General features: G+C 32.4%; 1 protein-coding gene and 1 long non-coding RNA gene across 2 annotated transcripts; one reads left to right on the top strand and one right to left on the bottom strand.

The window, feature by feature from the left end:
• Positions 1-18,233: 18,233 nt before the first annotated feature.
• LOC143046605 (uncharacterized) lies at positions 18,234-26,963 on the bottom strand. Its single transcript, XR_012969179.1, has 3 exons — positions 26,628-26,963; positions 24,933-25,010; positions 18,234-18,723 (listed from the first exon to the last, which is right to left on the bottom strand). It is a non-coding gene; the product is annotated as an uncharacterized LOC143046605 (long non-coding RNA).
• A 29,432-nt stretch (positions 26,964-56,395) lies between these two features.
• Positions 56,396-67,714, top strand: LOC143044320 (neuronal acetylcholine receptor subunit beta-3-like). Its single transcript, XM_076216268.1, has 2 exons — positions 56,396-56,815; positions 66,799-67,714. The coding sequence occupies exons 1-2, from the start codon at positions 56,501-56,503 to the stop codon at positions 67,690-67,692; spliced, it is 1,209 nt and encodes a 402-aa protein (XP_076072383.1). The 5' UTR covers positions 56,396-56,500; the 3' UTR covers positions 67,693-67,714.
• The last annotated feature ends 4,375 nt before the right edge of the window (positions 67,715-72,089 follow it).

The following is a 72,089-nucleotide window of genomic DNA, read 5'->3' as shown; positions in this document are numbered from 1 at the left end:
ATACATAACATAATATTTAATTTGCATGTTCAGATTAAAATAAGTATTGTTTACTGGCTTCACGATTCTATTTTCCTTTTCGCCTTGTAAAAGTAGTTGAACTGTTTTTTATACGCCTGTCAAATTTTTGACGGGACCTATTATGGTATACAATTGTCGTCTGTCCGTCAGTTTTGTTCAGTGGTTTAGGTTGATCTTGCAGTTGCGAATAAGAAATGAGTACCCTTTGAAAAGGGATGGCAAAGTCCATGTTTTGCTATGGCAAACCCAAAAAATATAAATTTCAATCAATATCTGAAATAAGAGGTGCATATAGAGGCATTATATTATAAAGAATTTGTGAAAGTTTTATTAAGTTTTGTTCAATGGACAAGGATGATCTCGGAGTTGCAGATAAAAGATTGATACATCCTGCATGGCTACAATAACGGACGGAAAGACGGACGGGGCAACGATTACTATATACCCCCCACGTTTCAAGTGGGTGGTATAAAAAGAACAAACAGTAGCTATATTATGTTGATACCATGAAATATTTACTTACCAAAAGCATTGTTTAGAATGAGGGATAGCTTCCTTTGTATGTAGGTCCACTTAGTCTTCTCTAGTCAATTGAAGAAATTATTAAACAAATGATTCATACGGGAGAAAATGGTCTGGTTGATCGGGTGTTGATCATAACGAAAATGGCCGTTGAATGGCTGCTCACGCTACATATGTAAATTGAAATATATTATCGCCATAATTATGATGACTTAGCTTTAACTTCCGAAATTTAAAGCGAATAAAAATCGTAAATCGCGTTAATTAAGTGGTACTGTTTTTACACAATAAAATCATCGCAATAACAAAGACGTCTTGTTGTTAGATATAACGAAATATTGCCATAAATAAGGCGACTTGTGGTATATATATAGCAAATATTGCGATAATTAAGTCTTCTTAGTGTTAAATTTAACAAATCATTGTGCTAAATAAAGTGCCTTGGTGTTAGATACAGCAAATTATTGCGATAAATAAGGCGTCATTTTGCAATATACAAAACATTATCGCAATGATTATCAAATATGGTTTAGTTATAAACAATTACACAAGGCAGCTCCAGGCTTCCGTAGATATCTCTATAAGTTAATAAGATATCTCTAAAAGTTTATAAGATATCTCTATTAGTTTATAAGATATCTCTATTATTTAACAAGATATCTTATTAAGTATTAAGATATCTTTATTTTTTATAAGATATCTTATTTAATTTGAAAGTAAATAAGATATCTCTATTAGTTTATAAGATATCTCTATAAGTTAATAAGATATCTCTATTTATTAATAAGATATTTTACAAAGTATATAAGATATCTTACTTCTTTATAAAGATATCTTTTAAATACATACTTTATAAGATATCTTATTAATTAATAGAGATATCTTATAAACTAATAGAGATATCTTATTAACTTATGGAGATATCTTATATATTAAATAAGATATCTTTATAACCAATTAAATAAGATATCTCTATAAGTTAATAAGATATCTCTAAAAGTTTATAAGATATCTCTATTAGTTTATAAGATATCTCTATTAATTAATAAGATATCTTATAAAGTATGTATTTAAAAGATATCTTTATAAAGAAGTAAGATATCTTTTATACTTTATAAGATATCTTATTAATTAATAGAGATATCTTATTAACTTATAGAGATATCTTATAAACTAATAGAGATATCTTATTAACTTATAGAGATATCTTATAATAAACTAATAGAGATATCTTATTTACTTTCAAATTAAATAAGATATCTTATAAAAATTAAAGATATCTTAATACTTAATAAGATATCTTGTTAAATAAATAAGATATCTTCAAATTTGAATAAATATAAAAACGGCGTGCCATAAGAATGTTCGGGGTGATCTACCTTACTCGTCATCGATCTGACTTTCTTTCAGAGAGTTTTTGACGTTTCAAAAACATTCGAGTAAGCATCGAGAAGCCAGTCACTCGAGAAAAGATCGGAGTTTCGCCGAGTAGCGATCGATTTGATCGAAAAAGGATCGTAAGGGGATCGAGTTTGGTCTGAATACAAATATTTGAACAATCAGTACTCGATCATCACGACCTTTGTTCGACTAAAATGCGATCGTTTCTCAACCAACGTCATCGATCACTGCGACTACTATTATTTTTTTTTTTATCCCAGACCAACTCGACCAATACCCAATCTCTATTCGACCAAACGCAACCACTTTTCGATGTGTAGATCTAATCAACTCTCATAACTTTTCCCGCAAGAATATATTGTCCTTGTTATTTTGAAATGTACGAAAATGAAATCCGCAAATATTTCCCCGTGTACCGTACTTAGCTGTTCTTTAACAGAGGCAAATATACCAAACAAACAATCACACCCAGAGGTCAAGAACAAACCGACCCAGCCATGGAAAAAAGCTAAAAACGACGACAAGACAAACAGCAGTCCACAACTCATTATAACTAAAATCTTAGCAACACGAAACCCACCAAATACACATTGCACCTGTCATATTGCATAAGTACCAATCTGGTGACGAGTCTCATTTAGTGGTGCATGTCATTTTCAAGAAAAGAGCAGTAAATCTAATAAATAAGTAAATACAAACGTTTCGAATCATTTTTGAAACGTAAAAAAAGGCAAAACATCTACCAAAGCTTTAATACAGTTTTATACAAAACAAGGCATAATTACCTTTATTTTAAAATCAATCTTGACAATTTTATAACACATGAAAACAAGGTGCCATATTAAAATAACTACATCAGTGGTTTAACGATAAAACTACAAGTAGCTTAATTTACAATAGCACTGATGAACAAAATCATACTCTCTTGCCACTCAACTGAACCTGCTGGCATTTTGAAACAGTGCATAAGATAGTCTCGGTTTTGATATCTCTGGAGTACGGCTTCATCCAGATCTCAATGGTAATGCATCATATTCAATCATGAGGTACCGGTATGAGTGTTCTCCATATCGCCGGGCAGTGGGTGTTTCTAGTTCCTCAATCAAAGTCCTCTATTCAGAATGCTTGAAGAGTCAGACGCACTTCCATCTCTGTACCATATAAACTTGTAATATGCGTCAACGAGGGCTAATAGTGTGACTGAGAATAATCCTTTGTAGTTGCAGTACAGTGTACCAGAGTCCTTGGTGCACTTTATCCGGACGCTTTAGCCCCCGTTCGCATATAACGATATTTAATCTGTGATATTTGATTAGGATACTAGTAATAAGCAGTGTGTATGAGTTTCATAACATTAGGTTAATAGAGGCAAACCAAAGTTAGAGAACGGAAACTAATATGTGGAATGAACAGACGTACGGACGAATGGATTGACAAGTGTAACACTAAATGTCTCATTTGTTTCGGCGGGGCATAAGACAATCCGACTTTTTTCTAATGAAATTGCACTTACTCGACCAATTCCCGGCTATCCCTACGACCCCTTTACGATCAAGTCTATTAATTCTGGTCGAGATCGGGCTGAGTTCGAGCTTTGTTGACTTGTTCTAGCTAGTCGAGTAAAGATCTTGTAGAGATCTTGTAGAGATTGTGAAGTCGTCTTATAGTCGAATGTTTATTCTAGTGGTGGTTGGGTTGGAGTCATGATGTAGTCATTAAGAAGTCGTGAATTGTCGAGTTAAAACCTTGTACAGTAGGATTGCGGTCGGGTAAAAGTCGTAAACAAGCCTGGTCAAGAATGTGGTCCCGCTTGATCGTGGGAATTTGAGCAATCGGGTTCATAGAGTTGATCTAATCGGCTGTGTGAATCTGGCTGATCTTGTGCGGGTAACTAAAGCTAGGTTCACACTACCGATCAGATCAACTCGATCAATCCCGATCATGACAAATTAAATAATCGGGATACTGGTCTGACTCAATCGACAAGAATGCTCCAGGTTGTCTATCTTGGTCGTCATCAATCTGAAATTCTACCCGATAATTTTTGACATGTTAAAAACATTCGAGTAAGGATCGAGAAGCCAGTCACTCATATTTAATGCTTCCTTTCCAAATGTACAATGCAATGTAATGTTATTAAGGTCTTTCCTTTTACAAAAGGGAAAGACCTTACTGTATTTCTTCTGTTTATTATTATTATTATTATTATTCTTTTTCCGCCAAACTTTGACAAATTTAGCCGCGTTAACCGTAAGACGTGTCGCTTTCATATTCACACTTTGTATCGGTGTCATGAATACCTATCCGGAACTCACCCTGTGAGTCGAAATATTTTGTCGGTTCGGAGTAATCCCTCCGAAACCCAAAAACCTTGTTATCGTTCCAACACCGTAACCGTAATAGGTAGAAAAAAAACAAAGGGTGAAATCTGTTAAGGACCAGACCCCGGTTCTTCGTTACATTTGGATCGAAAAGATTCAACGACTCATTGGTAGGGTTATGCCCCTATGAAAATTAACCGATGTCGGTTGGTCACCAAAACTCAGAAACCGTAAGTCGTAGACACCTAGGATCTTCACCAATCATCATCAATTCATGCATCTTTGAAAAATACCTCAAGGTCAAATTTGTATGTTGACCTTGACCTTTGACCTAACACCTTGTTATGGGATAATCTCAGAAACCATTATACTTACAGAAGTTTTAAATAGTGGAAAATGTTTGGGTCATTACGGCGCAACTTTGTTACATTTTGACCGAAGAGATTTGACCTTTCTATAAGGGGCATAACCCCTGTTTTAGGTTTCTGAAAAGACAAAATCAGCTTTTACTATATAACCAAAGGTCCTAGACCCTTGGGGTCTTCTGTAATGGCATTGGGGACTAATGACCTTGACAAAGGTCAAAAAGTCAAAGGTCAAGGTCATGTCCCAGATAGCGAATTTAGTGTTTTTAACCTTATATAAAGGATTTTTAGTGTGTTTTCGAGCGTTTTAAGGTTGACGTTGACCTTTTCAATACATTCTACGTCTGTTGGAACATGTATTTTACATTACAAAAGGAAAGACCTCTCAATTGTTCAAGAACAATTGACAGTTTAATTTAATATGTTTTTCTGTATACCTTTGTTCAACTTAGGTGATACCAGAATAAAATGATAATTATACACAAGAAGAGATCGACTATTCGTCGAGTAACGGTCGAATTGATCGGGAAATGATCGTGTAAAGATCGAGTTTGGGTGGAATACAAATATTTTACCGATCTTTACTCGATCATCTCGACCTTTGCTTGATTAGTATCAGATCATTTCCCGATCAACGCCAACCTGTTTGATCAATGGTCCAGATGAACTCGACCGATGCCCGATCGCTTAGATCACCGCGACCTCTATATTATTTTGACCCCAGACCAAATCGACCAATACCCGATCTCTACGCGACCATATTCGACATCTCTTCGATCTTTACTCGGCCATATACAAGTACACATGATTGCTACACGATTCAGTAAAAATGTTTGCAAATCTGAATAACTGTCATAACTTTGCTTTCGCAAAAGTATATTGTCACTATTTATTTTTAATTGTACCAAAAATCCTCCATGTACAGTACTGGTCTGTACATTTGCAAGGAGGGGTAAAATTTTAACAGAGAGTCAAAAGATACCAAAGGAACAATCAAACTGAAATTTCGAAAATACCTACACAGCCATTAAGAAAAACGAAAAACGACGAGAAGAAAAACATGCAGCAGTCCACATAACACAAAATAGAAAGCTTAAAACTAATTAGCAACACGAAACCTTACAAAACCTGGGACTATCTCGTGCAGGTGTTCCGGAAGGGAAATAGATTCTGCATTTTGGTCCCTTGGGTTTTTTCAGATATGAAAGTAATTGTGCAATAAAAAATCATTATTAGAATGCTAATGACTAATTAATATAGCCTCCAAAGTGGGGTTTATCTGTTTTATGAACTATTTTCTGTTTGACTGTTGTGTAGTATAAAAATAAGATCAGGTATGATTGCCAATGAGGTAACTCTCCACAGGACACCAAATAATACAGAAATGAACAACTATCTGTTACCGTACAAACGAACTTTATGACGCAATTTTACAGAAAATAAGACGAAAGACAACTGATTTTGATTTGATCTCTTGATAGTTATACGTAAACAGTTTCAGAAAAGGTTTCACTCCAGGGGATTACAAGTCTTCTTCTGGTCAATTTTTGGGAAATATATGACAGCTTTACCACCTTTCTACAATAGTTTTTAGCCAATAGGTAATTGCCATGGATACACACATACATGTATGCATATATATATGACACAAACAGCAAGCTTCATTTGTAAAAAAGCAAGGAAAAGGGGATGGTCAAATTTATGTATATTGCTATCTAACATAAGTACTAATCCAGTGACAAATCTCATTTTGTGGTGTCATTTTCAAGAAATTTAAAGACCAGTTAAACTCCCAAAAGATATCAGCTTAGACTCTGAAGAAGTTTTTCAACCATTGGGGTCCTCTTTGTCGAACTCCTGCAAGTCTCTGATGCTACTCACACAGTGGTCGCCGTGTTACACACTGCCTAACCTAGACGTCTCGGCATCCGTTGCTGTCTACGCCTTCTTGTTCGTCTTCTACGTATGTCCTCATAATTAGTTTCCGTTCTCTAATTTTGTTTAGCCTCAATAAAATTTTATGAAACTTACACACAACACTTATTATCATAAAACACAGATCAAGATCGAATTTGGAAGGCGTCACTTTTGTCGTTCTTGGGGAATGAACCTTTATAACGTTATATGCAAGCTGGGGCATTATCTATGTCGCATGGACACATTCTTCGTTTGTTTGGTTAAATTCAGTAGTGCACAGAAGGTCCGAGTAAAACCATTAGAATATCTATATGGAAATAAAGCAGTTGGATTTATAGAGCACAGAGAGACCGGTCTAAGGTTGTGTCGAAGCTTGAAGAGAGCGTACGTACACAATGTACTTACGGACGGACAAAGGCAACACTTATACCCCATTTCTTCACTTTTAGTTGTAGCAAAGCAACCCGAGGTATAAATTTTATAGTGTGAACTCGGTATTAGTCTTAATGACCCCTACACTGCGGCGTCGCATAATAAAATATGATGTTTTTATATAAAAATTGTATATACCCGACTAATTCCCGACTATCTATACGATTCGGTCGATCTGGTTTGGTAGAGATCAGGCTGTGATCGAGTATAATTGATTTGGTCTAACAAGTCGAGTAAAGATCGTGTGGATCGTAAATTGGTCGGAATTATCGAATAATTAATCAATTAGTGGTCGGGTTGGAGTCGTGGATGGTCGAGTTAAGTCGTGTACAGTCTGTCGAATAACATTCGGGTAGAAGTCGTAAACAGGCCCCATCAAGATTTTGGTTTCGCTTGGTGGTGGAATAGGGACAATAGGGATCATCGAATTGATCTGATCGGCAGTGTGAACCTGGCATAAAATTTAAGTTTCCAATGAAAATTACAAAAAAACAAAAATTGTGACCTCCATTTTGTATTTCATATTCCGATTTAATTCGGATTAAAGTTAAAAAGTGAACAAAATATTTAAAAAATCGGGAGATATGCAATTCGGTATCGTGTTACTTGTGCCATTAAATGTTTTGTAAACTCCCATGGCACATTCTACTTTATTGTCATCCAATGTTTTCTTATTTACTTTTTGTTGCTGTGTTACAGTTTTGGTTTTTCGTTTATTATTGTGTACATCAATTAGGGACGACATCAAAAGATCAATGTAAGATAAAAAACTTAATTCAAATAGTTTGGGGGTGGGGGGGTTGAACTGCTGCAAGATTTTGTTATCCGACATTGATTTTTACATATATCCATATGGGTCAATCAATTTTTCCCAAATTAAGTTAATAGGGGGGTAGGGGGGTCAGTGAAAAAACTATTTGAATTAAGTTTTTTATCCTTCATTGAACTTTTGATGTCGTCCCTTAGGTCGTCAGTTTTTTCGTTTGAATTGTTTTACGTTTGTCATTTCGAGGCCTTATATAGTTGACTATGCAGTATGGGTTTTACTCATTGTTGAAGGTGTCCTATAGTTGTTAATTTCTGCGTCTTACGTATCCTTTGGAAGCGTTAAAGATGGTTAAAAAGCCAAAAACAACTAGCGCTTAATATGAATATATATGTTTTCCCATTTTTTTTATAAAGAGAATGAACCAACCAACAATAATTCACAAATCGATCTAGAAATTATGATATTAAGGAATGAAGAGGAGAAATTCTACCACCAGGCAAGCGTCTACCGTGTGGTTATGTCGGCGTAAATATAAAAAGGAGGTAGGGTGGGAGAAGAGGGGAAGCTGATAAGTAAATTAATCCATTTTTTGGTGATTAATTCATGCAAAACAATCCGTTTTGTCATAAATAAAATAAAGATTACTGACGTGCGATATAGTGTTGTGTGCTATAATATTGCCACGTGCTCAACGCTCGGAACATGTGGGCGTTCTTCAAGTAATTTTAATTGACCAAAATGGGAGGAGTAAGCAATTACAATTACTGTGTTAACAGGTTAAGCAATAAACCTCCTCCATCAATCACTTACTTATTTTTAATAATTATTTGTTTTGTGCATAGACGATAAATTAGAAGTTATTAACATTAAGAAATAGCGGTTAACCGATAAAATAGCGGTTAACCGATAAAATTAGCGGTTAACCGACATATAAATAGCGGTTAATCGATAAAAATAGCGATTAACCGATAAAAATAGCGGTTAACCGGTATATAAATAGCGGTTAACCGACAAAAATACCTTTTGAACCAAATGGTACACCATAATTGTCGGTATCACAATATCAGGGGAATCTAATACATGTAAAGCTTCCACTGACAGCTTTCGGATTTAAAATCCAAAAAGTAAAAAAAAAAAACGCATGTTAATTATTTGGGTAAGCCTTTTTGGGAGGAATTTAAAAAAAAATGTTTTTAAATTCCCAACAACGGTAAGTGGCGATTTTAGATTAATATTCGGGGATATAATAGTAAATCATTAGTATAATATTTCCATTTGTACATTGAAATGAATCTAAAATTAATAATAAAAAAACCGCTGTGCATAAAAGTAAAAAGATAAAACATTTTACCTTGAGATAAGTTATCCTTTGTATCCATAAACTTTGTGTGATGTACTTGTTTTCAAAATCTTAAATATCGTTAAACAAACATTGTTTTCTTAATTTGATTTTCATCACCGTCAAGAGAACTGTCAATCTTTGATCATAGGAAATACTGATAAAAATCATCCAATCAAATTTTTCTGAGAGTTATAAATCATTCAACAACCTTAATAAGTAAACACCAATTTACAGTTGCTTTTGGACAAATAACTTACAGTCCTTTAGTTAAGGTCAAGGTCTGTTATCAAGTGTGAGCAATAAGATTAATATTCAGATCTATCTTAGCTCGCGAGTTCGCACATTCATATGGAATCCGAGATCTATATTTTAATTAGATTGCAAGTGTGAGTCATTTTCTATATATGTGATTTTTTTTATCAAACAGTGTTATACTATAAAAGCCCGTTTCTGTTTAAAACTGTCTATCGTTCCTTCGGAGTTCATGTCATTCCCTTAGTTTTTGTTTGTCATTGTAAAAAGTCATCAGGAGACGCATACACTGTAGATATTCCTGGTATCGTTCCTTCGGAGTTCATGTCATTCCCTTAGTTTTTGTTTGTTATTGTAAAAAGTCAGGAGACGCATACACTGTAGATATCCCTGGTATCGTTCCTTCGGAGTTCATGTCGTTCCCTTAGTTTTTGTTTGTCATTGTAAAAAGTCATCAGGAGACGCATACACTGTAGATATCCCTGGTATCGTTCCTTCGGAGTTCATGTCATTCCCTTAGTTTTTGTTTGTTATTGTAAAAAGTCAGGAGACGCATACACTGTAGATATCCCTGGTATCGTTCCTTCGGAGTTCATGTCATTCCCTTAGTTTGTGTTTGTCATTGTAAAAAGTCATCAGGAGACGCATACACTGTAGATATTCCTGGTATCGTTCCTTCGGAGTTCATGTCATTCCCTTAGTTTTTGTTTGTCACTGTAAAAAGTCATCAGGAGACGCATACACTGTAAATATCCCTGGCATCGTTCCTTCGGAGTTCATGTCATTCCCTTAGTTTTTGTTTGCCATTGTAAAAAGTCATCAGGAGACGCATACACTGTAGATATCCCTGGTATCGTTTCTTCGGAGTTCATGTCATTCCCTTAGTTTGTGTTAGTCATTGTAAAAAGTCATCAGGAGACGCATACACTGTAGATATCCCTGGTATCGTTCCTTCGGAGTTCATGTCATTCCCTTAGTTTTTGTTTGTCACTGTAAAAAGTCATCAGGAGACGCATACACTGTAAATATCCCTGGCATCGTTCCTTCGGAGTTCATGTCATTCCCTTAGTTTTTGTTTGCCATTGTAAAAAGTCATCAGGAGACGCATACACTGTAGATATCCCTGGTATCGTTCCTTCGGAGTTCATGTCATTCCCTTAGTTTTTGTTTGTCGTTGTAAAAAGTCATCAGGAGTCATTTTACCGTGCAGCAAGTAGACTAGTCGACATCGTGCTTCATGCCAATCTGGTGAGTCGGGCAATTTCTAACTGATATTTACAGTTCATTATCATATTGTGCAGTGACACCAGTATCCAATGTGAGCGGATGGTTAAGCGCTCACAATATCAAAATAACGAGATTTGTTATGATTGCCAAACAAATCATCATTAAGCCAGAGTTCAAAGGAAGTGGATGTAGGGATTTATAAGCCACCGTACAGCCTTCAATAATAAAAATAACCATGATACCGAAATTTACCAAAAGGAACTTACTTGAAATAAGTCTGTCATTTTAAATGTAAACGGTAATTACTGTCCTTTCCTATATTTAGAAATTTCAGTTTTACACGGGACACTTAAAACTAAAATTTACGACAAAAGGGACGATTTTTTGTTCCCTATTGTTAATTTTCCTTTTTTAGATGGTGATGTTCATTTGATACCATCTTAAAGTGTTTATATATCACAACTCGTTCGCTATGTCCGTGTCTGATGTGATGCTTTAGATTTTATTGAACGTAATATATGTATTACTGCTAAATTATTAAGTCCGGGATTCCGTTGCCACAAATTACTCTAAACCTTTACTATATTCTTCCATAGATATACAGATGTGGTTTTGAAGTTTATATGTACCTGTATGAAACTTATTTCAAACGGGATAGCAAATCCTCATTTTTACGAAGATGTTGTGTACCGTGTCCGGAAATTTAGAAACAATCCTGGTAAACTTATCGATCCTTTAAATAAACTTATTCTAAAAGGTTACCAATTCAACACTGTAATAATATCTTTGAATATTGTTTTTATATGTATTAATATTGATTTTGTCTAACTGTAAATTAAAAGCAAACTAAATATTATTGTTATATACATATATATATGCACATTCATTGATCTACAATCTGTCGATTTCGGTATCTTGGCATTGCACAACTGAGGTCATGTTTTTCTCTGACTGTTTATGACGTCTTTACACTCCATCCATTGGATATTGGATGCGTAATGATTGATAATTTAGTTTTAGATCTATTTTATTGGCTTTGAACTAGCTGTCAGTAACTGCGAGTACTCTCAGATCTGTACTTAGTGTCTTTTTGTTGTTGGGATGTACAAGTATCCGGCCACGTCCACTCTTTTTGTAAGATGTGTTTCTATTTGTATCCATCTGATGGGTTAAGCCTTTTTCAACTGATTTTTATTGTGCGTTCTTATGTTGTACTTTTACACCACTGTCCGAGGTAAGGGAATAGTTGGGTTCCGCTAACCTGTTTAACCCCGCCACATATGTATGCATGTGCCTGTTCCAAGTCAGAAGCCTGTCATTCATTAGTTTTTGTTTGTTACATATTTGTTTTTCGATCATTTTTTTTTTTTTGGTACATAAATTAGGCTGTTAGTTTTCTCGTTTGAATTGTTATACATTTGTCATATCGGGGCCTTTTATAGCTGACTATGCGGTATTGGCTCTGTTCATTGTTGAAGGCCGTACGGTGACCTATAGCTGTTAATTTCTGTATCATTAGGTCTCTTGTGAGAGTTGTCTCATTGGCAATCATACCACATATTCTTTTTTTTTATATGATATCGTATAGTCGATTACAAAAGGCCATGCACACAAATGAAACAGTTCAATTGAGAAAACAAAATTTATTATATTATATAAAAAAAAATGAAAAAAAAACAATTTAGGAAAAACAAATATCGCCTTTGGTTGCTGTCTACTAATTTATGTTTCTTTTATTGTTTTGTCTTAATCGTTTTAATTATGTCAAATTTTGTCATGTCGGGGCTTTTTATACCTGACGTACGGTATTGGGTTAGGTGATCTGTAGCTGTATCATGCTTGGAATCATACCACATCTCCTTAATTTATATTATTCAGAAATAAATGATTTAGAGTTATACGAAAATGAACTGGAAACAAAATAAAACCAAACGTTTAGATCAAGGTCAAATAACGTCCTTCCACAATAGACAGGTGTGTGTATTATGTATACAATGTATGTCAATTTGTTTGTCACCATGGGTCTCAACACGACGTCTAAACAGAGGACTCTGCAGTGATACTTAATCGTCAATGGACAGCAGCGCAATAAAATAAATCAATCAACCCCCAACGAGGTTACTTAAATTTAAGTTTTAAATTAATTTTCTTTTAACCACACAGAATGTTTGCTAACAAATATACAGTGTACATTATGTTGTCTGAAACAGGCCTCTGGTTGTGAAAAGAAAGACAATTCATTATTATCAAAATGAAAGAAAAAAAATCAATTATGACTTTATATAGGAACGGGTGATAATATTGTATGATATCTTATACCTCCTACAGATTCCCGGTGACCCTTGTAAGTTGTTCAGCTGTTTACTTATAAATACATAGACGTCCTTCATTTTTGTTTTTTTAATTTTTAGCTATTTTTTTCGTTTTTCTCTATTCTTTATATTGTGTGTCCATTATTCTCGATACTATTTATGTAAGCACTACAGTATTTTCTATTCTTTATTTTTTTGCCCTATTTTTTCACTTTTCTTTATATTTTTGCCCACAATTTCTCGCACTTATACTGTATGCAGAAGTTCTCAGAAACCGTAAGTAGATAAAAACTTAGAAATACCAGAGACATATAATAAAATTATAAGTCTCTGGAAATACTAACCCAATGTGCCAGGTTGATAATAACGTTAATTTTTGCAGATTTGGATTTTCAAAGGTAATATCTTTTTTAAAGAGTTGCTGATCTAGGATCATAATATGAAAAAAAAAATATTTTCATGTTTAAATGTTTACATCGTGAGAACAATAAATGATAAAAACATTGGGTTTTCAGTAGTGATCACGTGACTATTAAACCCTAGGATTATTATTTTTCAAATTATCCGGAAAATGGTCAACGATACGATAAATTTAATGATTGGAAATGTTCTAATTGATAAGACAAATGAAATGAAATATAGGTCGAGTTCCAATTGAAGACATTTAAGAGGCAATCTCAACCTCCTATCAATTGATGAAATTTAAATATTTGAATTTGGTTGATTACCAAACCCTCAACCATATTTTTTTCCTTACTTGTCGTGTCATGATGAATGGAGAGACATTATATGATGAGAAGGTCTTCTACATTCCAATGCAAGCCTTTAAAAAAAATCAAAATATCTTTAAAATGAATGTGATCCCCACCCATAAACGGAATAGTTTAAAAGTTGTTAAACATGACATATAGGCCCTAGGTGTCACCCCACTTCCAAGTTAAGTATCTCGTGAGATCCCGACCCATAAACGGTATAGTTTCTTGTTTAACGTTATATATAGGTCCCTAGGTGTCATCCCACTTCATAGTTAAGTATCTCGTAAGATCCTGAGCCATAAACGGTATACACATGTAGTTTCTTGTTTAACATTATATATAGGTCCCTAGGTGTCATCCCACTTCATAGTTAACATTCTAATGAGATCCCATCCCATAAACGGTTTAATTTTCTTGTTTAACATGATATATAGGTCCCTAGGTGTCATCCCCTTCCAAGTTAAGTATCTCGTGAGATTCCATCCCATAAACGGTATAGTTTCTTGTTTAACATGATATATAGATCCCCATGTGTCATCCAACTTACAAGTTAAGTATCTCATGAGATCCCATCCAATGAGCAGTATAGTTTCTTGTTTAACATGATATATAGGTCCCTAGGTGTCATCCTACTTCTTAGTTAACAATCTCGTGAGACCCCCAACCATAAACGGTATAGTTTCTTGTTAAACATGATATCTAAGTCCCTATGTGTCATCCCACTTACAAGTTAACAATCTCGTGAGATCCCATCCCATTAACGGTATAGTTTCTTGTTTAACATGTACAATATAGTTGGGCGGATGCTTGGCAACATGTCTGTCCTGTTCCAAAATAAAGTAAAATCACAAAAATACTGAACTAAAAGCAACAATAATATTCCGCTGTTCAGAAGTCATAAATCAATTGAGAGAAAACAAATCCGGGTTACAAACTAAAACCGAGGGAAAACATCAACTATAAGGGGGAAACAACGGAACAACATGAACAACAGAAGCACTGAAGTGCAACAAAAACAAACGCCAACATACATATAAAAGAAATATTTGATAACAGCTGCCATATTCCTGACTTGGTACAGAACATTTTAAGAAAAATGGTGGGTTGAACTTGGTTTTATGGCTAGCCAAACCTTCCGCTTATATGGCAATGTTAACATAGAGTGACGCTTTTTGTCGTCCTGAACATTTTAGAATTTTGTGCCTCTTTAGGTACGTTCAGGACAAGAACGACAATTCTAGATCTAAAAGTTGATGCTGCAAATTGAATGAATAAACAAAAAGAGACAGAAATTTGACCTGATTGGGCGCAGCTGTGTATTTATACATCCGACAAAGCTGAACGTGTAAAAAAACGGAAAAAATATTAACCAAATACTAATTTTAAAGTCTTACTCTGCCACTTAAAGCATGTGACGATTATACAATTACTATAGATACACTTTGAGACATGCTTGTATGTAGAATATTTGGACTTACTGTATGTATCGATATTTATCAAATTGAACCCTGACGTGAAGTATGCTTGCGAACAATGTTGTTTATAGGCATACAAAATGTACATGTATAATTTGAATAATTTATATGTTCTTGTTGTATATATCGATACTTATTTAGTTATATTTCGTGTAGGTTGAGTACTTACAGATAAAATGTTTTCAAAATAGGACTGGTATGTAAATGACGACATTTATCCAGTGAGTATTTCCTGATTATGATTATCTTTGAAGAATAACCTTCTTTGCTTATATAATCACGTTATGTCGGCATCCTGTTTGGAATGATTTGCCATTGGTTAGGAGTCAACCTCCAATCTATCAAACATTTAATTATAGTTATCTATCAAATACGCCCTTCAAACCAAATTCATCTGAGACTGATGTCTGATGCTAACGTGTGGTCGGTGTCTTTGCTAATTAAGTAAGACCCCAATGATATGATCAGTCTAGTCTACTGGTTCATTAAGTAAACTTTATTAAATTTAATAGTTGATACAAGTCATGTATATTTAGTCAGGTTTAGTTTATCAGAATTAATTCCCCTCCGCGCTAAGTGAAGAAACATTTTCATCTTTCCTTAACGTCAGAAATTTCAGTTTAGCTCAATTGCCCCAAATGGCAACGTTGCCTTATGTCACTGTTTGGCGTCCATCGTTTTGTAAACTTTAAAAGAAACTCTTCTCGGACACACAAAACTTAAAGTTTCAGCAGTTGTTTATGGCATGTACTATTGTGTTCAAATCAGATGAACAACATAGCCACTCCTGATTAAATAGAGGAATGGGTTTTAACTATACGATATATATTGTGATTAACTTTGAACGCCATGTGGTGACCAATACTTGTTAATTTATATATCACTTTTCTCTTTGATAGAGAGTTGTCCCATTTGCAATCATACCACATCATTATGAAGTTGTCACCCCTGAAATGTCAATACATAAAGCTATGATGTCATTGTCCTCTCATAACTATCTTCTTTTTAATTTCCCTTAAGTTGATCTGAATCAAAACTTGTTGAAATCGCACTTTATATATTTCATTAATGGAAGAGCAGCTACTGTTGCAAATGATTTAATGTTGCAAAATGTTTACTATGTTAGCGAATCAGTCCAATTCTTTGCCTAAAGTTTGTCCTTAGCTAACCTTTATGAGTGCAATCAAACATTCTTAAATGCGTGAGATTGTTTAGTTTACTGATTACAGATAGATTAATTATTCCAGATCTTTCCTTGAGTAAATAAAGTGTGTTTTCGTGTTTGTGTAAGTTTGATCATAACAATGATGTACAAGGCAAAGATGTTACGAGTTATTTAGAAAAGGTGAACATCTAGGTCCTTGACTTAAAAAAGAAATTGTTTGTATGACAAAAACATTGAAAACAGAACAGGACGATAGCAACAATAACATTGATTGATTATTATTTCCTAAAAGTTTAGTGACACATATAAAATCATATTCAAAATAATTGCAAATAAAGCAAATTAAATAGACGCGTCTGTACGAGAAATATTATATATTCTCCTTACAATGTACATAGACCTCAAAGGAACGCAAGTCTACAAGTTTGTGTTGTGGATCCTCCCTTTTCCGTTGATCTTTCTTTTCTCTTTATTTTTTAGTTAATATTCTGTATTGTTTTAATGTGTTACCAATATTATATAACAATAACAGTTACTGTAGTTTATCAATGCTGTCACTCTAATCTTATGATCCAGAAGCATAAAAAGGGATAACAAAATCTATACCGTACATCAGCTCAGTGTGGTTCAATTAAATCATGCAATTTAGAAATTGGATCATTAAAAAAATTGAACAACAAGAACCAAAAATTCATTTTATTTGTAAACTATGCAAAAGTTTCAAAGATTACATGTATTGACCATTAATAAGCCAGGCGCTTAACAACATCCATGTTAATGAGATATACTTAAGCAAATACAATGGGTTCCCTTACACTAACCTAATCACAAACTTTGCGAGTAAAGCCAAATAGTCTATGACCAGGAGCAGGGCCCAATAATACCAATGGAAACATGATTTGATGATACCTTTTGCACAAATATTAAACACAACATGATTAACTCATCATAGATACCAGGATTGGAATTTTTTTATTAACGCCAGACGCGCGTTTAGTCTACAAAAGACTAATCGGTGACGCTCAAATCAAAACATGTAAAAATAACAAATAAAGTTCGAAGTTGAAAAGCATTGAGGACCAACAAATCCTAACAGTTTTGCCAAATACAGCTGAGGTAATCTGTTATCATTATTGGTTTCCCTTAAACTCGTATTACCGTTATGTGAAATTACTTCCGTGTCTTTCTTCAGAAATGTATAATTGCAAATGTGTGTTAGTTGTTATTCCTAGAGTAATAAGACTTATGCTATCTGGTAAACCTGGTTTCGACGGCAAAATCGTTAATTGATTGCGGAATTACGTATGACGGCTCAATGAATTTCCGTGCAACAACTATCAATTCAGAAGAGGGGCGAAAGATACCAGAAGGACAGTAAAACTAAGAGATCGAAAATAATCTGACAACGCCATGGCTAACAAAGATAAACCCAAACAGACAATACTAGTACACAAGACAAAACATAGAAATTCGTGACGTCTGTCTTTGTTGCTTTCAATTATAAATAAATATATAAATATAACCACCTGTCGTTTAAAAAATATCATTTATCAACACCTTAAGAAGCACAATCACAAGTTCAAATTCAGCCTTTAGAAGAAGTAAATACAAAACAGGGGAATCCAATTAAAAAAATGTACGATCACAAAAAATAATTGAATAAAAATAATTTTAAAAAATACAGACAGTTTGTTCTATGGTCTGAATGATAAATTAATGTCATAGGAATATAGTTATCAAAGTACCGATTCCGTTAACATTTAAGATATAATTTCCAAAACTGTACGTAAATATAGGTCAAATTAACTGTTTGAAAAATACATGATAAAAAAATGAAAAAAGCGTGCTGTAGATGATCAATATTTCACGGAATCATTGAAGAACGAACGAACAAAGGGATGAAGTAGGCAACGTATTTCTCCATATGAGTGAAAGTATAGTATGATAAAAAAAAAAATTGAAAACGCATCTTTATTTAGAACAAACAACGCAATATACGGCAAAGTTGTCATCATACGGAGGACACGGGAGGGATCCACATTTTGTTGCTGTAGCAAACAGTAAGTTTCCGTTTTGGTTTGACTTCCCACCTTGTAGAAATTCTGGTTTATTGTCCACACATATATATGATGATGCCTTGTATCCATAATGGTTAGACGCAAGATATCCATGATATTCCAGTTTCCAACCACTATAACACGACTTTCTACCAGGAATCATTATGGAAGCATATGTGTAATGACTTCTACAAACAGCACATGGTGCATCCTCATCTGCCGCACCTGCTCCAAAAAATGTTTCTTCGTACTCCGTGCCATATATTAAACTTCTACCGACAGTTGTTATATTACTTGTTTCAGGGTTATTTGGTAGGCAAAGTATATTCGAAGGACCACCATAACGAGAGGAAAGTGTTGGACCTTCTTGTAACTGTCCTGCTGTAAACCCTGAAATTTTAGAATGTTCAGTTTTTCATTATAATGTAGATTATGATATAAAAAGTTAGTTATCGATGTGCATTTTGCACCTGAAGTAAATACATATTATTTTGCTATTCAAAATAAACTTTTATTTATTTACGGAGACGGATTATATAAGAGCACTACTCTCGTTCTCTCGTTTCTTGTCCCAATTATTAAATAACTTGTATTTTTCGTATTTATGTCTTTACCCTTGTAGCTATATAATTTTTACATCAGAGGCCCCTGAGGGGCCTCGGGTGTATTGCCATCGCCTACTTTTCAAAGATCTTCAAAGATCAAAGAGATGCGTATATAATTAGTGTTGGGATAATAACCGACATTATGAACCCGCGAACATTATAGTGCAGAATAAAATTCCTTGTCTCTTCTTTTATATTCATGTTTTCAATGGATACTCAGATTTTTTTAAATGCAAATTAATAACATGAAAATGTTTTGTCGTTAGAAATATTCGTATATCAATCAAACGATCTTCAATATCAATGATATACCGAAATATTATTGTCGCGGATGAATACCACCTATGCATATTCATCAAGTGAGCAAGAGCGAGAAGATAAACGAGAGAAAATCAATTCACGCAATTACACACAGAAAGGTAATTATATTTCAATTATTTGATTTAGAGTAACATCTTTAAACCGTTTGTAGCATATTTGTCTATAATATTAACGAAGCAAAATCAGGAATATTTAATCTGACACAATATTAAAATAATTTGTCAGGCCGCGTCCCCCGCAGCCATTTTGAAAATACCAGCAGATTGGGTAGGAGTAACAAGAACCTGCAAGGCCCTTAAAGATAAGGTTACTTTCATTGTATTCTTTAATGGCTGTTGTTTGCTCTATGGTCGGGTGGTTGTCGCTTTGACATATTCACCATTTCCTTTCTCAATTTTATTTAATGGAATCAATTTTTTTTTTTTTAAAGATCTCAACAATTTTTGAAGTTAAATTTCTTTTCTTCGTAAATAACAAGTAGATTGATCACTTGGACACACACGTGCACGTGGAACTATTTTCTGTTTTTTTAATTAAGGTGCTGTTTCGGATTTTCGCTCCTTCTCCGACTTAGTTACTTGCATTAGTATATTTGAATAATTATGTCCCTTGACTAGTAAAAAAGCGGATTTTGTTAATGAATTGTAAGTAATTCTTATATATAATTATTGGTTGAAATAATTGTATTTTATGTAATATTCAGAGAATCTTCGACTTCTTATTCTTCCAATAGAGATGGACTATTTTTGAGTGTCAATTATGACTCTTGCTCATAAAAGCAAGAGTCTTATTTTACACTGAAAGTGAAAGTAAAATGTCAGAATTTACTAGCCACTAGATATATTTGGAGAATCCTTACAGTTTTAGAGGTATATATAAATATAGATTAACTGTTCTGTTTTTTAAGTCTTCCTTGTAGTATTGTATAATTTTGACCATACATGTCACTAGTCCAAATAAACGTCTTTAAAGGCTATTATATTTTTTTCTTTGACGCCTTACTTCGAGTCCAAATAATTATGACGTCTTGAAAGGCTATTATATTTTTTTCTTTTACGCCTTACTTCGACGTTATAATAGCCTTTTAAGACGTCATAATTATTTGGACTAACATGTCACATGTACATGTATTGCCAAAATTATTAAGTTGTGTAACCATATCCATGTAAAATTTTAGGTATTTGAATTAGACATTTGTTCACGCATACATGAGTACTTGAGCAAATACAATCAGTTAAATTTCACTACGAGCACCCATGAGATCTTAAATTGAGCAAATATGATCACTTACATTTATGAGTAAAATTTTAGCTAGATCTACTCAATTGAGTTAGATATATCAATTTTGAGACTAATCTAAATGGTTATTTGAGCACACATGTGGCTATTTATACTAAGAGCGATATTGGGATTCTACATGTCAGTAAACTTAGCAAATCTTTATTGAGTCAAACCTATGAGCCCTATACCCTGCATATGACTGCAAGAGATATTTTAAATGTTTTCCAGAACCCTAGATTAAAAGTTGAACTGCAACATTGCAAAGGGTTAGTGTATTATTTTATTTTATCAAAATGTTAAAATTGAGAATGAAAATGGGGAATGTGTCACAGAGACAACAACCTGACCAAAGAAAAAAAAACAACAGCAGAAGGTCACCAACAGGTCTTCAATGTAGCGAGAAATTCCCGCATCCGGAGGCGTCCTTCAGCTGGCCCCAAACAAATATATACTAGTTCAGTGATAATGAACGCCATACTAATTTTCAAATTGTACACAAGAAACCAAAATTAAAATAATACAAGACTAACAAAGGCCAGAGGCTCCTGACTTGGGACAGGCGCTAAAATGCGGCAGGGTTAAACATGTTTGTGAGATCTCAACCCTCCCCCTATACCTCTAGCCAATGTAGAAAAGTAAACTCATAACAATACGCACATTAAAATTCAGTTCAAGAGAAGTCTGAGTCTGATGTCAGAAGATGTACATGTAACCATAGTCTAGAAAATAAACAAAATGATAATAATACATAAATAACAACAGACTACTAGCAGTTTTACTGACATGCCAGCTCCAGACTTCAATAAAACTGACTGTAAGATTATGATTTCATCATATGAATATCAAGCACAATCCTTCCCATTAGGGGTTTAGTATCATACCATCATAACATATATGAGAAGAACATAACCAGTGTCATGCCAACAACTGTTTTTTAAATGAATGTGTTTAGTTCCGATGCAAAGACCCTATACGTGAATTAATATTAACGCCAAAATATGCAATCTTTAATGACCTGACAACAGTATCGTTACTAAATCCCTCTTAATAAGTCTATTCAAAGGTTTTGTTAGTTTCTGAGGTGAATACTGACACCTTTGTGCTTTATAAAGAATATTTCCATAAAAAATTGGATGTGAAATACCTGAACGTATAAGAAGTCTGCATGTTGAGCTATATTTACGAATAATGTCCTTATACCGCTGATAAGATTTAGTAAATGTTGTGACTAGTTTGTGATATGGAAAACCCTGGTGTAATAATTTTTCAGTAATACATAAATTTCTCTCGTTAAAATCTAAAACATTGTTACATACATGAGAGAATCGTACAAGTTGAGATACAGTGTATATAAACACCGTAAGATGGTGACAAGGGAACGTCACCATCTAAAAATAGATAGTTAACGATAGGAAATGAAAAATCATCTCTTTTATCATAAATTTTAGTATGTTAAATGTTTAAATTGTTTAATGTTTTTGTTTATTTATTATTCTGTGGAAATTTAAATCTCAAGAATCTTTCTGTGAGTTTGCATGAATAATTCCATGTTTTAATTTGTACCAGAAGCCCAAGTCACGCATAAGTTAACATGGATTTAAAATGTCCACGATTAAAACCACATGTACATGTATATTCTAGATTATTCAAACAAAATGTTCAGCAACATTTAAAGGAACCTTTCTATTATTAATTCCCAAACATAATTGTTATTACTTAAACAACTTTGTTTTAAAACAGTTTAGATTTCTATCAAATTGGATGAGAATCCAGGAGTTTTAAAGGGGGAGGGGTCTAGCAAGTCAACATTTTGGGTAAAACTATATAAAAAAAGGACTACGCATTTACCATACATGGAGCTCCTCGAAAAGGGCAAGCCTTCAGTTCTTTCCTCCCCCCAAAAGTCTGCCTTAGCAATTTTAAACACTCTTACGCTGTCTATTCATGTAGCTGTACATTGGAGCCTATGAGACTACAATCTGAGTAAACTGGAGTAGACATCTGAATCACAGAAAATCAACCTATAGATATATTCATGTATAAATTGATAATTAAATTTTAACCAATTTATACATTTTTTATACGACCGCAAAATTTGAAAATTTTTTCGTCGTATATTGTTTAAATTTGTTTTTGACAATTTTTTGTTCATTTAAAAATATAGGGACAACAGAGTTGGTGTATGTGGGTTCGATTCCCACCCTAGGCATTCATTTATATTGGCTGGTGCAAAGCGGGCAGTTTAGCTTAGTGGCCCCACACTGACTCTGTTGTTCATATGTCACTTAAAAAAATCAGGCGGCCTTCTTCCGGTCTTGCCATCTTTATTTTTATATTTGTAAATCATACACAACAAAACTATTGAATAATTGTGAAAATTATACCACAGATAACTATGGTAAAACTTTAATTGTTGTTGGAATAATTAAACTTGGCTGCCATCCAAGATCCAAAAATTTTATATTGATGAATTATATATATCAGATTTGGATTCTTTTGGTCACAAAACATTTTGAATGGTAGGTGGTGGCTAAATCTTAATTCTTAATTGCTTAAAGCTTTCGGGTCTGAAAATTGCCCAAAATCATCATATTTTGACAAAATTTGGAACATAAAATGTACTTTTATGAAAAGAACTGATTTATTGAGCGTTATGACTTTAGAAATATACCCATTTGAGAAACCAAATTGTGAACTTTTTGGAGCTTTATGTTTAACTTTATATTTTAGGCCATTTTGGACAAGAAGTGAAACTTGTCCTTTGAATCAGTGGTTTCACACTAATAACCATACTATATACTAAGTATCTGTTAGAAGATAGCTCTTTCACAGTACATTGTTAAACTTAAAGATAAATTTATACCAACAATGACCAATATTAATGATGGAATGAGATTATACATGTATATATACTGTTTTATATTGTTACATGTACAGTAGTTACTGTACATACATAAATGAAAATTAACACCAAACTGTTGTCATAATTCATAAAAAAAAGAAATGAAAAGGGTGGTATGATTGGTAATCTGGTAATCAGACACCAGCCCTATACAAAATGACAAAAAAGAAATAAAGCTTACCATACAACACTTTTACAATAAAAAAAACTATACATACATCAGTAAGAAATAGCCATGAAATGACAAATGTTAAACAATACATACAAGAAAACTAATGGCCACATCAATGTACAAACGGAAAATCAAGATATACACCAAAAAATTACAAGCCCTGTTTTACATGCTTCTTACTAAGTAAGGACCAACACATTCATATGGTAGTTGTGTTCTATATGTGTGGTGCAAAATTTTCTCATTGCTTAAACCAGTGGTATTCAAAGTATTAAATCCAGAACAAAGTAAAAAAAGACTAACAGTTGAAAAACTATCCAGATGTTGTGAAATTCAATTAACAAAAATACCATCATTAGCGAAAGGCTATCTACATGTACATATCATATATTGTAATATTTACAATGAATCATTTAATAATTAGAAAACAGAACCTACAATGTACATGTATAGCTGCAGATTCTTATTTTTTTTTTATAAATATAATGGATAAATGATTGACTGTGTTGCAATAAAACCAAGATAACTCAGTGAAGCTATTTATGAACATTAAAAAAGTTTTGTTGACTGCAACAAAAATCTAGAATAAGGGATAGTAATATTGCTGTGTTAACATCCATCCCATTAGTGATTGATCCAAAAGCTAAATGTTCCAGAAAGTAGAAGACCTGGCCATGGATACTACATGAACAAACATTGTTAATAAATGTCATTTGTAGAGCAGGATCTGCTTACCCATCCAGAGCACCTGTTGTTTTTAGTGTACTTTTATTTGTCTGCATGTCTTTTTTAGTTTTAGTCATGGAATTGTAAGTTTATTTTCGGTTAATGAGTTTGCTGTTCATCTGGTATCTTTAGCTCCAATATTACAATTTGTCTGTTTTAATATGATTGTCTTGAACCTCCTTAATATCATAGTTCAGTGAGCATTGGTGAGTGACTATATAGCTACTCGAAGAATTGTTTGCTATGTTAATTCTCTATTGTAAGTTATATGCTAACTATTTTTGTATGTGTGCAACTATATGGTCATAATGCAAATCTAACAGTTCTCATTTGACCACATAATCATTGATAATTCACAAAGTTAAGTATCCTAGTTCAAGTCAGTATTTCAGATATAGCATAGCAAATTATATTATTTGTACTATATTGTAAGGTGAACATATCTGTCCGGCAGGTATAATATAAACACATGTCATTTATCAATAATTCAACACAACTTGAGGTCCTCTGATGTTCAGTACTTCAGTACTTTGATTATATATATAACGATCTCTTTAATGAAATATGTGTACACATAAAAAAAGTTTCAAACCTGTATAAATGGTTTCCGTATCCGTTCCAGAACACTGCTTTCTCCCCCAACGCACGTATGTAGAGCCGGAATCTGAAACTGAAATAAAATAAACAGCATAACATGTTTATTTTATCAAATGTTAGAATATGCTAAGTATATCATGCACGGGAAACCTTTGTATGTCTTCCACAGAGCCTACGAAACCACTATGTTAATATATTAAAAAGAAAGGATATATATTAAAGAAGTGAATACTTCTTTTTGTAAATGTTTCGGATGTAAAAGCGTAGACCGAAATACATTTTGTATAAACCTTACAAAATTATTCAACGAAGCATTCAATATACTTATAATGATAATTTTTATTTGCTAGCATCACGAAAGCACGATTTCTACTTTTATTTACCAGACGAGTTTATTTTATTGCGAAAGCTCGTGTCATCATGACTGAGTTACATTTCGTTTTTAGAATAAATGTTAATTTAAGAATGACACAATATTGCTGTTATCCAATCACAAAAACGTATTATAATGAAACATGCATGTAATGTAAATAAGTTTTTATAATTTTTATATGATTTGCATATCTACGAATACTTGGATCAGATTGGTAAAAATGTTTTGTTTTGGCTTACACTTCGATAAACCATATTGCCGACCTTCACTGTAAATTATCCATGCACGATACTCATGTATGTGATCCGGGGTTTCTAGGCAAGTTGAAATTAAAAATTAAATATTATTATTACCTTTCTAACGCATAACATAAAGGAAATTATGTATTAAAGCTTAGAAAATGAATGAAAAAAAGATAAAATAAAACTCCGCGAAATATCATGCAGGAATTATCATGGTATCGTACAAGGGAAAACTCTTTAACTGATGATTATTCCGTTATTACTTGCACGCTTCAAATTCAGATACTATCTCATAGATTCTTAAGGAATAATTTAACCATTGTGGATCATCTATAAGTTGATATGGCAGCTAACTCAATAGTTACGGCATGTTAATTGTGGATTTGATGGTAAATACATGTAATAACCAATAAACAAAACATTGTTCATTAAAAAAATAATTTAAATGTTGCAAATGTTTACTATGTGAGCGATTCAGTTCTAATCTTTACTTAAGTTTGTCCTTAGCTATTAATAACCTTGATGAGTGCAATCAAAACAGCAATTATTTAGTTTACTAATTACCGATAGATTGATTATTCCAGCTCTTTCTTTAAGTAAATTAAGTGTGTGTTCGTGTTTGTTTAAAGTTTGATCATAACAATGATGTACGAGGCAAAGATGCTACGAGTTATTTATAAAAGGTTAAACTCGAGTGCATTGATTTTTATTGACGAAAACATTGAAAACAGAACAGGACAAAATGTCCTGGAAAATTTTGTCAATTTGTGCTCCTTCATAAACGATCAAGCTTAATGATAGCCCAACAATATTAGTTCTGTCAATTTTTATAAAATTATAAAACATAGATTTAAATCAATATGTTATAAAATTATGAGGAAAATTAAGGTGTTGTGATGTAAAAAAAAATGTATTGGCGCTTAATGGGTAAAACCGGAGAATTCCGAATAAAAAAATCAAAACAAAATCAGCGATCATCTTGAGACACAGTAGTACTGCCATTCGGTCTCAACAAGGACAATCGTATGCATAACTCTCAAATTGTAAATACAATAACATTAATAATAAACTATACCCTTCTATAAAGTTCTTTGCAGGTTTTCAGTTTTTGACTTTTCCTCTGACAGGGCCGTGCTCAATGTGGTATTCATGTCTATCATCTCTCTCTTCAACAGTTGGTACATTCTTTCCATTTCAACTAATCATGAATTAATAACATCAGGGTCACTTAACAAAAGGCGCTTCGTATAGTCGTTGTCTGTTCTAGAGTGTTCAGCAAAAATCAAATCCACATCAACAAATAAAATAACCAGTAAAATTTCAAACATATTTGTCATGATCTATGCCTTAACAAGACAGAAAGTAACCCGATTGTTCTTACAAGAGATAACATACGTACAGTAAACCTATCATCATGATCATGTAGATTAGATAATATAGTTGTTGACATATTGCGTCTGTCTTGTAACAATGACAGAAACACTCGTCGTTAAAACGTGCTTCATTTCCGATTAAGGCAGTTTTGATCTATTTGTAGATCTTGTCCTGATAATTTGGCTATCGATCATTTTCTATCTGACTTATTGAATTTCTGCAAATCCAAAAATATTAATTAAAATCCCGATTTAAAGACTATATATAACCCTTATAGAAGTCGATTTCGGTCATCGGACTGGTTTGTAGATATACAATTGAATTCGAAGTTTCTTAATTTGACATTCTAAACTAAAACAAACAAGCCATATGAAATGTTCGTTTTTAGCATTTTACTTTGCAATGAATACAAAGGGGGATACATTTTGATATACATGTATGCAGCCCCTTCCATTTAAATCTGCTACTTCCATTGAATCTTGATTAAGAAATAACAAATGTTTGCGATGTTACATAAATAGTTATCAAAGGTACCAGGCTTAAAATTCGATACGCCAGACGCGCGTTTCGCCTACACTAGACTCATTAGGGACGTCGCTCAGATAAAAAAAAAGTTAGAAGTCAAACAAGTATAAAGTTGAAGAGCATTGAGGACCCAAAACTCGAAAAGTTATGCCAAATATGGTTAAGTAATATATGCCTGGGATAAGAAAATCCTTAGTATTTCGAATAATTTAAACATGTGCAAACAGTAAATTTATAAAAATGACCATATCTTTGATATTCATGTCAACACTGAAGTATTGACTCCTGGGCTGGTGATACCCTCGGGGAAGAAACGTCCACCAGTAGTGGCATCGACCCAGTGGTGTTAATAGTTATCAAATGTAGCTGGCTTATAATTTGATACGCCAGACGCGCGTTCGTCTACGTAAGACTCATTAGTGACGCTCAGATCAAAAAAGTTAGAAAGCCAAACAAGTATAAAGTTGAAGAGCATTGAGGACCAATGTTATAAAGGTAGCTGCATTTTGTATAGTTAAATACTTACCAACTGGCTCTTCGTACAATAGCAAATACAACAATGTAAGATGTTCAAAGAGACACCAACTATTTCTCCACCCATTTGAAAAAATTGTACTGTAAGTTAAAAAAAAATAAAATAATGAAATGTAGCGAATAATCATAGCGATTCGAAGAGTCTCGTAATAAGAATACATTTTTGTAACTCATTCTGGTATCTAATATATGAGTTTTACTATGCGTATTGCCGTGTGTTTCTTTATTCAACATTGGCTAGGTGAGGTAACAGGGAGTTGAGATTTCACAAAAAATGTAAAATCCAGCAGCATTTTTGCGCCTGTTCCAAGGCTTTGTTAGTCATGCATGTTGTTTTTTTAAATTTTAGATCATTTATATGTTTTCGAGTTTTGTATGACGTCTATTTTCAAAGAATTTGTACACAATTTCATTTAGGGGCCTGCCGAGGTGCGGCATTTTCAAGCTTCGTTGAAGATCAATTGGTGGCCTTCAGATGTTATCTGCTTTTTGGTCGGGTTGTTGTCTCTTTGACACATTCCCCATTTCCATTCTCAATTTCATTGTATATCATGTATGTGGATTCCATTTATGAATTTCCAATAATAAATGTACGCAATAAATTCTGAATAAACAGTTTAAATTTCTCTAAAATGGAAGCCAAGGCCTTATCGTACAAGACCCCTCATACAGTTATTCATGTTCGTAAAGTTTTATTGAAATTTAAAATCTATCAAAAACATTTTCTTGAAATAAATGAGTATCATCTAGTAGTTTGAATCGATTACAGATTTTGTTAAAGACATTATACTAAGATTTTCAGACTTCATACAATTAAAGAAAATGTGTCTTTGCTGTCTTTAAAGTCTCACAAATTCCTCTTTATCATTTAGTTATAAAACTTCATTATCAATAGTGTCAATTCATGTCAAATGTGTTTGTATTCTTTTGGGTTTTTTGTTTGCTTTGTTGTTGTTGTTTTTTGTTTTTTTTTTTTTTTTTGGTTGTTTTAATTTGTTTTCTTTAAGTGTATATAATATCGACAATTACCTATCATAATGTATTTCATGTCCAAGATATCGATATCGATCTGTTATAAATTAATGTATTTTTATGACAGATAATTTGATAAACACATTGTTGAACTTTCAATGTTTCAGAAATGGCTTTGTATCGACACCTTTGATTTTTACCACATGCCTTTGAAAATATATCAACGCGTTCTCATTTCCCAAAAAGATGTTAACTTTGAGGTTACGACCATATCATACAAAAACAATCGTTCACATGATAGTTGATTACACTTTTATTGGACAAACAGCATATTTTTTCTCTTGGGATTTTCTTTTTACATTATATTTGTGATTTAGGTTCCAGGATTCCATAATTGCCAGAATGATTTAATCGTGCATTAATATAATCAACACTTCCCGGTAGATATAGTGATGATTTATTAATTTGGATGATCACATTGACCGCTATATGTAGGGTTAAGAACCTTGTGCAACTATTCCATGTTATGAGGGTCTAGATTGAATTTACAGAAAACAGAATAATGGGACAAAAAAAAAGAGAGGCATAAAAAATATAAAGTATAGAGACTAACGGTATGCTGAAATAAACATAAAAGAGAATAGTGACCTAAAAAATAGATTCAAGAGAAACTGGCTAAAAAGATTGAAGAATACATCATTGAGGACAAACCAGACTCCTGTTTCACTCACATATGGCAAAAACAACATACGAAAAATCCAACTTTTTTAAACAAAATGATCAACATGCTTTGTTCTTTTCTGATTTTTCCTCGAGTTCATTATCCGTTTTATTGACAGTATTAAATAAATGTTCATAACCCATGACGTACAATACATTATAAATTGTTAATGTAACACAATTCCATGCGTCTGAGCACTGATCTTTTTTTAAAACTTGACTTTAGTAACATGCCATGCCATATGTGCACATGCAGTATATATGAGTTAAACGTAATCTGTTAACGAAATTGAAAATTGCTAACAATTTTAAATCTTGAGGATAAAAATAACCCATAGGGTGTAATAGAGCAGATTGTTACCCTTAGAAAACATTGTCAACGTAAACGAAGTCAAGGTTGACCAAACGTCTTTTAGAGAGAGTAACAAAGTACTCAGCTGATACATTTTTAAATAACTTAGAAGGTTTGGTTCAAACTCCCTTGGGGAAAGTTGATATTTTCTGATATTGAATATTCGATTTCATGCCCTATTTGGTTAGATCTTTGATTTTTATATTATTGGTTTTAGATTTTTCCAGCCTTAAAATCGGTTCGGTTGTATATAATTTATAAAGCGATTTTTCATTTTAACATTACCTCAGGTTCATAGTATGCAAATCTTTATTTTAATGAATCAATCTTTAATTGCAATGTTAGGTTTATTATGTTGAACTGTAATGCATGCAAAGAAGGGTGTGTTACCACATCTTCTTATTTTATATCGTTCTTCCAAAAACGCAATAAGAACTCGCATTCTGATATCTGATTCATATATCTATATGCTTATTTCGTGAAATTGCAATAATCAATCTCGCATTTTCATTTACTTTTTTATACAATTATAAATGCACACAATAATTTCTAAATAAAAAGTGACATTTTATTTTTGAGTGGATTTAATTGAATTGTATTATGTAGTTACTGTTCCTGTCATGTTGATATGATACCATTACATAGATTGGTTTGGCGCATGCAGGTGATATTAATTGCGACAAACGTCACTAGTCATTCATACAGATTATAACGCTCTGCATGACGAGTAAACAATCACTTGCTCTTTTAAATGATGCTTTGTATACAAATCAAAAACTAGACGCACCTCCTTATAACAAACATGACAATGTTAAAACAATAGAAATGGGTTAACATCAAATGTAAGAATGAATTGTTATTAAGATATCTGTATGCGTCGGAGCATAAAGGCTACATCGCGACTATTCTACATTAAAATTGATTAAAATGAGATACATGAAGAAATCTAAATCAAGTTAAAAGTAAATGCTTCAAGGGTGTTCCTAACACGACTTCCGTTTATTTGTGAGTTGACTTTCACATCTGGACATTCTCATCTTATTAAGAATACTACTATTCATTTTATTGCACACCTTTAAGGATCGAAATTATCATATAGATAATGAGTTTTTTCTTACACTGAGTAATTAGATAAAACTTATTTTACTATTCAAAGTGTTATTAAGGGTGTGTGGCTCCTTTGAGCTTGTTTAAAATTCCCCATTCCACCCCTACACACTTATTTATTGTCTTCATGTGCCTGTACTTCAGTTGTTGTCGTTGATTTGTGTCTGTCAAGTAGGTTTTTCGTAAATTGTTATGAAATAAATAAGGCCGTCATTTTTTTCAATTGAATTGTTTCATATTTTGTATATCGGTACCTTTTTTAGCAACATATATGATATATGGTATATGATTTATGCATTGTTGCCTATAATAATTATTGTTAACATCACCTTCATTAGAACTTTTTAGTATGATATTGATACATGTATAGTAGACCATAGTGTTTTTATTCATTTTTATTCGAAAACAAACACCATTTTCTCTGTGTTGTACCTTTGATAACTGTCGTAGTTCAATTTTTTTATTTCGAATGACAGTTAAAAGACTACAAAAAGTTGTACGTAACTCGAAAGTTTTGATTCATCAAAAATAATTTAAAAATATAAACAAATTTTTACAATATATAAAGATATAAACAAATATTGTTGACTTGCAATTTTAAGATGTGTCTTAAGAATTTTACAAAGTCTCGTAAACGACAATGATTTACTTAGTCTATGTAAAAACTCTTGTTTTCATACTTCAAAAATGATAAATGTCTTCCTTAATCAAACTCTTAAACAGCTGCCCCTAGCAATCTATTTTACGCGATAAGTTGTGAAGATAATTAGCCTGATATATTTTATAATTCATGTGTTTATGTCTTTTTTAACATTTGGTTAACAATACGATTTGTTGATAACCTTCAAAATACACATTCTTTCTCAATAACAAAAACAATTTATTTTAACTTTATTTCAGTAAAGAAATTGTTCTGTCATTACAACAAATGGATATATATGCCCACTTCGGCGTTTTAAATACATTTGTAATAAAATGATATTTCCTGTTACTAAACAATTTGTAAAGTCTTGTATAAATAATTGAATTTAAACAGTCGATTTAGGTCTTAAGCTAAAAACAATGGATCTAAACAATAGCATTCCTTTGCCTTCAAAATTGTGTTTAACTGATCTTTCTACAGATTGTATTCATTTTAGAGATAACCCGAACAGTTTTGCATATCCTTCTTTTAGTAACCGTTCAATTGTCTATTAAATTGCGGTCAACCTACTTGGTTCTTGCCCTAAATATACATGAAATACTTTCCACTGGATATTAAACAAACAAAAAACATCATTCAATTTAACTGATGCCTTAGAATATTTTTTTAACATGATTGCCAAGCCCTCCTTCATTGCAGTATCCATTGCATTGCAAAAAAGCAATTAAGGTTTATGACCCCTTCTGTAGCCATTTTTGTACAAACTTTTCCAAACTTCAATAGTATCAAAACTACAGATATAATGAATAATAGATATAGGCCATTTTGTACATATACCAAGGGGAAACTTGATGCAAAGCATTATTATTTACTGTTTCATTGCATTTAATAGAAATAGAGGACTTTGTGGCAAATAAACCAAGATTTTTATAGAAAATCCACAGCCTTTAATACAGAGATTTTTGTTACAAAATTTGAAACATAGATTACTGACTTGCTTTTCTGTGATGTGCTAGCGTTTATTGTTTACAAAAAGTTCTAAGCAACCTGTAAATCCCAAAACACCTCGTGCTGATTTACTAAAGTCGAGCGCACCCTAAAAGGTGTACTTGATTTGGTCCATATTTATATTTGTTTTAACCAATAACTACATTAATAAACTTGGTTTAAGGAAATCAATGCTAGCACTGCATGTAATAATGCTACATCTATCAGTCACCAAATTGCCAAATATGAGAGTACAAGAATAAAGGGTGTGTATTTTCTATAAAATTTCCATATGTTTAGCATTGAATCAACACAAGGGTACATAATCCTTAAAAGAAAATAGCACTTCTTCAAGATAAACGTTACGGAGATAATAAAGTAGAAAACAAAATCGATAAATCAGGAACAAAAACACAAAAGCGCTTTTCACAAGAAACACGATGATAATCTACAATAAGTAGTCACTGGGAGTTCATCAATTTGAAAAATATAAATATACATATTATAGATTATTTTAAAAGCATCATTTAACCAGAGTGTGTTTTTTCTTTCTTCCACAATTCATTTGACAACTCCTTGTTTGTAGAACTTTTGCATATGAACTATATCTTGATGACCAACTAAATAAAATAGTAAATGAAAGAAAAACTAGGGTCACAAAACGATTTATCAGTACAAATTATAGTTCAAGAAGTTTAATTCACAATAAAAAAAACAATAATGTTGATGTATATATTTCAGTCAAGATCTTTCTTACATATGTAGACTGACATTCAATAAAATGTACAATTGAATGACCATTATCATTGGCAATGTATAATGTATAGTCCTGTTCTGACGTAGGTATAACCTGTTTCAATCGGCTTGTGTGTAAGTTATTTAGTTCGTGATATAAAACTATTAATCAAAGTTGACTTATTGCATTTGAGATGTTTTGTTATTTGCAGTATAACTTTGTTCCTTATTTTATTTCATTTTGATGTTTTGAGTTAACGTTGATCATAACATACTATTTCCAAAATCATGCTATCGCATAAAGATATATCTATGCATATTTGTGTGGTTTCTCATTTAAATATGACAAATGAATCATTTTTCTCGTGATTTTGTTATAAAAACCCAGAGTAAGATTGGAAATATATTTTATTTATTTATTTTAAATTCATCAGTGACGCTAGATTCCAAAAAAGTTAAAAAGACCAAATAAAGTACGAAGTTGATGAGCATTGAGGACCAAAACTCCTACACGTTTTGCCAAATACAGCTAAGATAAACTATTCCTTAGGTAGAAAAGCATTAGTATTTCAAAAATTCAAATGTTTTGTAACCAGAAAATTTATAAATAAGAACATATCAATGATAATTTTGTCATCACAGAAGTGCTGATTTCTGGGCTGGTGATAGTACCCTCATGGAATTCAAATTCCACCAGCAGTAGTATCGACCCAGTGTTTGTAAAAAAACTCATCATAAATACCAGGATTAAATTTTGTATTTACGCCATACGCACGTTTTGTCTACAAAAGACTCACACGTGACGCTCGAATCCAAAAAAGCTAAAATGGCCAAAATAAAGTACGAAGTTGAAGAGCATTGAGGACCAAAATTCCTTACAGTTTGGCCAAATACAGCTGAGGTAATCTATTCCTGAGGTAGAAAAGCTTTAGTATTTCATAAATTCAAAAAATTTGTAAACAGTAAATTATAAATATGAACATATCAATGATAATTCATTTCAGCTCAGAAGTGCTGACTACTGGTCTGGCGATATCCCCGGGTTATTAAAACTTCACCAGCATTGATATCGACCGAGTGGTTGTAGATAAACTCATCATAGATATCAGGATTATATTTTGTATTTACGCCAGACGCGAGTTTCGTCTACAAAAGACTCATCAATGACGCTCGAATCAAAAGAAGTGAATGCATGTTTGGAGATGCTGGTTAAGAGTTCATATGAAACAGATTATGTAGTAAACTGATCTGTTTCTTGGACGTTTGAAATACATTTATAAAAACGATTGACATAAAGACAGGTTATATTGCGACGAACGTCACTAAATTGTTCACACAGATTCCAATGCTCTGAATAACGGACACAAGTACGTGCTCTTTTAAGTTATGCTTTTATTACAAATCCAACACAACATTCGCTCTGCATAACATTGTTACAACATAACCCTAACCATTGGATTTATCATAATAACTCATTATTATAAGCATTAACAAACAAGAGAAAACTATATTTAAATGTTATGCACAAATTGTGAACCATTGATTATTTTCACAAAATGTTTGTTCAAGTTATTACTATTTTGAAAGCCTTTCGCCATCATTGAAGAATAAAAAAAAAACCACACACATGTATTTGAATGTTGATGAAGCTTTTCTCTGTCATAATCACGTCATAAATACCAGGCTTAAAATATGTACATGTCTCATATGGACATGACTACATGTCATGCTAATTTTATTCTGATAATTCATTACGCTGATATAAAAATAATATAATGATGCTATCAGATATTCAATAAACTAAGAAACTAATACAAACGAAAATATTTAAATAGAATCAAACCCAATCTTTTGTCAACCTTTGCAGCTTTGTGCCAAAAAAAGTCAATGCTTAATGTACATGTATGTTATATTTGTATCATTAGGGATAACACATTTATCTGGTTGGTTTATTATCGGATATAAAGTTGTGTCACCTGTGGAAAGAAGGCGAGAGTCAAAATGAAAAAAGTCAGCACACATTAATATTTTAACAAAATGACATCTTGTACACAAATATACGCCACTGTTTGTGGTGTCCTGTGCTGTCGTTAATGGGACATGTCCGTTGTTATTCTGTTGTTGACATGTTGTAATGTACTATTATATAATTTATTTATGTATTTCTCTGTCCTGAGCGTTCTTGCGTTTGTTTGTACTGTATTCCTGTCACGCAGTTTTGTCATTTTTGCGATATTTTTATTGCCATATAAGCGGAAGGTTTGGCTAGCCATCAAACCAGGATTAACCCACCATTTTTTCTTCAATTGTCCTGAACCAAGCCAGGAATATGGCAGTTGTTATCAAACAGTCTGTTTTTATGTATGTTGGCATTTGTTTTTGTTTTGTTCAGTGTTTCTGTTGTTCCGTTGTTTTCCTTTTATAGTTGATGTGTTTCACTCGGTTTTAGTTTGTAACCCGAATTTGTTTCCTCTTAATCTTATACAATAGACCATTTTCATAATATCAACTTTTGACTCCGGAATATATATTTTTTCGACATGTTACCTATTATCTTGTAGGACATCCTGGTACTTGGTCAGGTAAGTCAAATTAAACTTTCAATCGGTACACTTTTGGTGGGAAATTAACTGTTTTATGTTTTCTATACACAACAAAATCATCAGAAAACAGTAATCTTTCCTACCAAATTGCACTGATTGTATATTTGATTTTACTTCTTTTGGTCGCTCTTACTTGACTGAATACCAGGATGTCCAACAGCAGAGTAGGTAACATGTCGAAAATTTATATAATCCGGAGTCAAAAGTCTATTATACCTTACTGCGTTTCATTTTACAGGAGTCCCTGTAGTAGCGAACTTTTTAAAATGAAACATTATTTCTTAGCATTCTATATGGTTTTAAAAATGCGATAGGTGTCAATAAAGTTTTTTCTTAATTGCGCAATAACAATAAATCTAAAAAGTCACATTTAACTTTGAGACTGATTGCAAACGCAGTACTAGTAAATAAATAAACACATGTCAATGTACAAGAAAATACATCGACAGTAGAGAATAAATAACATGGACGATAATATGTATCCATATTTCATATGTATTTTTGTCTAGACGTCATATAATTAACCATCGAGATAACCTTCGAAGACTGCCGACGGTCATATAACCCGATATAGACATAAAAATAAATATGAACAGATAGCGTTCACGTGCAATTGTATTTTTCTAGGTCTGTTTGATTTCATATTGTAGGTTAGAAAGTATGTTCATCATCTTTTTTACCTGTATAAGATTGATATTTTGGTGGCTCGAATCAATCAACCAAATGAATAGAAAGGTCACTATGATTTAAATATTACCCTTTATTTGTACGTCAAAGAGGAACAAATAAATGTTAATTTCGGACGTAGGAAACAAATCATCAACGATACAAGGCTTATCTGGTATGCCAGTCACTTGTTTCTGTGACGCTCGTATTAAAACAGTTTGAATGCAAAACCCCGCGAAGAACAAACGTAGATAAAGAACTGCATCGAATACCCAAACATACATTATATGTACCAGTCTTATAACGGCATGTCAGACGCGCGTTTCGTGTTTCAAGTCGCATCGATGACGCTAAAATCAAAACAGTCGGGAGTCCTAATAATTTACGAGGTTGAACAGCATTAAAGAGTAAACTATTAAGAAAAATAAAAATGATTCAAAATTTTAGGGTCATCTTAATACTCAAAATTGCTGCTTTATTAAATCAAATCATCAAAGTATCTTAGCACTGGATTATTGCTACACATATTACTTTGGTCTGGCATTGATACTTATTCCAAGGAGAAAAGTGTGTATGTTTACATAATTAAGATGTGTTGTTAAATGTGAATTTGTTGACAGAATGAAACACTTTTTGAATGTTAATTGTTGTTTTGGGAATTTTAATCTGCATCAAGCTTATTTGAAAGTGCTGAATCTATAGATTCGCAAATGTGCCCAACAATAGTTTATTTACTCAAAACATTGCTCACAACTATAATATTCTGTTAGGTTATATGGAGTAACTTTTCCCATGGTATCAAAATACTCTTTTTATGTATACTGCTGTTTTTGAAATTGTAAACATTGTGTGTGTATATTGTAGTTTTAAGAATAAACCTGTATACTCTAATGAAATAGTTATCACTGAAATCGATGATAAATGAGGCCATGTAATATTGCGCATATGAAAGGTGAACCTTGCACTTTACATTTGACTAATATACAATGTATCATATATATTTGTAATTTTTTGCCGCTGTTTGAAAGAACATTCATGAAAAAACAATTTACTGACATTTTTTCTCGAAGAAATAAATAAAGTCAATTTACAGGCGTATCGGATATATTTTTGAAGTTAATCCCCATAATATCATGTTTTATAATTTTTTGATGAGTATTATGTTACTTTTCTCATTAATTAGTGAATTATGAAACCGAACAACAACAACCTAAAACAGTAGGATTTATACATACGGTGTTCATGTTCATTATACGACGACTATCTTAATCATATGTCTCAGACTTAATTATCCCGAGAATAGACAGGTTTTGAAGATTAACGTTTTGCAATAGATTATCTCTTTATCTGAGGTCTTGTCCTGTTTTTTAGTACAAACTAACATGTCTTTGAACGTGAAGCCAAGGAGAGAACAAAGCCCATATAGCCCGATCAATAACAGATAGTTTTGTAGACCTGCTGTGAAGAAACTTTTCTTCATCGCTTTTTTTAAATAACAAATGAAATAATCTGGCATTTCCTTTCCCGGCCTACACACTCTTTTTATCCTTTTGTCCTTATAGTATTAATATGTTTTTATTAAAATTCTCTTATTCTTCATAGTTCAAATTATTAAAGAAGATATTTGAAGATAAACATATGTGATTGTTTTGATATTAGCCGTTCCTTAGAAGGCGAAAGGTCTGCTGAAAGAAAAAGGCGTATTACTGGTACAATTTATTTTAACACCTTTTATCTTTATCTTTATAAGACAAGTGAATACATTGACTCCTCTTTTTTTTTTTTTTTTGACTTTTGGTTTATGTAGGAAGATTACTTGGGTCTAAAATCGTGAAAATTTAGTAAAAATGAAATATTTCAAAAGCCCTGTAAAACATATTTAGATCATGGTAAGAAGATTAATCGAACGTTTTGACAAAAACGTTGGATATTTCTACTCAATGGATAATATTGTTAAAAACACCCAGAAATTTTGAGTAAATATTTAAAATTTCGATCCTTTTCATCTCTTTAGGTGGCTCCGGGTGTCTTCCTCCATCTTGGATTTTGAAGTAGCAGATAACAGTTGGTCTAGATCTTTAATGAAATGTGCAAATTTTGAGAGTAGTATGTTATTCATGCGTAGGACTTTTGATGTAAAAACAGAAAATTATGTGTTTTATTAAATTATAATCCTGGTACCTTTGATAACTATTATCATATTTACGGCTGTAATTTCTCAAAAACATCATATTTGTGTTTGATTAATTTTTTTTTCAATTTGGCCAAATAAGGGGAGATAACTCTTATGGTAGGGGTGATTACTGAGATAAAGAAATTTTATAATAGAAAGTGTTGTGAATTTACCTATTTCAATATGTTGCAAGAAAACAAGTTCGGTGACCCCATTTTTTTTCTTTTTCTTATCTGAAAGCATGTTATAAGAGCTATCTTCTCACATTTTATCTTAACATTTTATCATGGTGTTTTCTTTTTATCACACAAGATAGGATTTCCCATGCATTACCTATACATAATATGACAATTTTGCACAACCTGTATCATGAAAAAAAGTCCGGTGACCTGTACTTTTTATTTTATTTTTGAAAAAAAAGCATGATAAAAACTTCATTTTGACAAATTTTGGATTTAATTAAGACGCCCCCCCCTCCCTCCAAGCGACCTTAAATTGCCCATGGAAGCATTTTTTCATTCACCTGGTAAAAAATAGATAGTCGCAAATTGTCGTAAAAAAACTCCCATGGGAGGAAAACTTGATCGTTTGCCCATTATAAACTTTTAAATGGACCTTTCTGTTTACATTGGCATGTTTTAGTACTATGAAATTAGGCACTATTATATTGAAGCCATATAATACGTCTGTTTTGAGTAGTATTGAATCAATGCTATCCCAAAATGTTATACAGAACCATTTGTTTGTTTGAAAGACATCTTACACTTTTCACAAAATATATTGAGCAAAAAAGAAATAAATCCTATGGACATGATTCGCACATAATTTCAACGACATATTGTATTGACAAATTTGATACATTTGTTATGTGAAGAATGAAATTAGTTACCTACGTGGGTTTATATTTTTCTTTTCATCAGTGTGGTAAAGTTTAGGAATACATACTAGTAACACACTATACAAAGACACTTGTAAGTAATTTTTTCCCGAGACGTAATTGTAACGTGTGTTTTCTGTCCAAATAAATATTTTGAATATCCTTCATCTCTATTCTGCATGGTTAAAATGTGATTGATTGATACTTGCTTAATGTTCAGTGGCAATTGTTTCATGCATATGACGAGAAACTATTAAATCGTAATAAACAGGAAGGTTCTGCAAGGTGAAGCGAGATAGATGGAGGGCGAGGCATTTGCATTGGAGTTGAAAAACATTGATATGCTAGAAAGGGGCCGAAGTATGCTTTGCAGCAGACCACCTAAGCACCCATCAAAGAAATGTTCCAAAAGAGTGGCGAAAGTTAGCAGAGGGACATTAAAACTCAAAGTCGAAAATAAACTGACAACGCCATGCTAAAAAAAGAAAAATATACAAACAATAGTACACAAAACACAAATAGAAAACTAAAGACTAAGCAACACGAACCCCACCAAAACTGGTGGTGATCACAGGTGTTCCGGTGCAATGATTCTTTAACGTGCGGAAAGTATGGCACTCTTTCTACTAGATGCAGCAGATTTAACGTCACCATGAACATGAATACGAATACATACAATCCAACAGCAAAACGAACACCCTACTTTGATAAGGTTTTTACTTCCGGTCGAAAGAAGTCATTTGTTACTAATTTCTATATCCCAATCTTTGTTGGATGGATTTCTTAAACAACCAATTTCAGGTTAAAAGACAATGTTAACAAATATAAAACAATTCAAACCAGAAAACTAATGGACTAATGAACAAAACAATAAATGATCAACATCAACAAATGACAACCACTGAAATACAGACTCCTGACTAAGGACAGGAACAAACAAAATATAGTGGGTTTTAACATGTTAGCGGGTGCCTTACTCTCCCCCTAACCCGAGAGAGCGGTGCAACAGTACAACACAAGAACTACCTATACCTGTAAATTTTGAAGCAGAAAAAACATGGGAAGGTATTCTAAATAAAGTTGTAGAAAATTGGAAAAAAATACACTTTCGTGTTAACAGGGTTTTAAAAAACACTAGGTTATGTTGGTTTCAATATAGAATTATTCATTATATTTTGAGTACAAAAGCTCTATACCTAAAAATGAACCTTATAAATTGTAATGTGTGTACATTTAGCAAGGAAGAGCCAAAACTGGAACATTTACTTTGGGGTTGTCATACTGTAGCCGACATTTGGCATAATCTGAATTCTTGAATTTTCGATATAGTTCATATCGAAATTCCACTATAAATTTAAATATTGTCATTTTTGGCTTCTATAAAAATTATAAAATGAATTTTATCAAAAATAAAGTTATTTTACTGACAAATTGCTTCACTTTAGATGTAAGAAATAAAACCTCATGTAAAAGGACTTCAAAATTACATAAAAGGTCACTGATTTAATTTTAATGGGGCAAATCCATATACATATGTATGCATATGATTATTTGAAAGTATATGTATACTGTTATACCATATGCTTGTACATAGTATCGAATTCATAACAGTGTGGCTATGGACATTGATTGGCGCACTTTAATATCCCATTGACTGGGACAGATTAGGTGAACGTTCGTCTATAACGCCCATTGCTCACGACGTCCTTAATATAAACATTTAAACCGTGGGGTCACCAAAGGTTCTCAACGCCTATATAAAATAATTCGAAATACTAATCAGGAATTTGTGTTTTGATTTATATTGATTAATTAAACGTCCTTTACTTGTGTTTTTGTTATGTTTCGACAATCAATTTTCATAATAAGATATCGCAAAGCCATGTTCTTTCAGAAAAAAGAATGACTTACTGAATGCATGTATTGATTGATTATCTTTTTCGGATTTAACAATTGCGATTGTCGAGTTATGTAATCTTTTAACTTTTATCTGGTCTAATTTTATTTTAGAACGAATACATAATCCACTTTCAAAAGTTGTGTAAATACGAAACATAAAGACAAAATATACTTCTGCCCTGTCTTTTTCGTACTTGAAAGTTATTGGATAGTAAGAAAGCTATTTGGATTAAACCTTGTGAAATTTGCATGCATTTACGTTATTGTATTGGCAAAATGTATCATTTGGTGTATATAGGATACTTAAACCGTTCTACTATACTGCTACTATACTTGTGAAAAACACTTGGCAACAGAAACGCATTCATCTTATCTATATAAAAAAAATCGACCCAATTTACATAGAAATGGACGTCTTCGTGCATTTGTGATCGCAAATAAAATATGTTCCGGACCTTATGAGTATTTGGACCATACGTGTATGGTTGGACCATATTAGTATACCCTTATGGTCATGATATATGCGTATGGTCCAAATACTCATATGGTCCGGAACACATACATGATATTCTGTGCGTTGTCGGTCGTCTATTAATTTTTTTCTTTTGTTGATGGATTTGACGTCTTTCTGTGAGTGATTATTTGTTCATGACTTAAAACTTACTTGCAAATAATTTAAAAACAAGACTTGATTTATAAAAATGTCCAAACAAACCATGATTTTTTTTGAAACATACATCACATCCATTGCAAAAGGCTAAAATTCGCCAGGTCTTAAATTTCAACTAAGTGAGTTGACTAAATTAATGTTGCGGACCATTTTCCAATTTCCATGCGGTATCCCTATTTTTTTTCTCGCTCATCTTTTATGTTTGTTTTTTTCATCCCAAGACCTCTTGGAGCTTGCATTCTATAAAGTGTGTATTTTGCTAATGGTCGAAGGCCATACTGGGACCAAATAACGATATTTATATTGAGATAACGAAATAATTTTTTTTTTTAGGTCCCCTATGGGCTTCCGTAGGGACCTATAGCTTGATAACGCCTGTTGGTCCCTGGAAAGAACGTGTCTGATTGCCTATCACACTTCATATTCTTATTTTAACATGCAGTTATATCTATGATAAGAATGAAAATTGAATTGTCATTGAGACAAAAACCCATCCAAAGAGCAAAAAAAAAAAAAAAAAAAAAAGGCAACATGTAGATCTTTCGTATCAAAGGAATTGCTATAAATATATTTATTTCAGGTTAATAGTATTAGGCCATACTCAAGTTATAAAATAGATCTTGTCGTCAACTTTTGCAACAAGCTTCTATGTTTCTATAATGCACTGTTCATCTTTTTTTGGGCTTCGACTTTTCCATTGGACAGACAATTTTGTTTTCGACTGTTTTAAAAAGAAGCATGTTTTTACAAAATCATACAAGTAAGGAGTCTCTGGCCTTTGGTAGTGTTGTATGTTAATTAATGTTTGTTTATTTATTTGTTTAGGAAATAAGTATGACGTACATTTTCACTGAACTAGGACACTTTTTATAATAGTTTTTCGATATCGCTCGGGCAAAAATAATCACGAATATAATGCCTACCCATGTTAAAACTACAATAAAGTATAGTTTGCATCAATTATTTCTTGAACCTACCATTTTTTTTTGTCTGTGTTGGATTTGTGTGGCATTGAAAAAACGGGTATAAACTACACAGTGCAGCTTCCAACAAGAATACAAGATTTATTGATTTTCAAAATGCGACAAAAATTAAAAATTTGCTCGCAGCGGAAAAAATTCAACAGTTTGAATTTCATTGAAATAAAATAATTGTTATGATTTACACACCTTTACTTTTTCCAATATAAATATTCGAACTATTTTGTTTGTTGTTTCCTTTATAAATTGACATCATTTTTAAAAAGACCACGCGTCTTCGATATTTAGAAGACTATAAAAGCGATGTTCATTATCTTTCTTCTGCTGTAAGTTTAATTTAGTTATTTTGTGTCATAATTGCCATCTCGTATGTTTTAAATTTGAATAAAGAAGATTCAGGTTGTCTTATACGTCAATGATACACACAAAAAAAAAACGATAACAAATAAAATTAAAAACCAATTGTTCAGAGAACAATTGAAAGTCTTTCCACACCACAGAAATTTGGATAAGAAGGTAGTTTCTTCATACTGATGCGATAAATAATGGTTTAATTATCTTTTTGAGTGATATAAGGGAGATAATATGCTACTTCCGGTGAAATGAATGTCACATCTGGTCTCATATGATAGCTTCTTTCACACTGATTCCATAAATATATAGTTTCTATATACTTTTGTATGGAGAATGGGAGATAATTGGCCACTTCCGGTTTGTTGGAAGTCATTTTTAGTCTTCAGTAATTTGTTCATGTATCTATATGAAAAAATATATGGATTCTGAGTACTTTTATGTGAAAAAATTGCAAAAAAAGCTACTTCCGGTTTTCTCAAGGTCACTTCCGGTAGCCATTTTTCAAGGTCATTTGTCACTTAACCTTTTGTATCAGGTCAAATGTCTTTATAATGAACTTACTTGAAGTTATAATAAAATAACCTCATATCAAGACATTTCAGGGGCGACAACTCCTATAAGATGCCATCTAATTGTATAAGACTAAATGTAGCATATCTTCATAACAATAAGGCAGACATTTTGCACTTGTTCTTTTATATGTATCTCAAAGTGAGTGAGAAAATGCAAAAACAAGCAAAAGTCACAATTGAGAACTTGACCTTGACCTTTGACCTTGACCTCATTTTCTAAGTTAGAACCTAGGGGACTCAAATAAAAACATCCCAGGGTTATACGGTTATCTGTTAATGAGTTAAATAAACATACCGACAAATTTATTTTGTAAAGGTAGATAACTCCTATAAAATTTCATCGAATCGCTTCGATCCAAATACGCCAAAAATTACTGAGGATGTAACGAACAATTTGTAAAAAGAATTTTGTCGCTATCTTTTTTTGTTACGAAGGAGATACGCTTTGATGATAAACAGTGAAAAGGAAGATAACTCTTACAAAGAAAATGGTTCGGCTTAGCAGGGTGAAATTTAAAAGCGCATAAACTATACGATACAATATGAGAAATATCTAAGCGACATATTGCGAAACAAACATTTATCGCAAGAACAAAAGTTGGCGGAAAAAAAAAAAAAATAATAATAATAATAATAATAATCAGAACAAAAACAATAAGTCTTTCCACAGAAAAGTGGAAAGACTTAATAAGGTGCAACATTCATTCTCCATGAAAAGAATACATCACATCGATGTAATTTTTGTAAGAAAAATACCAATTTCGTGAGAAGTTGTGTGTTGGACTTGAAGAGCCAAGGCAAACTGACAAATATCTGAATGAACGAATCGATTTATGGTATATAAAAAAAACAAAGCCCACATGGTTAGCATTGAATAAATAGAAGGCCACTCTTAAATGATCACAACGTAGAAGTTTTTGTTCTCTTAATCAATAAGATATTTTCTGAAATAACGCGGGTCCCTATTAACAGTCTTCAAACTAAGCCCTTCAGAGTGAAAATTTCATATCTTCTCTCAATTATAAAATGGTTAAGTAGAGATATAAATATGTCATCCACAACTGATTAGGGGACAGATGATATTACATAAAACAGATGTTTAAAACAAAATCTGAGTGTGTAAATTTTTGATAAACCCTCAAGTTAAGAAATTACAAAGTAAAAAGTAAATATTCTGATTTAGTTTTACATCTACACATTACTTCATCAGATATTAACATTGATTGATTGTTGGTTGCTTTACGCCGCATTAGCACAAAAAGGCTATATCGCGGCGAGAGCTAATTCGAATATTTTTACAATTTAAAGCATATTTTTAAAATAAGACAAAAGGTCCTTCAATACACTAAAATTCTTGACTAAAGCAAATTGATTATATACAAATAAAAATCAACAGTAAAATAACGTGATAAAAATTAAAATCGATTTAAATATAATAACATTTTTATATTTTATAATCAGATATTAACAAGAATGTATCCATAGTACACGAATGCCCCACTCACACTATCATTTTCTATGTTCAGTGGACCGTGAAATTGGGGTCAAAACTTTAATTTGGAATTAAAATTAGAAAGATCATATCATAGGAAACATGTGTACTAAGTTTCACGTTGATGTGACTTTAACTTCATCAAAAACTACCTTGACCAAAAACTTTAACTTGAACTTCGCACTATCATTTTCTATGTTCAGTGGACCATGAAATTGGGGTCAAAACTATAATTTGGCATTAAAATTAGAAAGATCATATCATGGGGAACTAGTGTACTAAGTTTCAAGTTGATTGGACTTCAACTTCTTCAAAAACTACCTTGACCAAAAACTTTAACCTGAAGCGGACGGACGGACGGACGAACGGAGGCACAGACCAGAAAACATAATGCCCCTCTACTATCGTAGGTGGGGCATAAAAAAAAAGAAAAGAATATAAGAAGAACAATAGGTCTTTTCTCATCTAGGGGATAGATCCCATTGATACTAAATGATACCTCAATATTTTTATGGTAGGGGTGTGCCATTCTGGCCTAAAAAATGTACCAATTTTAATATACATGTAACATAACGTTCAACACCTATAGTCAGGAGCAGATCCAGAACTTTTTGTAAAGGGTGGGGGGGGGCTGACTGACCCAATAGGGGGCCGCTCTAGTCTTCAGTGATTCCCTAAATAATCAACCATATTTTTCCCATGAAAAAAGGAGGGGAGGTATTTGGAACTTATTTTGAAGGTGAACTTTCATATTAATTCATATATTAGTTTAATTTAGTATAATAACATTGACTATTATAATTTAAGTTTCTGAATAGCATATTTATATACGAAATGAAGATCATACATACCCCAAATCAATAAAAAGTTAACAAACATAAATGCATTTTTATATAGTATGTTATAAAAAGGAGGGTCATTTTTATATAAAACCTCTCAAAAAGGGGGAGGCGGTGCTGTGTATTTACTATTAATCCAATTACCACTTGTGGATCAGGATAAAATAACATGTGCTTCCTGTCATCTAACAAATTTTAAATTGAAGTGACAGTTTAATTTGAAATTTTGGTGTTTTTTTAAGTGGTGCAGATGATAAGCCCAACATCATTTTGATGTGATTTCTCGGGCTTAGTTGCAAGACTGTTAACTTAAAAGTTTTTTTGGTTTTTTTTACCATGAATAAACTTTTTTTTTTATTATTATTTATTGATATCAGCTCTGGACATTAATATTCTTAAAAGTGAAACTGTTGTAAGTGATGGTATAACAATTATTTAAAATAAATTCCGTTAATGATATGTGAAAAGAAAGTTTCATTTTATGTATCAAAATGTGTAACAAATGATTATTTAAATCCCCACTTGAAGGCCTCCGATAGACTGAGTGAGCATAAAATCATCGCCCACGACAAACAAGTTAAAGGTAAACTTTTCAGTACAATTACTAATACACGTTTTACTGTCGACCACACTGTTATGAATTTCGTTCTATATGTTCTTGCACTACTGTCACTACTATTATTATGTTAGTGAAAATGTTATTACTATACTTAATCCATAGATTGCATCATGTTATACCATATTATACTTATTATGCTTATTTATTTCACTTGCTTGATTATTGTGCCAAAAGATAGATATCTGCTGATACCTGTAAATTCACGAAGAAAACAAATATATATAAAAAAAAGAAATAATTATACAAAACAATAAACTATTAACACAAATATAATATAAAGCAACAAACGATCACTAAATTACAGGCTCCTAACTTTGGACAGGCGGGATTAACATGTTTGTGGTCGTCCAACCCTCCCCAATCATAACATAAGAACAAAGTATAGAAAGCAGTTAAATAGGGCTTAACTCATCAATCGATACGAGACACGAAAACAACTAACAAAAACACAAAAGACACAAAGTATAGATCTGAGAGTACTCGAAGTTACTGAAAGCTAGTTCAAAGCAATAACAAGTAATACCAAAAAAATATATGTATCTAAGACAAAAATATGAAGCAATTCACATCCAAGGTCCGATAGATTTAGTGTAAGGCGTCATTAACAGTCAGAGAAATCCATGACCTTGTGCAAGGTAAACAAAATAGGCATCGACAGGTTGTAGGACCGCGAATGTAAATATGTTTATAACGATATCATTTAATTGATAAAACAAACAAAAAAAATATTTATAACAATATCCAATATTCAAAGATCTAAAAATTAATATTTATAACACTAAAACAACATTCAAAGAACTAATAAAAGTGTTGACCTTTTAGATTAAGTTTCGTAAAAGGATCGATTAGTTTACCCGGATCGTCTCGAAATTTATGGATAACAACATCACCGTAAAATTAAGATGTGATTTTCCGTTTGTAATAAGTTTTCTACAGGTACCACCAAACATCAAAACTGAATCTTTCTTTCTATGAAAGAATTTAGTTTAAACTGGCTGAAGCTTTGTGTCAACCATCCATTGTTATGATTATAGTCGAAGCTTCTATGTTATACATTTTTTATTTTTTTTTCTTTATTTTTTTTGTGGTGTGAATGGTGAAAAAGAATAGAAGAAACTGGCTATTTCAAACGCATTACTGATTTCCATGGTTAAGACAGTATATGTTTTTTGTTAAAGATGTTATTTGTTATTTATAATTTAATTTCTTTTATTTGCCAGTGATAAGTGTTTTACAGCACTTAGGCTCTATGAATGGTCTTTATGTCGTTCTCTATTAAATACTATTTCCATTTTCAGTATTGATTATGTTCTAAATGATTATGGTATGACAAATGTTCTATTGGTACCGCTCATGTTATTATTTATTCTAGATGTACTAGAAATAATTTAAGAGAGGTGAAAGATATCGAAAGGACATGTGAATATTACAGAAGCGTATTAGGGATATAGAAAAAATGAAATTGGCAGTGAACTTTTTTTTCAAAGTCGAAATTTTGACATTTCAAATCTTAAAATTTCGACTTTTACTCGAAATTTTAACTTTTCTAATCTTGAAACTTTGACTTTCAGAATCTTGAAACTTTGACTTTCAGAATCTTGAAATTTCGACTTTTGAAAAGTCGAACTTTTGACTTTTTTAGAATTCGAAATTTAGACTTTATGAAAAGTCGAAATTTCGACTTTAAACTAAAAATTTTGACTTTTTTAAAACTCGAAATTTCGACTTTTTCTAAACTTAAAATTTCGACTCCTTTTGAATTCAAAATTTCGACTTTTTAAAACTCAAAATTTCGACTTTTCCCCAGTATCTATACTGCGTTTTGCGTTTATCACATTTTCATAAAGTCAAAATTTCGAATTCTAAAAAAGTCAAAATTTCGACTTTTTAAAAAGTCGAAATTTTAAGGATTTTGAAAGTCAAAATTTTAAGATTTTTGAAAGTCAAAATTTCAAGATTTTTGAAAGTCAAAATTTCAAGATTTTTGAAAGTCAAATTTTCAAGATTAGAAAAGTCAAAATTTCAAGATTAGAAAAGTCAAAATTTCGAGTTGAAGTCTTCCGTACTAATCGTATATGCTTAAAGAATACACAAACTTTTGCAATATCGTTGGAAAAAAAGCTATTGACCGTTTTACAAGATTTTTGAAATGTAACTGAGTTTGAAATGTCATATAAGTAATAAATAACACATTTGAATGAATCGTTAAAATCCATAACATAAAGTGCTAAAATGAACGTTTAAAATATTGTTTTCTTAATAAATATTCATAATGGTTATAATTTTTTGAAATATGGTATCGTGTCAACGAAGCTGACCTAGGAATGGGACGTGTCTTAAGATGATATCAGGACACGTCTTAGTCCTAATTCAGGTAAGCGAAGGTCTCCTAAAATAATAAGATATGTCTTAAATTTGGTTCTTTTTGGTTAGGATAAAAACACTGGACACTTTTAATTTGCAAAATACTCATTTGCAAATCCGTCGCCGCCTCAAATAAGAGCTACAGAGTCGTGTATATAACCAAAATGTGCGGAATTACATGGGATTCAATAATTTAATTGGTTTTCTACTGTGACTGTTATATTTATTTTGCTATTTGATTTATAAAAACATGGGATTTTCAATATCCCATGGGATTGACCATTATCCCATGTGATTTGGGTTAAATCCCATGGATATTTTTTGGTCCCATGGGATAATTGTAGTCCCATGGGATAAAAAAATCCCATGGGACTTTAATTATCCCATGGGATTTTTAACATCGTTCCTTCTTTCAATTGATAATTACATTGTTGCATTTACATGATCAAGTTCTTGTGCATCTATGATCGTGATGGTATGACGCCTTCTTGTTTATGTATATATATATATTTATCGTTCTTGGGTCCCTTTATAATGTTGTATGCAAGCGGGCACCATTTGTGTTCATGGGGAGACATTCTCCATTTGTTTCTTTTAATTTGCATATATATTAGATTGTAATGGAATTTGTATGTGATAACATATATCTATATTTTCTTGGATAAACTAATGTACACCAGGCCCTTTGTAACACTCGGTTACTCTGATCAAACAAATATCAGGTAATACACAGGACAGAATTTTAACTAACTATTGATGAAATAATTAAAATGCATCAGAATTATTTTTAATTGATGATTAAAATATTTTTTTTTCCAGGATTCTTTTAGAACTGATGGTACATCCCACATCAATCGTCCTATGTACAGACGACAGCAGTCATCAGAGATGAGAGATCAAATGCAAATACAAGAATATGCATCGTCCCCACTTGCAGAAAGAAGATTTAGAACATTTTAGGCTAATTTTATTTATATGCATTCTGCCTGTTTACTGAGTGTAGATTCAGAACATTATAGTCTGTGAGTTTGTATCCCAACAGTTTCTTGAAAGGATGATCAGGATATTTTAGGCTGAATTATATCATTTGTTGTAGTCAGCTCTTTTTCTGAAAGAACTTTCTGAAAATTCTTATAGTAAAATTATAATATGTATACTGTTATCATCCCTCTATGTTAACAAAAAAAGATGTCAAAACATTTTAGAATAAATTTTCTAGTCATTTTAGGCTAAATCATAATATCTGCATTCTGCATGTTCTGTAAGCATCTTCATATTTTTATAAAAGAATTTTCAAACATTTCGGCTAAATCTTAATATATATATATATATGCCTTCTACCAGTTTTATGAATGAATTTTCAAACATTTTGGCTAAATCATAATATATGTCTTCTACTGGTTTTATGAAAGAATTTCAAACATTTCAGCTAAATCATAATATATGCCTGATCGGTTTTATGAATGAATTTTCAGGCCACTTAATGAAAGAAGATTCAGAACTCTTTATGCAATATATTCACTACAAGGAGATACTGTTGTTGTTTTGGTTTTTTTAAAGCAATTATGCCTTCTGTCAGCTTTCAAGAAAAGATGTAGATCAATTAGGTTAAGATATACAGCATGTTGGACAGAAGAGCAATCATTTTTCAGGTTTATTGGTTTTTTATGATATTTACTTGCAGGCAAAAAAAGTATGTCAAAATATTTACCAATTCTATGATGAGTTTTGAAGATATAAACATTTCGTTTATAAATTACATATACAGAAGATTTCTTTTGTGGGTCAGAATATATTTCCATATTCAATTTGTATCTTTATTGAAATGGAAATTGAATATTTTTGTTCTTTGAAAATCGAAAGAGAAAATGGTCTTTAAACAAAACTTTACAATTAAACAGAAAATTGATGATGGTATTAAGATTTAATTGAATACAGATTTCCATTAATTTCCAGGATTAAAATCAACTCTTTCAGGAAATTTGCATCAACGATCCTCATTATTTGTCCTTGCAAGATTAAAATCTAGTAAAGATAATTGTTTTTCTGTTTTTGATGACAAGTGGAATTGAATTTCATTCTAATCTACAAACATCAAGTAAAAGAGGTATTGTTCTTTTTGATTTATATAGTAGTTCAATTTTTTTAGAAAGAATAAGCAATTTAAAACAATATTTAAAATTTTATTATAGGAAACTCACCCAAACTGCTTTGAAAGAATTTGTTCAATTAAAAATAGCTATATAGACACATATCGGTTTCTAAGAACGATCCTAGGATTATTCTAAAAGTTACGATGTCCTGAAGAAAAAATACAAATGACATCAGCAAAATACTAAAAACTTTATACAACATTAAGGTGGTACCCAACACTTTCACCAAAATTCATTTGGCTCGTTTAATTTTCATAAAATTTTGTCAAATTATTTACTCTGACCCTTTAACAAAAATATAAAAATTCAAAATATTTTTTAAGCGATTAATATTTTTGGTCCCATTGTTTACTTTTTCTGTAAATCCCTTTCATATTCTCATAAATGGTTTGCCAAGCATAGCCTCATACATATACATGGCAATTAAAACAGAAAAGAGGGAGAAGAAAATATGACATTCAGTTTCATAACAAAGGAGTAGAGGCATTAAGGCCTAGTTTTGGCCCAAGAAAATAAAATGTTTTGATAAGCATTTCAAATTGGCACATAATGTTTAGAAATGCATCGGGTCAAGAAATATACATGTAAATGAAAAACTTAAAGATTTTTATTTGATGACGTAACAATTACGTCATAACATGTACTGTTTTCACAAAATCGATGAAAAACTACAGAATTTATGCAGTTTTCTATCTTTAATTTCAAACTAGTACTGTATTAATAAACATATCTCAACGCGAAGATGAAAAAAGTGTCAGACTATATTAACCGGCTTCATGTTTTATCTGAAAACCACAATTATGGAGAACAATTTACTTTATGGACGCTCCGAAATGAATGTAAACCTGAGCTTATGCGACAAATGGCCTTCGGTAAATGGCCAGAGACAGTGGCGGAAGCAGAAAATCGATTGCGTTCAGTAGAAGCGACATCAAAATGTCTACAAGAGGAAGACTTAAGGTGGCACGGTTGTATTTCCTGGCCCATAAGGGATAATGATAGCCTTTTTAGAATTTTCACCACTTTCTAACACTGCAAAAAATTCTACATTTACAGTTAACTGAAGTACTTTCATTTTACTATTCAGAAATGAATTTGAATATGTATCATGACCGTTTACTTTTTTTGCTATTTTTAAAAAGCTAAGGCCACTAGTACTTTTAGGTCTTTTATGGTGCAGTGAATAAAAAATTTTAAAAAATTCTCAAAAATTCATTTTCATCTGTATGTAAAATTATTTCATATTTTTCTACACCTGATTCATCCCTCAGTTTGGGAAAGTATGTTCAGTTGATACTGTATTTTTGAGCAACCTAAATTCTGGAATGCAAATACTACCGTGCCACCCAGAAAAGAATGCCGGATAATATCGTTTCAAAACTGCAACCGGAAATGGAGAAGATGCTACAACAAATTAGTGCAGATTTTTATTATGCAAATTTGCATAAGAAAGTAACACTTAAAAAGGCATCTCTTCTTGCAACTGGAGCAAGCGGAGCATCTTTAAGAGGAATAGGAACAATTGAAGTCCCTATAGAAATAGGTCGTTTAACCATGCAACAAACATTTCATATTTTTGAAAAATTTTCACATTCTATAATTCTGGGTTTAGATTTTTTAGACAACCAGAAGACAAGGCTTAATTTTGATGACAAAACTCTTGTCCTACAGTCTGATATTACTGAAGTTCTCCTTACTAATGGTGATAATTATGACAATAGTATATGCTTTAATTCTCTAGTTAACGATGAAGTAATTCCCAGTAGGTCAGAAGTCATTATCCCCGTTCAAACTGTTGACAAAAGTATAAAATCTAAAACAGGTATTATTGAACCGAACCCAGAATATGGTCAACAGAATATTGTAGGTGCCACATGTCTTGTACAAATAAGAAACAATAAATAATTTCTACAAGTTCTTAATCCTACAAATGCCAAAGTACGATTATCGAAACATACAAAAATAGGAAAGTTCAGTGAAATTGTAGAGAACTCGATTTCAAGTGAAATCACCGATGACACAATAGAAATAAATTCAATAGATAAGGGTACACAAAATAAAAATAATGAAGCAAAGTACATCGAAATAGCTTAAAGTTTAAATTTCAATTTTTCTGACTCTGATTTAACAACAGAACAAAAACAAAAACTAATGGTGATGTTAAGTACAAATAGGGACGTTTTTGCTATAATTTTATCCGAACTTGGTTGTACAGATCTCCATCATCACCGTATTGAAACAGGAGATGCGCCACCTGTAAGACAAAGGTTCTACAGGCAATCACCAGCCGTTAAAGGAGAAGCCAACAATCATGTAGAAGAGATGTTAAAATACGATATTATAGAACCGTCACAAAGTGAATGGGCGAGTCCCATTTGTTTAGTCCAAAAGAAGAGTCCAAAGTCAGCATCGTCAACACACAACACTCCCCAGTATAAGTTTTGCGTTGATTTTCGTCCCCTGAATACTTTGACGAGTAAAAAAAGTGCACCCAATTGTTCAAATGGACGATATTGTTGATATGTTAGGCGAGGCGAAGGCGAAATTCTATAGTTCCGTCGATATGTTAAATGGATTCCATCAAATAAAGTTAGATCCGGAGACTAAACATAAAACCTCATTCACATGTCACAAAGGAGTCTTCGAATTCAACCGACTACCATTCGGCCTTTCTAACAGTCCACATAAATTTCAGCTTGTAATGTCCGAAGCCCTACGCGGTATTAATTGGAAAAATGCACTAGTCTACATGGATGGTGTACTCGTTTTTTCAAGAACGTTTGAAGAGCATCTGCAACACCTTACGATTCTATTTCAAAAGCTACGGGAAACCAATCTAAAACTTAAACCAACAAAATGTACTTTCGCTGCAAAAGATGTAAAGTTTTTAGGCCACGTTTTATCAAAAGATGGAATTGCTGTTGACACAACCAAGACAGATGCAGTAAAAACATTTCCAGTTCGCCAAAATACAACAGATGTCAGAGCATTTTAGGACTGATAATTACTACAGGAAGTTCGTTAAAGGTTTTCCTAAAATTGCTAACCCGTTACACAGACAGCTTGTGAAAGGAGCTAAATTTAATTGGGACAAGAGCTGCCAACAGTCTTTCGAGGAGATAAAGAAACTTTTAATATCATCTCTAATTATCGCGTTTCCAGACTTTTCAAAAGATTTTATACTCTACACGGACGCTTCACAGATCGCTATTGGTTACATACTTGGACAAAAAGATCATAAAGGCAGAGAACAAACTCAAATATTCCCACACAATTATCTTTGGTTTAAAATGTATGTTTCTACTAATCCGATGATGGACTTCGTATCTACGTGTCAAAGACAGCTTTTAGCAGATTATCTGAACAATGGACAATAATTGCCTAATCCGTTGTTACATGTATTTCTAAATTATTCTGTTTTATATACTTCTTAAAAATAATTTATATTCAGTTTTGGATAGGTTCTTAAACCGTAAACACCGGACTCAATATTGTAACATCGTTTATATTCTTGTTGGATCGTTTATTAAATTGTTAAACTTTATACCGACTTGAATCTTCATTTTAATACCCAGCAAATAGTCTGGCTATATATAATATGATGAAAATACAAGGAAAATCACGAAATTTAACATAATATGCAAATTAAGTCATGATTTATTGCCATGGTAACTTGTTCGATGTCAAATTTGTTTTGTTTTTCTTAGTTTCTTATACCTTTTTTAGTTATTTAAGAATATGTATGATAAATTATAAATTTGCAGTAATATTTGGGCCAAATAAGGGCCTTATTGCCCCTAATCCTTTTGTGTGAAAAACGTGTGTTTTTGAATTGAGCCACGAAAAGACAGTTTCTAGAGAATAAAATATTCACAAGAAATTATAATGTGAAAATTTTGTTACGAAGTCATATTCCATATATTGATACCATCATTCTCGGTACTAAACAATCATTTATACATATTCGTTTATAACACAAATTTTAGTATCTTTCCTGATCAAAATATTTCACCTATTAAATATTAGGACTGTTCAAAACAACTTGTATATGTACTTTATATCAAATCTTTTGAAAACAGACATTACATACAAAGGTATTTTTTTACCCACTCATTGACAAGTTGTCAGAAATCACGTACATGTATGTTGAAGCTAAGGTTAATTCACGGCCAGTTATAAGAAGTAAAAGCAAGCTTTTGTAATCAAATTTTGGTAAAGATAAACAGATCTAGCAGTAAAAAACGTTTTGTTAAAGCTAACATTTGGGCTGTTCACTAGACGAATTATATATGTTACAGTAAACAGGTGAAATTAGAAATTACATGTCATAACTAAAATTTAGGACTTACATGTATTTCCTGATGCACTTTTTTAAACAAGTAATTCCGTAACTACATGTACCCAGTTATTACCAGCAATTACTTATTTTAAAATGAGTTTTTACATGTAATAATGCTTATCAGAACAAAACCATTGGTCTTTACTGCCTCTTATTTTTTTTAAATTACAATCCCATCTACTGTTAATTCAGAACAACCGTTAAAAAATAAGGTTCAATCCTAAATTCCATGTAGGATAATAAAACCTATCTACAGTAATTAGTATTAATATAATTTCGTTTAAATAATTACAGAATTGATCCATTTTAAATAAGTTGATACATCACAAATCCGATTCATTTGATCAGCATCTTATCTTGACGGTACTCAACACAAATTTTGTAGAGGTTATTGACTAAATGGCAAGTGAAATAAGTATCATTTGTTTATTTTTAACAATAAGCAATGGCTTCTGTCAAACTTCTGACGATGTCAAGAATTTGTTAACGGACTTGTTTGTAACAAACAGTTATAACAAACAAGTGAGACCAGTGGTCAATCAGACTGATGTCACTAATATGTATGTCTCAATGGAACTTGTAAGCATTCATGACATTGATGAAGTTAATGAAAAAATAGTATTTGCTGGTTTCCTAAAAGTTTCTTGGACTGATGAACTTCTAGTGTGGGATAGTGATGCTTTTAACGACATTGAATTCATCAGTGTTCTTCAGGTAAACTTTAAATACGTCTTTTATTCAATGATTTGTTATAGTACATATGTAATTGTTGTTTTCTTTTCTACATAAAAAAATGTCTGTATCAAGTCAGGAATATGACAGCTGTTTTCAATTCGTTTGATGTGTTTTAGGTTTGATTTTGCCATTTGCGTACGGACTTTTCGTTTGAAATTTTCATCGGAGTTCGGTAATGTTTATTACTAGTATTTAACTTTATATCATTGTATATAGGAATAAGAATGCAAAAGGTCATGGTTTTCTCTGACTGTTAATGACGTCTTTACACTAAATCCATTGGATGTTCGATGTGTACTGATTGAAATTTTAATCTAAGATACATGTTTTCTTTTAGTTGGTTTTGGCTTTTGAAATTTTAAATCCGACATATCCTGCATGAGCCTGTCTCAAGTCAGGAGCTTATAGTTTAGTGGTTTTCGTTGGTTCATGTCATGTATGTGTATTCTGCAAATTGTTTTGTTTAAGTTAGGTCGTTTGTGTTCTTGCTTGAATTGTTTGACGTTTTTCATGTCGGGGCCTTTTATAGCCGACTATACGTTATTTTTTTCTCATTGTTGAAGGTTGTACGGTTGCCTTTAATTACGTACAAATATATTTCAATAGTTTGTTATAAAAATAAGTATGATTCAATATGTATTTACCCTTGTGTTCGGTGGGTGCGTTACATTAGTTCTTTTATTTTTCTATCGCTGATCTACAAGGCCTTTGCACATACACAAGAATGAAGATATTAAGGATCTGTCAGACAGTTTCTGAAGTTTTGCAATATGGCTATAAATTAGAATCATCATACTTGTCAATAAATATAAGACAATATTTTTTTTTTTAAATGTCAATATCATTCATGTATCTGAGACACAAATTACTATTTACTGAGCATCTGAATGATTGGTTATTTGATAAATTTAATAAAGTTATAGTACATTTTGACTTACGGATACCAGGGGAAAATGTTGGGCCTTGTTATATATTTACCTTTATGCGCGTTATTTCTCACGAAATATCATGTATACCTTTTTGTAATAAAATCATTACATAAACATATTATACCGCTTTATATACATAAAAAAAGAAAAATATAGTATGATTGGCAATGTACGAAAGCCGAGAAGGCTCATCTATAATTCAGAATTCAGCATTCAGAATCCGGCATTCAGAATTCAGAATTCGGAATTCAGAATTGGGAAATCATTTTTATCAAGTGTTATAACATACATATTGTAATAATTGATATATGTTTTAGTTGTGATATGAAAATTGTATGCCTGTCTTTATGTTAACTACTCCACCTTATATAATTAGTTTATATCTATTTTGTTGTCCATAATATAATCTATAGTGGGGGTTCTTTTCGTCATATCTTTGTGCTTTTGCCGTTTTGGAATCTACCCCTGTAGGTCTCTGGTTCAAAAAGTCCCCCTCATCACCGTCCTAACATACACTCCTGCGTTGTTTTTCAATCCTAGTTTCAAAGTCTATTAACTCCCTCAAAATATGTCCATTACACGATAAATACTACCTATCCCAACCCCCGAATGTATCATGTTCGAAAAAAAGAAGAAGCAAACAACCGTCTAACGTCATATTAATCAGTTCTTCTTCACTATAGATGCGAATCCAGGTGGATATCTTCACTGTAAAACGAAACAGATGCGAATCAGATAAAGATATGTTTTACAGTACTGACCTTATATCAAGCATCACTTTATCGGACTCGTTTCTAAAACTATCCATCTGTATTTTGTTGCAGATTTCATACTCCCAAAGTAATTAACCCTCTTCAAAATTCAACACATTGATGTTGACTCGAATTAATCCGACAAAATTTCCAGCAATTGTTTATAAGACTAAGGTAGCTCTTAAGTCATAATCAAAGGTAATAAAAAGTTTTTGTAACGATGACAAGAGGTGTTGATAATTACAATTGGATCTACTAAACATATGAAAAGAAGAGATGACAAAACAAAACATGAGGCTTTTTTTTTTTTATGCTCACCTTGGTCTATGTGCTGCAGTGCATATTAAACAAAGGACACTGAAGAACTATATAGGCAAGAATATAAAGAATAAAACTGCAAAATGTCCTAAAAATTACCAATCAGGGAAGTAATCAAACAGCAGGTTATCCGATGCGTGTGAAAATTTCAACGGTAGATAGATCTTGATGATTGAGTTTCTGAGATATATGCTTAACTGTTTTTTACCCCCTTTTCCATTTTTAGCCATGGCGGCCATCTTGGTTGATGGGCGAGGTTTTCAGATACATTTTGCTAAACAACCTTCCCTGATGATGGTTCAGGCTATGTTTTGTTTAATTTGGCCCTTAAGTTTCTGAGGATTAGAATTTTGTAAAAGATTACAAAAGTGCACAAAAAATTGCAAAAAAAATGACTTCAAAGGGCAATAATCCTTATGGGATCAATTAATAAGAATGTGTATCTCCAAGGAACTGAGACAAATATCCAGCAAATATCCAACATGGGGCGAATAATTGGAATAAAAACGGACAAATACAAGTAATATGGAGAATGGAGTTGGTCATTTTAGAAAAGTTATGGCAGATGCATTGTCGGTAAAATGAGCTGTCGGAATAATGAGCTGTCGGGAGTAATGGGTTGTCGGAATAATTGGATGTCGGAATAATAGTTGTAGGACTAACGCGACGTCACCTTGCCGGCTCCTATTAGGCAAAATATAATGCAAGGTTGAACAGATGTTTTAAAGTTAAAAAATCGTTTTTGAGTTATATTGTCCGAAGTGTGGACGACGGACGGATGGACAACGGTTATACAACAATACCGTAATAGTGTTTTTTTAAACGCACATATACAAATATTTGATCCTTTAAAATCTAATTTCTTCAATTTCTTCAGCTATTTCAATTTCAACTATTGAAATCTATTATCGTTTTTGTGGAATCTAAATTTTACATTTTTGAAGATATTTTTAAGAAATTCTGATACGTTTACAGATCGTTTGACCGTGCCCTGATCGTTTGACCGTGCCCTGATCACTGTACCGTATAACGCGCACGGATGAGTAACGGATAGCATCTCAATTTGTAAAGCCTCGATCACACCTTACCGGATAGCACGAACGGACGCCTAACGGATGAAAATAAAAGTTGTCCCGGTTGACAAAATTGTTATCCGTTGGGAGTCCGTTGATGTACTGACCGAATAAAACGGACGTGTAACGGATGCATAACGGACACACACCGGATATGCAACGTACGAGAAACGGAAACGTACCGGACAGAACGGATGTCGAATGTACATCCAACGGACGAGTACCGCATAAAACGGACACCTAACGGAAGCGTACCTGATAAAACGGATGAACAATATATACGGTAAAATTAAAGGCGACAATAATAATACATGTACATCGCGTAATTATTCAAAATGTTTAGGTGTAACTGGTTTTAGTTTATTCTTCAAAATACAGCAAAAGCTAGGTCAGTGTCTGACCTGAATAAGAGCTGCTTGATTGTGAAGAATCGCCCTTACTCTAAGGTCGATTATGAATAATAAGAATTCATGAACCTTAAGAAATCTGACATACCAATAATTGGCATTTCTGTCGCGAAATTTTCAATTGGCATTTATCCGTTTCAGATCCGTTCATCATCCGTTTTATCCGTTATACGTTTGTTCGTGTCCGTTCATATCCGTTAAACTCCGTTATTCATCTGGTGTACCCCTTAAGTATATGTTGACGGCCGGTGGAGTCCGTCCTGTCAGGTGGACAATTTGGAGCATGTTAAAAACAAAATTATTTATTACAAAACTTGGCAAACTTTTTCTATATATGTCTCTTTTTTTTTATTAAGTTAAATACAGTCAAGTCAAAATTTAAGATACGTGATGTGGGAAATGAAAATTATCATCGCATGTGTTACTGTATGTCAATCAACTGTTTCAAATAAACATTTCCCGCGCGTGCTCTCCCTACACACTCGTCATAACTAGAACAAATAATAATGGTTATATTTAAAAAGTTATTAACTATTTATTATCAATTATAAGTTCAAAAAAAACCAATCTTTATATACAAGTCTGAGAAATAAATTAAATGTATAATTTGTTTTTATTTTCCCTTTTCTACAGACAATCATTTAAATATATAGCATGATATGTTCAAAGACTGTAATATCTATAATATGTGTTCTGTATTATTTTTGTGTGGGTCTCATTGGTAGATTAGTGAATGCTAATTGAGTCACATTCTTTAAATACAGTAATCATTATTATTATAAGAGCTAACTTTCAACATGTTCAACAGCGACCGACTTCAAATTAGATACAAGATAAAGATAAAGATAAGGAATACACAGGTTATTTACTTGTCAGATTATAGTATTAGAACCTTGAGAATTAGCTGGCTTGAGATAAACATACATAATGAGTTTAATAGTTCTGTAATTGATAGTCTATGATGATCGGTCATTGCTTTCCGTTTGTATAGTGAGTGTCATTTAAAACGCAACAACAAATGGAACATTATTTTGTCTAAAGATTGAAACAATTTATCTCTCATGAAATATATCTGTAGCTATGTAAATAACAGGACTTTATACAAAATATTTGTTCAGGGAAGAATATATTATACCATGGAAGTAATATTTAAACATCCATGATTATACTAAACAAACTAGATGGTCTCGTTGTTAGCATGCTTGTCTGAGTACAGAATGTCGTTAGTTCGAACCTTTGTCCGCTGATCAATCAAAAGACTTTGAAATTGGTATCCAGCTCAACATATCGGACAAACGCAAAGCAGAGTTTATTCATCATTTATTCACATGTTCACATCAGGAATATGCATATAGTTTATTTGCTTCTGTATGTTAAGCAAAATTCATTCACTCACTCGTTAAACTATTATGATCGATCCAAATGAATTAAGAAACATGTGCAATACCCCAGGTTATTATTTTTTTGTTGCTTTTATTATAGTAGATAATGGAGTAACTGTAATAAAAGTTTCAAACTTGTTGTGTTGCATTTTTGAATATACTCAGTATTGTGTAAGTTTGCTTTCACCACACTAAAAATCGTGGGAAATTGATATCGCCTGTCTCAGCAAGATATGTACACGTTCTTATCGCGTCAGTGGAAAGGGGATTGCAAATAAATATAGGATATAATATATCTCTGAACTTTTTTTTCACTATCAAACATCTTTCCGAGAAAACGTTTCACGGAACTAGTAAATTCCCTTCAGAAACATGCGTTTATACGGGTGTTGCTAAACGGCGGAAACGGGAAACGGAACGGAAAGAGAAACGGAAAGGAAAACGGAAAGAAATATTTCTATGGACGGAATATAAGGGGGAAATTGAAAGAACTACGAAAATCAATAACGACTGAATTAACAAAATCACACAACAAATATGTTGATATTTCATCTACATGTAGGTCTGTGTGCATCTAAACAATCATGGGAACTCTCCAACATTATAGACTTGAAAGTTGAATAAACCATGTCAAAAATCACTCTATCTTTACTTTTTAACCCAAAACACAAGAGATGATTAAAAAAGTCGACATTTAAGGGCAATCATTACTTGAAAAAGTCTTCTTACTATAACGAAACTTTGACTTGTATGTAGATCTTATCTTGTTGATCATTTTTGTTTTGAAAGGTTTTAGCAATCTTTTAAATACGGGTTTCAAGATAATTGTCATAAACCAGTCATGAATACCAGCGTAATACCTGAGCAGATATTTATGCATTTGCGCTAATTATCTCAAACATGCATTACCTAAAAGATGATCATAAAGTATGATCCAACATAATGCGTAATCAGATAGATTATTATAATATCATTAATGCTTTTCTTAAATATCCCAGTTACAATTATGTGGCGTCTTTAATGATTGCGCCAAAACATCGTTAAGGACACGTTACAGACATATTAATATTATGTTTTGAAAAAGCGCCATATAAACTGAAATTAAACAATTACAGGAAACCAGATAAAACTCAATGTTGGATTTGTTCATTTTTATGCTTCCGCAAGCAGAGGCGGATTTAGAGGGGGGGCCAAGGGGGCCCGGGCCCCCCCTTTTTGGGAAAAAATTTGGTTGCTTATATAGGGAATCATTGAAGCGTGACTGGAGCGGGCCCCCTCTTAGGTCAGTCAGTGGGCCCCACTTATGAAAATTTCTGGATCCGCCACTGGCAAGCAACTTCCGCAAGCAAAGAGTGTAGTATACTGTGAGTATAGTGAGTGATTTTCTCAATTTTTACATTAAAATAAAGTGTAATCAAATTTCTATTCTACTTCCCTGGTTTCGGCTTACCGGTTGTTGTCCATACACCATTGTCCCATTAGGTTTCTTGTATGTTTTCTTTCCATTGGCATTATACCAGAAAAGATACAACGAAAATCACCAATGCAGAACAACGCAACAAGATACACCACATTAATCATTCTGAGTTAAGGCAATTGAAAAAAAGAAACAAAGAAAAAACGATTAAAATCATTTTTCCAAAACTTGATCACTTCACAATCTATCTATAGAATCGAGGCCAATGTCCATCTTTTTACTAATAGACCGTATGTAGATTTGTTTGTTAATGTTGAGTTACTATCTTATTGACGTTTATCCGACTTTTTTTTTCAAATAAGAACAGTCGAACAGACTACATTGAATTGCATGAACGTGTAGCGGGGTTGCTTCCCCTCCTTAGTACATGTAGAACATACAAAGCCAGTCTTAATCAACTAAGCGAGGGAATCGATTCTTTGGCTCAGTGGGTTAACGCACTGACTATCACGCAGGCGACCGGGGTTCGAATCCCGGTGGCGAAGATATAAATTTGTATAGAGTACATGCTCTCCGGTTACATTTGGCGCTCGACTAAAAAATCCACGATGGTTATCTGGAGTATAGCCAGGGTATGTGTTGTTTAGAGTCATACATACATTAATACATGTATAAAGATATGATGACTCTTGTGGTGGGGGAATAGTGTAGCGGGGTTGCTTCCCCTCCTTAGTACAGGTAGAACATATAAAGCCAGTCTTAATCAACTAAGCGAGGGAATCGATTCTTTGGCTCAGTGGGTTAACGCACTGACTGTCACGCAGGCGACCGGGATTCGAATCCCGGTGGCGACGATATAAATTTGATACATGCTCTCCGGTAACAAACAATGTACGCATGACATTATCAAATATTTAAAAAAAAAAACATAGTCTCATCATCTCTTGCTAATTATTTCAATACTTTATGCTTTAAAATATTTTATTTTAAATGCATTCATCTATTTATCTTTCTTTGTAAACATATGTTATACTATAAAAAAACAAAAGACAACATAGGCCTATGCAGGCGGAAACCCAGTTGAAATAGAACAAAAGAATCGAAGCTCTTTGTTAGACATGTTAGAGAAGGCGATAAATGCTTACTGTAATGTGTACTATAGTAACCAAAATTTTAAAAGTTAATAGAAACAAATAAAACGACAATTTTCTTCTCAATTACGAAGTGTTTTATTGTAAAATCACCATTTGCATAAGTTTTTAATTTATCTATTACATAGTAGTGCAGAACGTTTAGATATCAAGTCGCTGACATGGGTATCTATCAAGTTGAATGTAGAAAATGCATAACCTCCGATTTCAATTTTTTTTACCACGGACGGAGAACATATCAATCTATTAGTTCAGTAATTTTCGTGTCTGCCCTTCCATTATGTGACTCTGAAAAAATTCCAAAAAATGGGTAACAATTGTATCGAAAAGAGAAAATCGAGTGCACCTTTTTATGTTAGGGCGTGTTTGAGGTGTATATTTTGTCTTTAAAACGTACAAATCAAGAGTATTTGATATATTATCTTGCTTCAGATTCTATCATTTTTATATATCAAAGCTCTAGGTTGACTTTATAACATAAAAAAATCACAGTACGAAAAGATGAAATATATGGGTCAAGTGAAATACCTATCTAATGAATCACAAAAACAGAGTAGGTGTGTTCGAATAGCTATATTTTTACTAAAAGTACTTGACGAAAGTCTTTTAGGTTGGATGATGAAAATGAATATCTTCGAAAAAATATTATTTTTTGTGTGTGATAACTAGGGTTTATAATCTTCATGAACTGAAAATTTTTAGTCTTCCCTTGCTCGAAATATTTAATTGGATTTTTTTTAAATGTTTAAAAATTTTCGAAAATTCCACCTGACAACTGATCAGACAATAGTTTTAAGTTGAATCAATGCAGACAAGATCATTAACTGGTGCTCATTAGCTAATAGATACATTTGTCTTTTAAAATACAACTGACGTATAAGGATGGTAATGGTGCTATGTGGATAAATTTATCGGTTTTCAAGAGCAAAATTGGAAGCGCGTCATCCCTACAATGGCTTCCATTCTACGATTGAGAAAATGAACTGGCGTAATGGGGAGATAATTTTGACGAAGTAGATTCTTGACTGTATGTAGATAAAATAACAACAACAAAATGTTTATTCTTTCTTTTTCCGTTTCCGTTCCGTTTTCCGTTTCCACCGTTTAGCAACACCCGCGTTTATACAAGGGCAAATGACAAAAAAGGGATTGTAGTTAGACTCATAGGCATGTAATATAGTGTTGAGAGAGAGCAAGCCCAAAGCTGGAAAAGTGCTAGAATCCGCGCCACCTGTTTGTCGCCTTGCTTTTTCCCATTAAATAATCCCTTCCAAATTATAGATATAAACTATATGGAGGCCCGTATCTACATGTCAAAATACGGATAATTGAGAAAACTTTTTTATAAAGTTTTGCCAGAGAAATTATCTTTCGATCATGAAAAAGCTTTTACTACCTCAGTTTTATGTAATTCTATATTTAATTTTAACGCTAATCGGATTTTCGCTTTTTGTTCGAAATAAGATATTTTCGGGGTTTGATGAACATGCATGTTTTTAGAGAGTAAATAAAGACAAGGAATATAAAAAGCGTAGTGGTGTACATGTATGTTGGGATGGAGGTAAGGGTGGCAGTTATAACCATAGGATTACATGGGTCGATTTAAAACCAGTAAACACACAAAGATGAAATGAAAGCAAACCCTCATATATAGATTATGCCATGGACAAATAAATATAATTTCTTTATAAAAGAAGGAGTGTAGATGATATAAAGACAGGTATTAAATTTTCATATCACAATGAAAACAAAAAGTAACTATTACAATAATAACTAAGTTTATAACATTATAAAACGAATATTTCCGAATTCTGAATTCCGAATGTTGAATTCGGAATTATAGATGAGCCTTCTCGGCTTTCGTAGCAATGTGACAAATCTTCACAAGAGACCAACTGACACAGAAAAGAAAAACTTTAGGTCACCGTACGGCCTTCAACAATGAATAAAGGCCATATCACATAGTCAGCTATAAAAGGCCTCGAAATGACAAATGTAAAACAATTCAAACGAGAAATCTAATAGGCTTACTTATGTACAAAATAATTCAGCCTAAAGTCACTATTAGTTTTCGTAGTTTACTACGCACAAAAAAATAAATATTTAAATTCGAAGTCCTGGCAATCCTTGGTTAATTGTACATTTTAAACATAGATACATTGAATATTTAATTGATAATGATAATATTAAAATATTAAACTAGGGTCTCGGGGGGGGGGGGGGGGGGGTACAAAAATAGGCCATTTTAATGAATACAGATTTGGGGGACACCCAACCCATATAAACGATTTTTTTTAATCTATTTATTTTTAGATTTTTTAATAGACTAGTTTGGCCTTTTATATAAAGGCCTGTATAGTTTTTTTCTCCAAGAATTTAACATTTTCAAGCTGAATATTAAACATTAAATTTGCTATTTTTTAAAAATTGAAATCATTCCTTTTCTTACTGGCGTGTCTGAGTAGATGGCTTAAAGGATGAAGAGATTGGCTACAATATAATGTATGATTATAATCGGCCTCATTTCTTTCAGGATAATATTTGGAAACCAGACTTTGTTTTAAAGAATGGATTTCAGGAGTTTAAAGAATTAGGAGGAAGTTTCTACCACATTTTAGTTGACAGTGACGGTTGGGTAACTTGGTATCCGTACCACGTGTTCGAGAATGAATGCTCCATAGATGTCACCTACTACCCTTTTGATGAACAGACTTGTCATATCCGGTTCGCATTATGGACTTATACAGATGATTTAGTTGTTATCGATGCCGTTAATCCCGATATTGACCTTAGAGGATATCGAGAGAATAGTTTATGGTCAATTATTTCAACTTCGGTTCAGACAGAGTCTGTTTATGACAGTAGCGAGATTATATTCACAATTAATCTACGCCGTAAAGCCACGTATTACATAGTCAGCATTATTACACCTATGATATTCTTGGGAATCCTTAATTCTTTAGTATTCATTATTCCTGCTGATGCTGGTGAAAAAATGTCGTATTCAGTGACTGTTTTCCTGTCTTTTGCAGTATTTTTAACACTGATTAACGACAAACTACCCGTCAATTCAGAAAATACATGTATACTGAGTATTTACATCGTCAGTCAACTTGGATACGGTGTTTTGGTTCTTATCGTTACTTCGTTACAGCTAAGAATACACCACAGAGAAGAGGGACACCAAAAATCGAAAATATTTGCTTATGTTGTAAAATTTGAAAGAAAAATTCGTTGTGCGAAGAGCAATGTGATTTTTGATATTCAAGATAAAGAACGCGTTGATGTCGACGAAATATGTGCAACTGATGAAACTATAAAATGGCGTGATGTGTCTTCTGCTATTGACTTACTAGGTTTTTGGATTTTTTCGGGTACGAATTTTATTGTAACAGTAGTGATTTTCATCTATATGAGTGCATTTTAATTAGGTACATGATTTTAATCGATTCTCCTTAAAGTTGGCTTCATCACATACATTTACAAATTGAAAGCATATCCAACTGAAAAGAACATAATGTACCTTTTATGACGCGACAGTCCGCCATCATTATTCAAGAAATTTTATAGGCTCTTCAATATGTTAAATGTACTTGATTTTTTTCTTTAATCCAACCCATTTTTTACCTTTTGCATCTCTTTTCTTGATTTTCGAATACAATTCTTTCTACACATGTTGGTCCTGACAGATTAAACTGTGATTACTTAAGTTACGTCCCTGATCAATACTAAATGTTGTTCTTTTTCTCGTTGTCACCCGTTAACTCTATTGTAAAATTAGCAATATCTCGTCTATTTCTCATTAATTTTACAAATTATTTAAAAACAAGTAATGATTTGCATCTATATTGTAATACTTGAAACATAGATCTAGCAATGTATACGATTTTTAACAGTTTAAGTGGATTGCAAATTAGGTCCCTGATCAAGTTGAAAAACAAACTTTTTGTCGATATCGGAATTTTCAAAATGGCGGCTGTGTCATTTACAGTTGAGATGAAATATGCTGTTTTCATTATATTTGAATGCCAATGTCTAAGGATTGCATGTTTTGACCATGCTTATTTTTATAGAATCTATTTTCGATGCAATCATATACATTTTTTGTTCAGTCCATAAATTTTTTTATCATCTGTATTTAAATAAAAAAAAAGGCAGATATTGCTATAAAATCTAAGACAAAGATGCATGCAATGACACCAGATAAATTGATAAATTACAAACGCGTAGATACAAGTCTTCATTACGCAATTATAAAATAAAATTGAGAATGGAAACGGGGAATGTTTCAAAGAGACAACAACCCGACCAAAGAGCAGAACATATTCCACGGCCACCAATGTGTCTTGAACATAGTGGGAAAATCCTGAATCTGAAGGTGAGCTTCAGCTGGCCCCTAAACAATAATGTATACAAGTCAGTGAAATTAGACGTCACACTAAACTCTGAAACATCATTGAACCAAAATGAAAAAAAAACCATACAAGTCCAGAGGTTCCTGACTTGAGACATGTGCAAACATGCAGTGGGGTTAAACATGTTTGTGAGATCTTAACCACCCCCTATACTACTAGGCAATGTGGAATAAACAAACACACAGCCATACGCACAGTAAAAATGGGTAAAAGTACATTCTGATGTTAGATTAGATAATAGAAGGCGCACAGTAAAAATGGGTAAAAGTACATTCTGATGTTAGATTAGATAATAGAAGACGCACAGTAAAAATGGGTAAAAGTACATTCTGATGTTAGATTAGATAATAGAAGACGCGCAGTAAAAATCGGTAAAAGTACATTCTGATGTTAGATTAGATAATAGAATAAACTAATCAAAATGACAATATGTATTAACAAAGTTTACTGACATGCCAGCTCTGTATTAACAAAGGACTGCTAGCAGTTTACTGACATGCCAGCTCTGTATTAACAAAGGACTGCTAGCAGTTTACTGACATGCCAGCTCTGTATTAACAAAGGACTGCTAGCAGTTTACTGACATGCCAGCTCTGTATTAACAAAGGACTGCTAGCAGTTTACTGACATGCCAGCTCCAGACTTCAATTCAACTGATTGAAAGAATATACAGATAATATACTGGAAACGTATGCTAACCCAAATTTTCAATACCTGTTATAATCATCCCATGTACAAAGTTATCTCCAGAGTTGAAAAGTTACATAAGACGTATTTTGCCCTGGGAAAAAAATCTATAACATCTCTAAGGAAATTTCATAACAATAATATTGAAAAACTATGATTAAATATTTATATTTGCAGCTTGTTGGTGATTTAACATAATTATTTTTGATAGATATATCAATAGTAAAATGCATCGATTCTGTTTTACTTTCTGTGTGTTAAATTTTTTCTTTTGATTAAAAAACAATTATGCCTGATGTAATTGAGTTTACACAATATTGTTTTATGTACAGATTTCCCATGGCAAACTTATCAATCGAAATCTACGAATTAAACATCGTATAAATTATACACTTGATAATCTCCTACCTATATTTAAAAACAATGGTAGGCATCAATTATTATGTAAACTGGTCAAATACCAATTAGTAAATTACATGATATTTTCAAGGAGTGTGACACAATCTCTTTCTTCAGCCCTCTCTATGAATATGCGCGTATAATTACAGCATTTTGCCACTGAGCGTATCGATAAACCTGAAGATAATAAACGGCATTTCCTGAAAATTAAATATCTTAACAAAGGTATTTTTTATCAACTTTATCAACTTATCGAGTAAACATTGGTGTAAACGGGAAAAATGTGATAAAAAATCTCTTGATTCTTATTTAAATAAATGTATGAATGTTGTGGATATTCGAATATCACATTTTAAAAATAATTCAGAAATAAATAAAAGAGTACATAATACGCCTATTTTTAGAATAAGAAATAAACTTCAAGAACTTTCAAAGCGGTTTGTGTTTGTACCGGCCGACAAGGCAGCCAACAATGTGTCGGTGGTTTGCCGTAATTACTTTACGGACGTTTTAAGAATGAAATTTTAAATTCATCTAAATTCAAGTCCATACGCTCCACAGAAAGTTATATAGTAAACCATATCATAACCACATCACAGCTTAAGGCCTCCTCTGAACATTTGAAGGTCCCTACTATCTATATGTCACCTAAACTACACAAAAAAACAGTAAAATATCGTTTCATCTCGGCCTCTAGTAAGTGTAATACAACTATCCTTTCAGTGCTTTTAACTAGTTTCATTACTACTATCAAAAAACTTATCATTAACTTTTGTAACAAGATATATGAAAATAGTGAAAGAACTATTTTTGGAGTGTAAAACATTCTTTGGATGTTTTGGATAAATAACGTGCTTTTGATGGTCCTTTTGATTCTGTTGACAGTTTTGACCTTTCAACTCTTTACACTACACTTCTACACAATCTTATAAAAAAAGTTTTCCTGATTAATTAAATGATCGTTTGGTAAATCTGAATGCAAATATGTTTGCTGCAACTCATTTAAATCCCTCTTCTCTAATGCGAAAGGTAAATATGCTAGATATACTTACTGCAGGTGTGATGAGAGGATTGAAACTTTATTTTCTCCTTGATAATGTTTATTTACGTTTCGGCAACAAAGTTTATCGACAGGTTGTAAATATTCCCGTGGGCACTAATTGCGCCCCTTTAATAGCAGACTTGTTTTTGTACTTTTATGAATCACAATTTTTTACCTAACTCAGTAGAGACCCGTCTAAGTTGCATTTAATTGATACATTCACCAATTTATTACTATTTTCGTTAAATAAGCAAGAATTTTCTAAATATACTGCCGAAATTTACCCAAAGGAACTATCTTAAATAAATAAATGTAAACGGTAATAACTGTCCTTTCTTAGATGATATTTCAGTTTTACACGAGAAACTTCACACTAAACTTTACGACAAAAGGGACGATTTTTCGTTCCCTATTGTTAATTTTCCTTTTTTAGATGGTATGTTCCTTTTGTACCATCTTACGGTGTGATATATCACAACTCGTTCGCTGTGTCCGTGTCTGTTGAGACGTTTTAGATTTTAATGAACGTAATCTATGTATTACTGGTAAATTATTTAGTCAGGGATTTCGTTACCACAAATTACTTAAAACTTTTACTAAATGCATCAATAGATTAAAAAGATTTGGTTTTGAAGTTGGGTTGTACCTGTAGAAAACTTATTTCAAACGGGATAGCCCATCTTCATTTTTACGGAGATGTTGTTAACCGTGCCCGGAAATTTAGAATCCTGGTAAATTTATCGATCCTAAAAAAAAAAGGTTACTAATTCAACACCGAAACTAGATCTTTGAATATTGTTTTTTTTTTGGTATTAATATAGATTTTGTTATCAGTAAATTAAAAGCAAACTAAATATTATTGTTATACATTTGCTTTGGACTAGCTGTCAGTTACTGCGAGTACTCAGATCTGTACTTAGTGTCTCTTTGTTGTGAGGATGTACAAATACCCGGCCAGGTCCACTTGTGTTTTTGTTAGATGTATTTCTGTTTATATCCATCTGATGATTTAAGCCTTTTTCATCTGATTTTAATTGTTCGTTCTTATGTTGTACCGTTACACCAGTGTCCCATTTTGAGGGAGGGTTGGGATCCCACTAAAAAAAGCAACAGTAGTATACAGCTGTTCGAAATTCAAAAATCGATTGAGAGAAAAACAAATCCGGGTTACAAATTAAAACGAAGGGAAACACATCAACTATAAGAGGAGAACAACGACACAACAGAAACACTAAAATGCAACACACACAGAAACGAACTATAAGATAACAATAGCCATTT

Source organism: Mytilus galloprovincialis, chromosome 9 (assembly GCF_965363235.1).
Source record: "Mytilus galloprovincialis chromosome 9, xbMytGall1.hap1.1, whole genome shotgun sequence".
Taxonomy (NCBI): domain Eukaryota; kingdom Metazoa; phylum Mollusca; class Bivalvia; order Mytilida; family Mytilidae; genus Mytilus; species Mytilus galloprovincialis.
The sequence above is the reverse complement of the archived record's forward strand: the minus strand, read 5'-3'. Positions and strand labels throughout refer to the sequence as shown.

Bases quoted from the DNA above. Each gene is read 5' to 3' on its own strand.
- LOC143044320 (XM_076216268.1), top strand. From the start codon at position 56,501: ATGGCAAGTGAAATAAGTATCATTTGTTTATTTTTAACAATAAGCAAT. The intron at 56,816-66,798 runs GTAAACTTTAAA...CATTTCTTTCAG, and splicing joins AATTCATCAGTGTTCTTCAG to GATAATATTTGGAAACCAGA.